General features: G+C 32.9%; 1 protein-coding gene across 1 annotated transcript; it reads left to right on the top strand.

The window, feature by feature from the left end:
• The first annotated feature begins 25,974 nt into the window (after positions 1–25,974).
• On the top strand, positions 25,975–42,876 carry LOC124457130. The gene is made up of 4 exons (XM_047007417.1): positions 25,975–26,030; positions 27,610–27,717; positions 29,589–30,082; positions 42,658–42,876. The coding sequence occupies exons 2-4, from the start codon at positions 27,630–27,632 to the stop codon at positions 42,874–42,876; spliced, it is 801 nt and encodes a 266-aa protein (XP_046863373.1). The 5' UTR covers positions 25,975–26,030; positions 27,610–27,629.
• The last annotated feature ends 29,213 nt before the right edge of the window (positions 42,877–72,089 follow it).

Raw genomic sequence — 72,089 nt, 5'->3', positions numbered from 1 at the left:
TCTGAGACTGCTGTACATATATCAGTACATTGGAAACTCTCTGGTTTTATCTCCTTCTGTACTTTCTGTGAATTGCATTGCTCATTTCGTTTGTTAAAAAGAATTCTTTCAGTCTCAACTCAACCATATGATTGCTTCTATTGGGAGCCGTTTCAATGCAAAGAACGCCTCACTCGTGCAGGGTCTAGAGTTTATGCATCATTTTCGATTTGGAAATCCAGAGGCATGGAACAAAATTCTGGCGGCAGTTAAATGGTTCCAGAAAGTTCTCGATATAGATTCAATTCAAAACGAAATACTTTCTTTGAAAGTTTCCTTACTGTTAGATGGTTTGCTAAAAAAGCTGAATATGACAAATACAGAGACACTTTTGTTTATCTGTTTACTGTGTCAAATAAAGAGCCTGAATGCTATGCTGCAACCATAAAATTGATAAAAATTGATAAAAGTTGTTCCTCTGTTATTTTGCAGTGCAGAAAAAGCATTTTCCAAGCTCAACCTTATAAAATATTGGTTGAGATCAACGATGAACTATGAAAGGCTACAAAGTTTGATGCTTATGTCAGTGTAATCTGATATAATGGACGGGTTAGACATTGAAAATGTAGTTCAATAATTTGTGGATGTTTCTACAAGAAGGTTCAATTTAGTATAAAAAAACCACATGTTATACACGTTGTTAAGAACTTAAGTCGCTCTCACAAAAAAACACATATGCTACTGATAAAAGTATTAGCCATTGTTTGCAATACTAAATTTATTATAGTAGCTGGTGCTTGTTTATGGAGATTTCTTAGTTTGAAATACGCCTTTGTTAAAATACGTAAAATTCATAACAAAGATTTTTACACTACCTATGTTTAAAGTATGTTTTTTGTGTAGCAAAAAAAATGAAAAATTATGCAAAGCACACATCTGAAGAAAAAATCGCCATTGAGGGATTCCTGATCCTCCCAGAATACCTCATGCCTTTGACGTTTGACAGTATTTGTTCCTTTTGGTTTCCGTCTTAGTTTCCAGCAAAATTTCCGAAAAACATAATTTTCTAACAAAAGAATAGCAACGTAATGCTAGGGGGTCCATGCCTCCCTGGCCTCCTTAGCCAAGAAGCCTCTGCCCATCGTCTATTAACCCCACTTTTTGGTGATTCGATAATTTGAAATAAACCTGATCTAATGAATATGTTACGTTCGATAATTTTAACGTTCGACTACATCAAAAATTTGCAAACTTTATCTTTAACCTTGCTCCTTCTCTAATGTATTCTAATTTAAATAGAACAATATTGCTTGGTGCACACTAGTCACAATAGTGTAACTAATATCAACACCATTTTAAAAACAAACGGTTATAAGTTAATCAACATTACCAGAATTGTAGGATAAGAAAGCTATTTTTTTCAAAATGGCGTCAGTTTTTATTAGTAAAGGAGTGGTGGAAGATTTAAATTCAAAATTACACACGATAATATAGCATATTATTACAATGCCTCACACGATAAATGTGGTAAAGCTGCCAAACATTATAAATTACCTATAAATGATGAAAGGAAACGAAGTTTACCTATTTTTTCGCGCATTTAAGATTTGTTTTAACCAAACACTATGCAAAAAACAAATTCAAACACTCCAGTCTTTTATGTCATGGAATGGTTTCCCTCTTACAGTCCGGAAATCTTGATTCATAAACTCAAAACCAAAATCATAGCTAAAAATACCCCAAACAAAATACTGAGAATGACCTTCGTAAAATTTTCATTAGAGTGCCATATCTAGGCAAACAGGGTGAATGTTTGGTTTTCAATCTTCTTCGTAAAATTCGCCGAAGCTTAAAAATTCCCATCAAACCTATAGTTATATATGAAACAAAAAAGACATCAATTTTCTGTCCCAAAAAAGACAAAATTCCGTAACTCTCTAAAGCCAATGTTATATATGAATTTAAATGTGCAGGCTGTGGTCATTAAATATGCCAAATAAACTTAAAGTACCTCCTACCTTAAACAACTAAAAGTATTCTAATTTAAAAATATAACTGTTTTTAGAAAATTTTCAATCCATGAACAAGCAACGAAAAAACATTTAATTAGTAAGCTATATTAATTTTTAACTGCATAATAGAAAAAAAAAGAACTCTAAATTTTTTTCTTAAGTTAGCATACATAACCATTACAACTTTAAAAAATTTACTTGAACAGTGGCAGAACTTCCGTCTTTGAGCCTCCTTTGTTTGTGACGTAGTTATATATTTTGATGCACTAAAATTTTTAGCAGTATCTTAAGTCTGATTGCAAATAGTAATTTAGAAATTCGTACATTTGAAAGGAATGAAGTCGAAAGTTACTTAAAATCAATATATGTTTTCTTCATTAAACTCTTCTTTATTGACAGGTTATCACTTTATCTAGTTTCTTTTGTTCTTTTGTTTTTGTTGAAACAAAAGATTTTTAAAAAATACGATGAATTCTTACAAGGTCTAAACTGTGCCCATTCATTTTTTACTTTTTTTTTTGAAAATAGTGACTAGAAAAATGTACAATTTTTTCATTGCTGCATCTTGGTATTTAGATTTTTCTCCGTTTGGTATATGTACATTGACGTTACATATGTCGGCATTATATATTGACATTATATTTGAATTGTCATCAGTGTAATTTTGAATCACTTTTCAACAGATATCAACTTTTTTATCTGTTGGCAAGTTGCTGACAGTTATGTTCCCGCTTTTAAAACATGATTCTTTACTTTAATCTCCTTGCCGCATTAAATTACTTAAGGACATAGTGCAAGTGTCTTTCAAAATAAAAGTTAATTTTGTTTAGAACATGCACTTAACAATTTCTACTTTAAAACACAGTAATGGAATGAATGTGATTAGTTTTCATGATGTGATGTATGACGACATCTGTCGGATCTCATGGGAACGAGGACTCATGTTGCATGTTGTTTTGTTCCGTTGGATTTGTTCTTGCGACATTGCTATCAATAAAACTCTATAAGCCCTATATTGAAGACGAGGAAAACGTTTTACTTCGACCAGAGGAATTTCAAACCCAGTTAGGCGACCACACGGCAGACAAAATTAAAACAGATGAAATTTAATATGACGACTTTTTGGGAAAATCGAAGAATTTAATGGCAATAATGAAGAATGGCGACATTTTGTCGAACTTAAGAATCACGTTTTCGGGCAAAGATACGGAGGACGAAACCAAACACCGATCGAGTTTTTTGGTTAGCGTAGGGCAAAAACGTATAAGTTGATTCAAAGTTTGGTAACCATCGATGTCCTCAAAGCTAAGAGCTACGAAGTGCTGGCGCTACCGTTACAGGATATAACTACCAACCGAAACCATCCAAACCATTCACAGACAATAGTGCAGCGTTTAAAATTCAACACTCGATGCCAAAACCAAAGTGAGACCTTTTCAATGTTAATGACAGAATTAAAGCGTTTAATCAGAGGATCGCGAATTTGGTTGAAATTTGGACAAAATGAGGCGAGATTGACTTGCTTGTGGGACATATTACCAAAAAATTCAATAGCGATTATTAACTGAAGCAAAACTGACCTTAAAGAAAGAACTTGACCTTGCTTTTGCTATTGAAACGTCGGAGAAGTTCGCTTCAAAGGATCATTGACGTAATGGAGGTGGTTGTAATTCTTCACGTTTCTTGTGTAACTTGGGTAAGCCATAAACGCAGAATGGTTGAGAGTCTTTTGGGAAAATATCATTGTATACTTGGTTGTCAATTGAACCCTTCCAACATAATTTTCTTAGCAGTCGTTGTAGTTTAACTTCTCGGGATAGCATAGGATTTTCATCCAGTGGTGTGAATTTTGTTGTGTTTAATAAGTATATTTTATGCTCATTATAGAAAAATCAAATGAAACCTTTGAAAAAATGATTTTCTAATAAGTTTTGAAAAAATCTGCTAAACATTACTCAAACAAACATGGTTGAATACTGTTCGCAAAGCTTACTTTAAAAAGAAAGTACATCTACAGCCAGTTCTACATAAATCAAATTACAAATATATATAGCCTGAAAAAAGAACAAGTGTGTTTCCTATTTCCACTATTGTAATTAAGAAACAAAAATGTATCCCATTGATTTAAGCTCTATTACCGGCTTTCTTGTGCAATAAGCTGAGTTCCTGCAGCTGTTTATTTGAGGTTTTCGCCAGCAGTAAATACCGTTGTATGGACCACCAAAACCAATGAAAGAATCGGATGAATCACAATTGTTTTCATTGTTTCCCAGTATACCAAGCCTTACACGAGCGTGTAACTTGGCTGGTGCAATGACGTTAAAACCTTCTTTATTGCAGTTTTGTTGAAGAACGCTGTCTTTGATTAATGACATCCATTGGCTTCGGCTCAAACTTGTTTTGCGGTATTTTCCATCAGCGATGACATCATACAATGATTTCGCTTTCATATTGAAGCTGATGAAGTTTGTACCGTTGAGTTTCATTCCAACACATATCTTGTTAATTTTGGTGCTCCAGTAGGTAGGAAGTTTTGTTTCCAAATCATCCATTCCTGTTATACCATTTTTAATATTGTAACTACTTTTATTTGTCCAAAACGATGAGTCAAAATCGAATGTTTTCTAAACAAAATTTGTAAAAAATTAAATAACGAATTAAAAATTCTGTTCAAAGTTAAACATTTCTAATATTTATTTTAAGTACAATAGTATTTCCTGTCTCCAAAAAAAAAAGGTATTTGTATTAGACATGAACTGATCTGAGTTATTATAAACTCTACCATACAATGACAAATCGACCTTCTGTAACTGTTTCAATGTTAACACAGGCGGAAATCACGTTGTGGCCATGGTGACACTTACTGTCTCTCTTCCACAATAAACTCTTCACTCATTGGAATTTCAAGTTTATGTCGAGAACGTAAAATGAAGTAAATATACAAAAATTAAAAAAAATAAACCTAAAGTGTTAACAGTTCTACTAGTCAATCACACATAACTACATACATCTTTACGTGCTTGCCGATGTGATAAATACCCTAGCCCAGTCTCTAACGGTCCTAGTTTTTAGTGATTCAATCTTCGAAAACAGACAAACTTTTCTGAATAATATGTTCAATTCATTTAAAGAGTACAAAAAATTTTCGAAATTATGAGAAACTTTTGCAACCACCTCTCTATACTTCTAGACATGAATTTCGGCTACTTTTATATAAGCATAAAAACAAGATATAATTAGCCCAAGATATTACTTAAGTTTGAACTCACTTTCCTTTTAATATGAATACATGCTGCTTTCATTCTCCAAAAAACGTTATAAAAAAAGGTTTTTGACTTGGTTGTTTCATGATGTGAAAGAAAATTGCGAGAAAATATCGAACACAAAATTTGTCAAATGACAAATTTTCCCAAGGCATCATCTGACTTGGGAAATGTTTTAAACGCTTAAAGTTAAAGTTATTTAAATCAGTTTTTCAAAAATAAAGAATCGAGAGTTTAAGATTCTCTAAAAAGTCAGCCTTTGGCATTTTGCATTGGAAAAAGTACAGTGAGCAGTAAGCAATGAGATGTTTTGGTTAGCGTATATATATAAAACACAATTACAATCCTATTGCAATTGATATTTTCAATCTTCCAATCAAGTTTCCATTAAGTCACGTGCAGAAGTCGTAAAGATATACACAAAACGTCAATATAGATTGTTGCAACTTAGTTGAAACCTAGTTTAAGTAATAACTCATGGTCTTATAAGATCATCAAATCTAAACATAAAATTTAAATGTCTTTAAAAAATGACGCTCATGAGTTTAATGTGGCTAGGTTTTTATCATACCTGATTCCCATCAATTTTCATCACTAGCGTCCAGCCTTCTCCAGAACAACCCGATATCTTTTCTGACAGAAAACTTTGCTGTAGCCTAATGAAGTGTCCGTTTTATTAGGTACGCACAATCTTTTGAGCTTTGCATATATTTAAAATTAAAGAACAAAAAAAAGAAATCAATATGAATCTGGAATTTGTCGTTGAAATTTAGTTTTAAATTTCTTTACAAGAAATGCAGGCAAGTATGTTGTAGTTTTTCAAATTTTGCAAAAGTACTTTTTCATAGTGAAAAAATAAATATAAAACGTAAAAAATTATTAAAACAATGTGAGTGCTACTACCAAATATGATGAAATACGATGATATACCTGTCATCTTTTACAGCTTCTTTGCATGATGTAAAAACTAAAAATTATGCGCCACAAAGAGTTAGAAATTCATGAACTGAATGCTAGTGCAGGTCATTATTTTCAATTTAACAAATTTGAATAATATGATCACACTTTTGATGAATAAAGAGACATCAATGGGCAATTTTGTTACCTTTTTTATTGGCGTTACGAAACTTGCTTCATTTTGAAGTTTAATGAATTGTGTTTGCAATTTCACAATTTGTGTAAGTAGATCAATGATTTGTTTTGTACAGTTCTATTTTTTGTACCTTTGGCAAGTTTCGTTGCAACCTTCTCAATTGTGACACGTTTATTTGTTGTGAATGTACTATTGCTAACAAATTTAACAAATTTAAATAATATTGTCACACTTTTGATGAATAAGAGAGACATCAATGGGCAATTTGGTTACCTTTTTCTTTGGCGTTACAGCTCTGGCTTCATTTTGAAGTTTAATGATTTGTGTTTGCAATTTCACAACTTGTGTAAGTAGATCAATGACTTGTTTTTGTACAGTTCTAGTTCTTTGTACCTTTGGCAAGTTTCGTCGCAGTCTTCTTAATTGTGACACGTTTATTTGCTGTGAATGTACTATTGCTAAAAGCAAACCCGAAAATTTCTAAGCACGTCATATTTTTCAAAAATGAAAAATGATTTTCTGCTATGTTATTTATCTGAAATATATTTTTTTAAATGCTTTAAGTATATTAAGAGTTTTCTCTTTCATGAGACGACGTGTCAGCTCATATGCATTTTCCTAAGTAATGGCTACATGGTTTTAATTTGCACGAAGGAATATTTCACTTTCAAATATAGAAACTAATATATCGTATTTTTAATAAATACAGCACTTGGGTATCTCTCCTTCGGGGGGCAGACCTTAAGCACTCCATTTATAAGCCAAAAAAACTCTTAAAGAAAGTGGTTTTTGCATGTTTGTAAAGATGTTTACAATTTTTTTGTATAATTTGTTCAAAGATTGCTGTGTAAATTTATCTTTTCAAACTTGGTCAAACCAACAATTCTTAAATTCAGTCATTGCTTAACAGGGCGGATTTAGGATTTTTCAAAAAATCATTCATTGAACTCTAGAGGTGCTGCTCCTAGGGCACTCCGGAGGTATGCTACTCTGAGAAATTTTGAATTCAATGCCTCTAAAGTACAATTTTTAGGGTTTTAGAGCAATGCAAAAGGTTTTTTTGTGAGCATCGTTTTTGCGTAAAAACAACATATTTTGCAAACGCTGTTTAGAAACGCTGTAAATGAACAATTGAACGTTTTGCAAATGTCAAGGCTCAATAGCATGCCTAGAAACACAAAATTTACTTTACAATGATATTATTCCAAAAAAGATATAGTATTCAAATTTTTTTACAAAGTTATTAGTACAGACCCCAAAGACCTCCATTAACAGGTGTAAAAAAGCTCAAATTTTAAACCGTGCTAGTTGATTCTAACCCATTGCCCATATATACCTAGAGTGCCTGGAAAATTCACCTATTGAGAAAAATTTCATGATCTTCTATTTCCAAAGATTAAAGTTAATGAGTTTTCCCAATTAAGTACAGCTTAATACAATTCGTTTTTATGAAGCATTAATTACATAATAGATAGATAACATTTAACCGTTGTCTAAACAGTTATAGATACACGAGTATGACGTCAATTGTGATAAAAACTAAAAGTGGCCACGAGCCGCCCAAACGAGTGATTGGCTAACGAAATAAACAAGCAATTGGTGATCAATTTTGTTGAGGCTTTGTTTTCGAAGGCGAAGTACAGATTAATGTTTGAGACCCGGTTTTCCATTTCTATTTCCTCAAATACCTTAACTGCCTAAGCTAAGTCTTTGTGAATATCTTTATTTTCCCATTCAGGGAAGTATTGCGATAAATTTTCAAATATATACGCCATTTGTTTTTTTTATAAACATGAAATTTTCTGTGACGTCAATTCCGTGCGTATGTCCTCTTATAGACCATAGCACTCCACCAATGAAATTGGTTATTATATAAACTGAGCTCTTGCCTTTTTGTAAATTTATGCAAGCTGTGCTATATAGCAAATACCAGTGAACTGGCCATAAAAGACAGAATACAACCAACATGTCTTTTATGATATAATTACATGAGATGATTATTGATAAGTACGTATTTCATAGAATTCATGGTTGATGATGCTCAAATTGGTTCATGTTTTATGTTTCATGGTTATCTTTAACTCTGAAATAATTTATTATAAAAGTTATATCGATCATCAGAAATAATATTTAGTGATTGGTCATAAAAAATATTTTGCTGTTTTGCCAAGTTTCAAAGCTTATCACCATACCTAGGAACACAATTCTTATTAACATGGAAACTGTTCTTCCTACATTGACAGGCCTAGAAGTTTTTGACAAAGCATCTGGTTTAAGCCCCAGGTCAAAACATCTTCACATCTCTACATGAGGTGTTCAGTTAGAAAAGGGGCGATATGTGACTTGGGACCCTCGATCGATTTGAAATAGCACAGGTTTAATACTATATACTATACTCCATTAGTCGATATCTGTCAAACCAGTCAGAACAAGACAAAAACTTATCCGTTAAATCAGTCAAGCCTTCCTGCTTGTCACTCAGTCAATAGAGTATAATTACAGATAAGTTAAAATCCACTTATCTGTGTACCAACACATATTTATATAACTTTTCAGCAATAAAACAGAATTGTGATAATCAAATTCGAACGATACTAAATCGGAAACTTATAATGATCTCAAAAAATTATAATCATTAAATTCGATAAAAAATTTTTGAGCTATAAACGTTAGTTGCGTGATTGATTTGGCATACCATAGATCCGCCCTATTACTTAACTCAATCGCCATTTGGCAAACTCCCTGTTCAACCCATCAATTGCGAAATCCATGAATTGCTAACTTCAGTTAACCTCCAGAGATCAACCTGTTCTATTGCATGAATGAAGATTGATGCCGTTCGAAAAGTCAATTTCGACGGTTAACAATATTCGGCATTTTTAATAGTTGTTGAAAATTTATAATTGTAAGTGTATTATGATAGCACTTACCAGTAACAAATAGTAGATATGATAATGCAGTCAAAATCAAAGCCAAATTATGATTTGCCATTCTTGCAACCAAATGGTTAGATAAAAAATAAAGATGAACGCCAAACACAAGCACTTTAAATGCACAGTGCATTTTTAAATTGTAAATCTAACCATTGTTTGCTACTAAACAGGAATTTTCTTGTGCTGTTACTGAAACCAGACAGTAATTTTTCTTTCTTATTATAATATTAAGTGGCTTTGCAATGCTAATTCTTATTTAGCGCAACAGGCGAAAATGGCCTGTAAGAAAGAGCTCGAATATGACATGTTAGTTAATTAAAATTGCCATCAGTATCATTTCATCTTACAATGAGAGTTTTCAACTATCATCGCAAGATGAAATGATACTGGTAAAAAGATAACATTGTATATCTAAAATACATGAAATACGATCCAGATAAAAAGTTCATAAAACAATTGTCCAAGTGATTATTTGTTTACCTAATAATAAAACTTTAAAAATAGACGTTGTATAATTGGTATAAATGTAATCGCCGAAAATAACACTTTCAATACGGCCACATATCAATAATTTTATTAACTAAGACGTTTCGTCTTTAGCTTTTAACTTCCTATATATAGATACATAAAGTTTAAAATCCTATATATTAATTATACAATATTTGCAGAGTGTTAAATTACAAGGTATTGTCATGACAGTATTGCGTTTGTCATCACTATATAGTCCAATCTGGTAATGTCTTAAACAAAAACGAAACGTTATTATTAGTAAAATTATGTACTAATGGCCATATTGAAAGTTTTATATTGAGCAATATTATTATTGTCACAATGTTGTATGATTATAATAATAACAGCAACTTTCTAAATATTAAAGTCAATTGTACTTTACATCTATAGTAAATAAAAAATCTTATATGTAATTAGCCTTATTTGGACAATTTTCACCTGAAATATGTGCTACACCCTTGAGTTTACAATTTATGGACATAATAATTATCTTCATTGCTCGTTATTACGAGTGCACTGCTACAAATAAACGTTATCTTCAAATAAGTTTCTTCTCATAGAAGCCCAAATGTCATGGACGAACAAGTATACGAACAGTGTAAGAGCATGATTAAGATACAACATGGCCTTTTAAATTTTGAAGTGCTTATTGATATCACACCTTTTTAGCTTTGCCTACGTAAGATATATATCACATGAGAAGTAATGTATAATTGACTTCAAAGGGTATTACATGGCTATATTTATATTAGAACCCAGCATTGGCAACCTACTAGTATATTTTATGTATTCTGGCTTCAAATTGTAATAGCGTATATCGTCAGTTTGATACACAAGTACTCTGCAGTAAAAAGTTTGAAGACCCCTTAATATGATTTTTTTTTGAAAATGTGGCAGATGAATGTACACACCAAACGGAATATAACATGGCTACCTAATGCACGGATTTCTAATAATTGGTTTTGGTCTTTGTATAGTATTTAGGAAAAAAGTATAAAGTTTTTTCTAAATCATGTACAGGGGCAAATTCATTTAATCTTGAAATACAAGTAATATAATTGAATACTCGATAAAGTGCTATGAACTAAGAATTGATTGGGTTTGCTGTTGCAGGCTAACTTTATTGAATTCATGTTTTCGCATACTCATAGCATTTACTCTATCAAACGGATCATCACTCTATGAGCCCTTTTTTAAAAAATTTAAATAACCAATTGCAGTATGCATGCAATAATTTCTTTATTCTAAGTCTAAATTTAAAGCGTATAGACCTAACAAATGAACAAAAACCTTTTTTCTACAGCTTTTGTAATCACAATATATCCGTTGGGCGTTCGACGTCAGCTGAAGCGGATGTGTAACTTTGCAATGACAATAGATGCAGTCTATATATATTTGTTAAATTATTTAAGTATATGTGGCACATAGTGACAAAATCGATGAATAAATTATGAAATCGATTTTGCAACAGATTCACATGAGAGTCTAAACACATACTTACAACATATTTTAGCATATTATAGGTGGGAAATTAGTTACTTAGAAATATGGTAACAGGGAATGTATTACAGGAAGCAACTCACAGACACTGCAAGCGCAAATAGGCAAATGAAAGTTTGTACATAGGAATGTTGAGTGATATAGGAATATCAAAAATTACATTCGTTGTTGAGGTTTCAGGTAAACGTCTTGAAGTTCAAATGTTCTTTTGGAGCTTTAGGATTGAAAAAGAGAAATGAAGCTCTTAATAGAAAAAAGATTTGCAAATTAGTATAAACATTAAACCATCGCTCTGTGTTTCATTGTATTTGTGTTTAATACTATCAATTTTTAACACTATGTAGTTGATGTTTAGTAATTTCTATTCGGACATTACTTTCATGAATCGATTTTCAAGTGATGAAGTGCATACGAAGATGTTGTTATTGAATATGCCTTTATACAACCGAATGTAAGGTGATTATACAAAGTTTGTGGTGCATTACTGTATGTCTTAGCTAGTATATTAGCTATAAATGTTATCATTTTGCTCATTAGCAAATGCTGTTAACAAAAGGGACGCTAACAATTTAACAATACAAAACCTTTATTTTTCAACTTTTGTAATCGCAAAGAATATCTTTCGAGTTCCTTATCAGCACGGTGGTGTAAATGACTATAGACGCCATACAATTACAATGATAATTGTTGCTATGTGGAGATGTATGCAATTATACTTTCAATGAAAGACTTATAAATATATACTTATAAAAACTTTGTTCCTAATATAATGCCGCTAAACGTAATCGCTCTTTTGTAAGATGCTAGGTCACGATTCAAGACACGATGTACTGTATTTCATTCGAATATAATTTGACAAAGATAAGATATTTACACGCAATATCGCGACTTTTGACGACAAATGTTTGTTCGTTACAACCAGTATTAATATCGAAAATACGTATCAATACGTCTCTTAAAACTTCAACTCAATGTGCTACAACGCGTTAATGGAATGCGTCGATAAGAATGCAACCATCAAAATGTGTATTGAAATAACGTTTGCAGCCTTTATATATACTAAACATGATGCAAGATAAAATTTCAACGTCTCCTCTTTCCACGGTTGGAAAAAGGTCTTCATAAGCAACTAAGAACTGAGTACTAATGATTGCGAATAAAATTTGAATAAGCATCGTTGTTACTCAACTTAAATTTATATTTGTCTTGATGATGGGCCCCAACACTTACGTAAACCAGACTAGTAAACATTTTGTGTAAACATCCCCCGCCCCATTAACGTTCTGATTACAGCCTTATCAAAATGCCTGAGATTTACTTTAAAATACGTTTTTTATTAACTAAATATCTAACAAAGAAGGCCAGGTCTTTGAAAGCCCATTATTAAAAATATTTTTATGATTGACCTTTATTTAAGAAATTGTAGACATACCAATTATGACTGAAAACACTCATTATACGTCCGAAGCCCAAAAAATTGCACTAATTCCTTGTCTAAAAATGAAGAGCACGTGATGAAGAGAACTTAGTTAAGTACCACATGAAAATTAATATACCTAATTAAAATTGCTGAAAAATACATGCAGATAAATTTTTGCAACCAGTTACGTTGAGACTGTCTACCATTAACCCATTAAAAGAATTTGTTATGTTTGTTAGGTAAAAAAAACGTATTACGTTTCTCAATGGTTTTTACGTTTCTTCCTGGTAATATATGGAAATAGATGCCAGAAGGAAACTGCTAGCAGATGCATGTGTCATTTATAAATAGCATGGCTTTTTGATGTCAGGAAATATAATTATATTGGTGCAAAAAACTCATTTAGTTTGTTTACATCTGAAGAACTTTCATGATTTAAGCTCATTAAAGTAGACTGTTAAAAATAGTAGTTTAATCCGAGAAAGCACAAAAACAGATTTTGTCTTCACCCTTTTTATACAGATAGCAATGAAATCAATATTGTTCCTAAAAAATTAAATGTAGATATCCTTCATTAAACGAAACCCTCCTACAATGAATTAAAAGTGTGAAGTTTTAATATGGAAGTATGAATATGTATGAAGAAGAACATGCTTGATATGCAAGAAATAATGCTTGTTAACCAAGCTGAAATAGTGACTGCTGAGGTTGTAGATTAATGCAAAATCTTTTGACTATATGACAACTTAAAATTTCCTGTTCGAAAAGATTGTAAACAAATTCAAACCATTCATTTCCCTGTTAAGATATCAGTCAGTTTTACCCTACGATTACTGAAGACATTATAAACTTAGCCATTCGATTTGTCAATAAATAATAAGCATCTTAGAAAAAGATATTTGTTTTATTAAACATGCACAAAAATCGCTACTAGCTTACAAAAATAAAGATTGGTTTAAGTTGAATATCTCTAACCTTTTTGATGTAATTATTTGTAGACCGAGTGACGAAGGAAACCATTACATTGTGCTGTTATATGCGCTCTCTAAATGGCTAGAGGTAATTAGACCTATTAAGATAACGACGCTGAAGCTACAATCAATGCATTCCCAGCATCTTTTCCTTATGGTCTGAGGTCTCTTTGAGAAAGTTGTCATTGACAATGACCTTCCATTTCAATCCGTTGAGTAAAACAAATCCGTTGAGTAAAACAAATTTCTAAAAGAAAATGGAATAAAATAAGTCCTAGTTTCCTCTTATAACCAGCATGCAATGGAGAAGCTGAGAGGTGTGTGCAGACGTTTAAAATCTTCTTAAGAGCAGCCCACTCTCAGTCTCTCAAGAAGACTTAATATTTAGCTTGTAACTTAGCAACTGCTTTTCCTCGCACATTTCAATGCGTACTCGCGCGATTTCTCCGGTATTCCGCCTATCTTCAGAGGGCGGAGCATGCAATGCAATTATATATAAGAATTTCAGGATTCTAGTTGCCTAAGGGACATAATGCATGCTCAAATCTGCTGTTTGTATAGTCGAACTCCCGCTATTTTAAATTGGCGGAGGTTGTAATTATTCGAACGTTTAATACGAGTACAGCGGTTAGTGATTATCAAATTACGATTAGTCATTATCAATAGTGATTATCAAAATTAGCATTCATTTTCTATTGTGTTTTCTCTTAAATTGCTATTTTGTATTTGTGTATGACACAATGGCTTCAAGTGCCACCGCGATTTGCTCAACTGATTTTGACATAGTAAATAGCTTATTAGCTAAACCTTCTCTACTCGATCGTCGGTCGAAAAGAATGTTATCTTCTATGAACGGCCTACTCCTAATTTAACTATCCCAAATAAAGGACGAGCATTTCAGAGAGATTAGTATGAGACGAAGGACTGGCTGTGTGGCAGTACAACCTTGTAGAAAGTGTTTTGTTGGCCGAGTCTAATGTTTTCCCTGCAAACATCGCTATCATGGAATAGAATGGATACAACGACATGGAATGGATCACGAATGTATCTATTCCATGAGAATGGATACAACGACATGCGGAGTATTATGTCTGATGCTGAGAAGCATGAAAAATCTAAATCGCATTTAATTGCTTTTAAGACATGGAAAACGTATGGAGCTAGTGAGCGAGTTGATTGTCTTATGTCCCTCGCTAGAAAAAATGAGTTCAGTGTCACAATGAGGAAGTAAGACAAAATCGAGAAATTTTAAAAACTGTTACTGGAATGGAAGAGTTGCCATTTAGAAGGTAACGATGAGTCAGATGGTAGCTTGAACAAAGGTAATTATAGAGAGTTGCTCCAATGTTTTGCTAAGTTCGATTCTGTATTTGAGCGTCGACTGCACAGTAGACTAGTAGAATCTAATATAGTTGGTGACAGAAGATTTACTGGGGTAATCCCAGAAATTCAAAACGATATTTTTAGCTGTCTTGATTCAATTATTGAAAATGAAATCAGAAAGGAAATAAATGATTACACATTTAAGAGTATTCAGGTTGATGAAGCATCTGATGTTTCCACCAAAGAGCAGCTCAGTGTTATTTGCTCAGTTTGACAAAGCAAATGAAATTATTGAGAGGCAATTCGGATTGTGGATGTAAGTATGAACAAAATGCCACAGCAATATCCCAAGTTGTCAAAGACAAGCTTGGTGAGTATTTTGATATAAAAGAAAAACTCATTTGCAAACATATGACGGTGCTTCTGTCATGTCTGGCTATATCAATGGTGTTTGAGCATTGGTTCGACAAGAGTATCTTTTTTCGTTTATATTATTAGGTTCGTATTAAAATTCTTGTATAAATTTTACCTCAGTTGACAACTTTATTTATACTTCTTTCAAAACGTTAGAGCTCATTTGGTCAATGCTTTCCTACATTAATTTAAGACTAGATATTTAACTAAAGAATTTATCTTTACTAACTTCAAAATGATAGCCAAACCTCGCTTATCGACTCTAAATGGTAGCCTCTCGTAGTATTATCGTAGTTTGTAATCATTCTGATGAAACATAATCGCAAACTTTGAATTTTGAGAAACCTGCGTGATTTGTTGCTAAAATTTCGATAACTTACACTTGCATGATAATATGGCAAACTGAATAGCTAATGCTGATATTTACAACACGGACAAAAAACTAAAAAAACACAGGTGAATTTAAAGCCCCGTATACCCTATGGGTACCCAGAGTACTTATTTACATCTGTTTGTACTACCAGTAATTACTACTAAATATAAATGCAGCTTCGTTCACGTCATTAGCAGTACTCACTCTTTCATCTCGTTTAAAGTTCTCCCACCTTATAAGCAAAGAGCTAACAAAACGTACTTAAAGGACATTGGCAACGAAAATTTTTATGGCATATTTTTGAACATTTGTGATGTCTAACAACTAAAATAGCAAAAATTTTTTTCAAAAATATTTTGTTGCTGAGATATTTGCAGCAAAAGTTTTATAAATTTCGCCATCTTGGATAAAATTTTGATAAAATTATCTCGAGCGGTAGTGACGTCATTGGCTGGTAAGGAGTCAAAACAACAATACAGTATACTTTGTGATTGACGGTGTTACAATACATTTAAAGCCTATTTTACGGGGTTTTTGCTGTAATAGATAACATACACGAAAATCAACCGAGTGAAGTTCTGCCCTATCAATATGAACCTGAAATGAAGGCCGAAACAAGTGAAGAAAGCGGTTCCGAACAGGAGAGTGAGCGGGGCGACTTGTCCTCGTCGGAGGATGAAATAGATACTAAAGTTGAGAGAGCAAATGCTTGGCGCCTTTAAACTCTAACTGTGGACATTGTACTTTGTCGAAAAAGGCAATCGAGTGTTCTTGTTGCCTCGAAAAAGCGCTTTAATACGATAAGTGTGAGGCGTTGCTAGGCCAAACAGAAACTCAAGGAGAGTATTGCTTGACAACACACCAAGAATTTAGGGACAATATGCTGTCAGAAAGTGTGTTAAAGATTGACGTGTTTCGGTATCTTGAAAAAAACTGGCCCCTGTCTGATGAGGAGCTGGCGAAAATACACAAGCGGTCTCGATTAGTCGCATATCAAAGATATTCTAGTTGGATTTTTCAAATTTTAGGGAATAAACATCGAAGACCATTTCCTGATTGTGTTTATGCTAGCACACGAAAACGCTTCGTGTCACCAGACAGACTTTATACACATTTTAAAAACGCATATTATCACGAAAGACCGTAAATTTAAAGTATTAGACAGACGCTCTTTGATGTTCTTTGTTATGATCTGCAATTGCCATGCCATATCATTGTCGAAGGATTGTCACGAGCTGCGCAAAAGCAAAATGCATGAGTGATCCATCCAAAACTTGTGTTCATTCATAAGTTATAAAGTTAATTGAAAAGTGTACTTGTACATTGTTCACGCAAACACGCACGTAAAACATTACGAATAAACGAAACTCTACAGTCATGAACAAAACATAGCGGCTTATAGCTTATCACCTATATAAAACTACATAATCTGCAAAGACTCTTATGTATATAAATAATAAATAAAACGTATAACTCTTTGTTGGTCACAGGTTTGTAATATGGGAAAATCAAATATTTCTATTGCACGAACTGTTCAGTGTACAAAACACTCTTATTGTTGTCTGGACTTACACTAGGTATGTCGCGAAAGCGTAGTTGTAAGATTTGCTAAAATAAACGTTTCTACATCTTATAACGACTAAATATTGGAAAAGTATATAAGCATGATATACTACACAACTTTTGTTAATCTTAACAACCGCCGACTGTTGTTTTTGTTTTAAAATTCCAGGGAACAATTGTGCTATATATTATTATAATACTGTTATTTTATATTGTGTCATTCAGTTGATACCAAGCAATGACGTAGGTAATGATTCATGGCATAATTTAGCATAAGGTTTTTAAATGGCGGATAAGGATTCAACTTTATGTCAAATTTTCTCAACAGCAAAATTCAAAAGAGACACGAAAACAGCTGAAGCTTTTTTAAGAATAGCAATAAAAATATCATAACATTTCTTTGTTTTAAAGGACAATGGCAATGAAATTTTTAAATACGTTTATCATAGATAGCTATGGAATACTTAATTTCGTGTTTTCGTGTCTCTTGAATTTTGCTGTTGAGAAAATTTGACATAAAGTTGAATCCTTATCCGCCATTTAAAAAAAAAGCCTTGTGCTAAATGCCTTGTGCTCTAAAAGCCTTGTGCTAAATTCAGTTAATTAAACAACAGATCATATATTAAATTTTGAATTCAGCTCACATAGTGCAACGCAGCACTAATCAAAAATTATACAAATGAAACTCTGGGACCTCTAGGGACCTAATATACTAATTTGTTATCATTAGCACAGTGTAGTGGTTAAGCTTGATTTGCGTTAATACTATTACGCTTTCATTTGGATCTCACCTGCGAGTTTATCAGTAATGTTGCACAAACTTCAAAGCAGAATATAAACTTTTTTTCGTGATTTTATTGTGGTTTCATAAACATGTCTAATCAGAAACTTTATGAAAACTATGGTGAATTATCACTAAATTTTCGATAACCGCTGCTTTGTAACTATTAACAAAAATACTTAATTTCGATAACTGTTACTTTATATTTGGCAATTTTCTAACGGTCAAGTGATAAAAACACAGGAGAGTTTAAAACTTCAGTTGCCATACGGTAATCGGAGTAATTAAAAAAAGAGAAAGTACTTTGTATTTCAAGTCTTTAGTTTGGAATATGACGTTTCCTGCAAATTACGAAGCAATTTTATTCCGTTTTGAACAGTATTTTGCTGCGTGTGTTTGTGTGAACGTATTTATTTAACTGGACTGAAGAGCTAACTTAAACACAGGTTGAGTTAATCGAGTTCAAGAATTCAAAAACGACACGGTATGTTATAAGTAATATCTAACGTCTATAAGGTCAGACAAAAAGCACAAATAAACCCCGCTTCTCACTGAAAAAATTAATAAAATTTCTCACGTGCAACTTGTTGTGTAAAAGTTAGGCGTATCAAAAATGTTATGTGTATATTATGCTGTCAATTCTCACATATTTAACAATTAAGATAAGATATCTGTGATCTAACTCAAATCAATTTGAAATATCTGTACATAATCAACATATAATCCAACCTCTTATGTATATATTACAAATAGAACAACTAACCATTAACAACTCGCCACTCTTTAAATCCATTATGCTGCGATTCATATTGAAATACGGCAAACCCTTTTAATGAGGAAAGCTTTCATAATAAGAAATTCCATTGTAACTTTTAATAATTAAGGGTTTTATGAACAATGGCTGGAGATATAAATGTTAAGCATTGTGTAAACAAGAAATGGCGTCATTATTTCGCAAACAACTTATGAATTATATAAGCGAGAGTCATTAAATTTTGTAAAGTCTTATTCATCATTCATCGTTTGTGATATTGAATGGTTTCAGAATAATTTTTCGTTGACATTGGTTTATATATTCGGGAAAATAAAATGTCAATTTTGACTTTTAGAAAATATTGAGTAGCTTCGTCACAACGTAAGAGAGCGTGGGGAAAGGCTGGGGAAGGAAAACTAGAAAGGTTTTTAAGAAACTACGAAGAGTTTACAAAATGCCGTAATTAGTTGAGATCAGTGAAGCCAGAAGGCCCTGAACATATGGCTTTTAGGATGGATAATTTTTCGTTCGTAAATAAATGACAATGAAAAGAGTATTTCCTCTAAAGTGTATTCCCCTTATTTTATCTTAAACTTATAAACCATTGGAGTAATTAAATCTGAAATCTTGTGAGGCCTATGCAAACATTGAGTGCGCTGTTAAATGTATTGTGTAAGTGTTGCGTGCGTGGTCCCTATGAATAACTATTAATTTTGGTTCTATTCCACACGCAACAAAGATAGTATGAACCAGTTATATTTCTCAAACAATTTATTAATCAACGCGTAAATATTAAAGTAGATAAGTGTCTTAATAATAATATCATTAAGTAAGAGTAAAACTTATCTCCTCTGTCTGAGTACAACTGCGAGACTTTCATGAGCGTTCGTGAGTCCAACAATGACTCACAATAGTTTTCCAAACAGATTAAAAGCACAGAAGCCAAAAGACAATTATGGCACAGAAGCCAAGATAGTTGTCTGGTAGATTGTAGCTTGTCAACCTACTTTGGTAGGCTAAGCGTCCTAAGTTTATCTTCCCGTAGCTTGTGCTCGTAGGTTGTTCTCGTAGGTTGTACTCAATGGTGTAAACTACTCATATATATATAATATCTAATGGGAAGTATTGTGGTTTTGTGACCTACATCCCATACGCAATACAGTAGGTTACAGCAAGATATAGTTAACCACTATAACAAATGGGGTTGCGGCTCTAAAATATGTTTACGCATGTAAGCAAGCTTCTAGCGCTTGCAAACAAGCTTCTTGATTATGTCCTAATTAGTAATATATGAAATTATAATATGATATGATAATGATATTACATGATAGCAGTTGCTATCATGTAACAGTAAGCATGTTAAGTTACACGTTTTAATTGCCCTAAACATGGCTAGAAAAGGAATTTAAAATAAGACTTATACAAAAGTACAAAATATGGTATCCAGCATTCCATCAGGTCACAATAAGTCACAACGTATTTTGAAATCTGAATGAAAAAGTTGAGTATAAGTAACTAGTTTACTAATCACCTATTTAAAAACATATAGTATCAGCTAAGGCATGCACCAGCACAAACAGCTAAGTCCTTTTGATCTGATAATATAAGATATTAATAAAAGATCAAAATACTTCAGATGTCACTCTTCAAGTTACTTTGAAACGTCGTAAAAATCTCAAAGCTGACTGTACTGTGTTAAGTTTGGAATTACTTTCCAGCCATTCTTTTCATTAATTTGATTACGACGCTCTATCCCTTAAAGTCTGCAATAAAACTGTTCAATTTAAGTACTGAGCTACAGTTATCAAATATTAGTTGGGTTTTTTTTATTAATAAAATTCATAGATTCTGATTTTATAACGTTTTAATTTTATTAAGATTTTGTTTTATTAATCATGCCATATGCACCTTTTTTTGGAGATACAACATGAAACTACAAAAGAAGCTGATCAAAGTGTTTGAACATATAATAAAACACAAAGAGAATACATTGAAACAATTGATTACTCGTTAAAATAAATTTTTTATCTGATCTAATTAATAAGACAATCATAGCGATGTTTTATATTTGACAAGTTTCCAATATTTAATGTTTGGCTTTTTTCTAAAACAAAGTGATCCAACAAGTTCTTGTTTGATAAATAAATTTCCAAATGACTTTGGGGTGGCTAAAATCGTTTTTCATGCCTTTGTAACATATCAAGAAAATAAAAAAAAAATCCCATGTAGTTCAGTTATGTCAGGGTCACCTTTAAATAAGCATTTTTGCACCTCAACTACTATGATATGCATGATTATTGCGATTCAAATACCTAAAAGCAAAGATTTTTTACGTTAGTCAGCTACACGCTAATTAGCAGTGGTTTTTTGTTTCAATCGCAGATATTTGGACAAAAAGATGAATGGGAAGGGTGTTATTCATACATTCATTTTGTAATCTGTAATAAAACAATAGATTTCAAAAAAACTAATACTGCATATTATGCACATATGTAAATGACACCCCCCTCCCCCCAATGATCGTGTTCTTGCAACGTGCATGGTGGATCGATGCCATGAAATTTTACAATTTTTCATTAGAATGGGCAAGGTATTAAATTGGATAACGAACAAATTCGGGAATTGATATTGTGTTACATTTTTTTATACTTTTCAAGATTTAAATGAGCCTGCTTACATCTGTGTTCGGTTGTAAAAATACTTTCCATTTCGGCAAAAGCTAGCAACTTGCTTTATCATTTGCTCTTTTCTTAGGTTTGTATTTCACTTTTATTGATGAATTATTCCTATTTGTTTAAGCATACTCAGTGCTGGACGTGAATGTTATACATAATAGTTGTGGGACGTGACGTCAAAGGAGAAATTCTCGGCATTCCCTCAATATTCAATCGCTCAAACGGTTTTCAAAAGCATAAATGTGTAAATTGAGGACATATAGTTTTTCCTTCATCATTGTTCTTAGTTTATGTATTTTTTTCACGAGTTTTTTAAGTGTTTATGTTAACGGTCAATGTTTAGTTTATTTTAGTTGCCTACCTTGGTTAATTAATAAACCGATAAGACTAAACGTCATACAAACGTCCAGCGAGTTTGACGGGCGAGATTGATCGATGAATGTGAGACAAATTCTTATTTCATTAATAATAAAACCGTAGTTGTAGGCGGCCTTTGGTTTAACTGACAAGAGTAAAGTAATAAACAATTTATAAACGTCTTGTAAGACTTGTATCACATTTTGAATCGTAATCTGTATTTATTATGAACATTTCATGTCTTTTCGGGAGTTTCTTTACATCATATCTTGTCGAAAATGAAGAAAGTCCACTAAAGCGCCGTAGGCCAGCGACTGGGACAGAATAAGCCTTCATAACGCTATCTTTTTGGCACCAGAATGGTTTTAGGAAGTAAACAAATTTGCTATTTGTAATAAATATACTAAAATTATAATTCTGGAGTTTTCCCGCCTAGTTGCATAGTGATTATATAGAAAAACTGGTTTTTCTTGTTTACCCCATTTAATTTCCAGCTTATTCGGCCGATATTGAACGCTACACTAAACGGTGTTCGTGCAACGCCAGTTTATCCATCATTTAACTATCCGCTAGATATAGAATTATACGGTTTATAGCGGTTAAAAATCGTTTGGCTCAAATGCCTTTCGTTCGACTGGCCCCATGTCTCTATATCCATTAAGAATATAAAAGATACAATATATAGGTTCAAAACTGCATTCAAGGTTGCAGAAATTTAAAAAAAGGGGGGGAGGAGTGGTTATCTTTTCGGATAAAGCACGTTTTAGTTTTGTGAAGGTGCTAAGCAACATAATCAGGAGCAAAACAATGTCACTACGTAAGCTTGTAATTTGCTGATTCTTCTTCGTTTAACAATTGCTTGAACTGTTTATGTTCTTTTGTCTAAAGATCAAGAAATTTTATCAAACAAAGCCTTAGAAAACATTTTGAGCAAGCTGTCAGCTTTATTTTGGAAGGGTGAGGCATTTTATTTCTTTGTTTTTTTTTCTAGTATAAACAACCGATTTTTAAAAAAATGTACTGGCCATGGAGTTTGTAACAAGTATCGAATTTGCGCCCATACTGCATACAATGTTTAGAGATTTGTGAGGTGCCAACAAGAGCACATGGCTGCCACAAACAATATCAGTAACACTACAACAATAATTTTGCGTTTTATTTCTGCTTGACTTTCATGTGATGTTAAAAATTAATAATGGAGTATGATCATATTTAATTATTAATTTAATATCTAACCATTATTATATGATTAATAAAATAATTATTAATACAAGTAAAAAAAAGCAAGCACGAGTTTAGTGTTGTAGAGTTATAAGTAGTCTTAATGCATTGTATATGTTTTAGTTCACCTCTAAAGTATAAAATTCTTTCTTGCTCTTGCTTGTTTATCTGTTTTGTACAGCGCACATATTCGCTTGCTCTTAGATCTTTCAACTGTTTGCTAGTATACATAAAAATATGCTTTTTTGTCATCCGTCGGTTTTTCGAAAAGCAAAATCATTAGGGAAGCAACGTCTTATAAATCCCGCTTAATCTATTCTTAAAGTCATATTTTACGAATGTAATTACTAATGTTGGACAGAAGCGCTGAAAAAGCAATTTTTATTAACATTTAATGTAAAGTAGGCAAAAATAACAAAATCATAATTTTATACGTAACACTCATTATTTAATATTTAATGAGAAACTAAGACAACAACACCAACTTGCATCTCAGTTCTAATCTATTATACATATTCTAATTATACATATTCATCGTTCTAATAATGTACATCGCTCTAATATATAACCTCGTTGGATGAGCGTTGTAAGCGTGAAACTTAATGTAGCTGATGGTTTCATGATATTATTTATTTTTCTTTCATAAATTCGTATTTTTCTATTTGCAAAAAAGTTATTGAGCACTCTTTTAAAATGCATACTTTTAATTTGATTTTTTATATTTATAAATTATTGTATACAGCCTTCGACAGAAACAATAAATGCGATTTCTTAAGCGGAAATTATTGCTGACTTATGTCAATTTGAAAAGGGAGGATAAGGCTGCATTTGTAAAATTCCATTTACTATAAGCTCATAATAGTATGCAACCAGTATTGTTTTGTATAGAATCTGTATAGTTTGCTTAGGGATTTTATATTGTTAAATAAATCGATGATTTTAGCTTTATATTTAAATTGATAGTTGCGTAAAAAAAATTTCTTTTTAATTTTCAGTTTTTCTTTAAAGAATAAACCCATTTTGTATACTTGCTACATTGGAAAATCTTATAACATCACGTCACCATGCTAAAAAGTGTAAAACGTTGTTGGTGCGGAGCTTTAGCTACGTTTGTTTTCGTGTTTATTTGCATTTCCTGCATTTCTAAAAAAGTGGACCTTGTTTACGATTTAAAAGATGCTATGGTTCATCATTTTTATCATATATTCTGTAATAACAGTGTCAAATTTGACAACAAATTTGATTTTGCTACACAGTGGTTGAGGATTCATAGAGCTCGCACAGATTGGCCAACTTTATTAAAACCATGCAAAAATAAAATAAAATGGGACCCAAAGAATTACAGTTGGTGGGAACAATACCGAAGCTCAGGTAAAACCAGCTCAATCAGCTTGAACAATATTCAGCCTTCCGAAAATTTTTCCAGAATATTAATTCATACTAAGACTGTAAGTGGTGAGCCAAAGACGTTTGGAGGAGATTTCTGGACTGTGTACTTTAAAGGTCCTTCGACTGTTGCAGCAACGGTTTTTGATCATGAAAATGGAACATATGAAGCTGTTGCTCTGCTTATGGAATTTGGAAACTATACAATACATGCGTTTCTTGAATATACTCTATGTGATGGGTTGAAAGATCCACCAAGTGACTGGTTCAAATTTGGTAAGTTGAAAATAACATAGAGTATAGCTAATTTTTATAATAATTTTAAATAACGATAAAAATACTGTAATCATATAAAAAACTGTCAACATTTTGTTGCAGATAGACCACTCATAAAAAAGAATTTGCTCTTAACTTGTAGGCAGTATAATTTACATAGTGAATGATAGCATAATGCTATAACCAACAAGCAGTAACGACCTTATCTAACAACATTTGAGAAATTTACCTTCCACTCCTCTTCTTTGTAAACGATACAAGTCTAGTCAAAAGCAGAGAGCCTTATATGCTACAAGTCCCGGGGTTGTGACCGGTATAGCAGAGATAAAAAGTGAAAGGCTTATCAAAGATTAATCAACGGAATATTCCTGCTCATTTTTGTTTGGAAGCACTCTGCACAGCTCATTTGTACAAAGCTCGAATTCCATATTAAATAAACAGTAACATAATCCGGTGTTAATGTTAGACATTACATCATTGCCCTTTAGCGAATACATCCGCATGCTTCTAAAGAAAAATGAGCAGGAATATTCCGTTGATTAATCTATGATAAACCTTTTACCTTTTAACTCTGCTATACCGGTCACAAGCCCGGGACAAGTAGCATGTAAGACTCTATGCTTTTGAGTAGACTTGTATCGTTTACAAGGAAGAGGAGTGGAAGGTTAATTTCTCAAATGTTGTTAGATAAGTTTATTATTGTTTGTTGTTGGTGTTAGCATTAAGCTATCATTCTTTTTGTTTAATAACATTTTATTTGACACGTTTATCTAACCTTGTTATTTACATAGTATTTGGAATTGTTTCATGTTTCAGGTTTAGTTTCTATCTAGAATAATTTAGTTAATGTCAGTCTTTACCATATCTATTACATAGATGTTTAGGCATTTCGATGGAAAGAAAAAGAAAACCTCCGTTATTGACATTGGTTACTAAATAACCGCATTTTCTGAAAGTTATCTCTCTTCGCTCTAAAATATATATTTTAAAAGTTAGCAAAACACCGAAAAAATATTTCATTCATTACAAAATAAACAAATTTTGAACAATAATAACAATTAAATAAATAAAGACCTATGATCATCATACAGTATAATGATTTAATTTGTAATGACCAGGTAGTGCTCAAGGCAATGGTCAAGGGAACACACTGGGAGTTATAGAGGAATATCGACAAGAGAGCTTACTGGCCGCAGAAAACATAACCTTTGAAGTCATCAAAAAAGGTCTGATTTAAGTGTTTGTATTTATCGTTTCTATAACTTACACAAACATATTATTTTTGTACAGATTGTATTGTTTCAACTGAGATGCGTTGTTTCTACGTAAATAAAGCAGTAGTAAAAATAACGTCCAAAATGTTGGATATTAGTAGTTAACATTGGCTTTTGAAATACGGTAATTGTGGGCGTTAACATTCATATATGGTTGATATGCCTTATTAAATTTCTCTGAAATCAACTGTTTTCTACCAATTATAACATGTACATAAAAATAAGAGCCCTCCTTACCATCATCAAGCGTTCGGGAAGAGTGTTCGCCAGCATTTTCTTTGTAGTCTACAATATAAAATTGAAAAATGAAAAGAAGTATGAAGTATATGATACTTAGTACTTTTTTGCATAGCTTATAGCATAATGACAAAAGATGATTTTGACTAAAACAAAAAGCGTTTGAGCACATTATTTTATTGCACTTAGTTTATCACGTTTTTACAAACATGAGCAGGGGCAAAATTAGAACGCTAATTGGGCGGGATGATTACGAAAAGATTATTTATAAAGTTGCATTATATTCTCCAATTACATGAACAAAATTAAGAAATATTTGTTCTTAAAGATGCCCTATCAGAACTCACAGTGCAAATAGTGCTTGTGTAGAAACTTTAAAAATAAAATACTAATAGATCAAAATTAATGGCTTAGAACATTTGGTAAAAAATAAGCACTGCTATTTGGATGATTATTGTAACTGTAAAATTAAAAAGTACTTTGACTGTACTTCCGTGTCTAACACAAGTCAATATCAACTTATAGAAATCTCAAGTACAAAATTTGGAGTTTTTATGCTATTTTAGACTTTACATTTAATGATGACGCAACTTCAGGAAGTGTGCATCAACAAGACATAATAGAGTATGGCGAAGTTCCGCCATTTAAATTGCATATTGCATTCATGATTTATCCACAGGCGTTAAATCGATGTCATGACGTGTTTAACAAAAACATCAATAAAGAAAACGTTGATAAGAAATTTTTAAGAAAAGCAAAAGAAGTCTTTGTGCAACTGCCTTGACTTTTTAAACTTACATACACTAACTGTTAATTTTAAATCTGCATCTGAAATTGTCTTCTTAACTCAGATCTAAAAAAATGCAGGTTGATTATAAGGAAATCCTAAACACGATGAATGTGATTGTTAAGGTATGCTAAAGACATAAGTATTAATTTCTTAACTTTTTTGTATAATTGTGCTATTCTATTACTAAAGTTGTATAAGCTGTCGGTTTACTTCTAAAAGCAACTAATTAACAAAAAAGCATTATTTTTGTTTTTTTTTTAATAAAATTTGTGTCAAATTATTTTTTATTATTTTTGCAAAATAGAATATTTTTCCATGTTGAAATTTTTAATAATTCGAGTTTTAGTCACAACTGCCAAATTTTTTGTGTCAAAAATTTCAAAAAAATATTTAAAGTGAATTTCTACCCAAAAAAATAATTATGCACGTAATCGGTAATATTGCTGATGATTATTCTAATTTTCCATCTTGGCCCCAGTCATTCTGCATGGTATTTTTTTGCAGAGAAACAAGCTAACATTACGATGTCAGTCAATTGTGAGACTACATGTCAGTGCCTTGCAAATGGGCATGGAAGATGGACCAACAACTCATGGCAACCATTTTACCATGGTACGTATATGGTTAAAGACAATTTTCATAATAAGACTTCCACAAAAGTTTAAGGTTTCTATTTCATGTCTAAAAAATTAAACTTCTCTCAAAAATAACAGTAAATCAGTAATAACAAATAACGAAAGTAGCTTCTGTTTGACATAACTCAAAACAATTCCTAGAAATTTATTTATTATTTACGAAGCAGCATGTTATATTTAACTGGATAATTTAACTGGAATCTTTACTACACTGTGTGTATGAAAATAGATGTTGATTAATTTAACTGGAATAAATATTTAACTGGTATTAAAACACGACAGCAATATGAAACTTAAGCTTTCAAGTGAACATTGGCAGAATTCCACGTAAAGAGTATTACTTCCTTCTTCTTAACCTTTTTAAAAGTTTGTGAGTTTCGAATATTTCAAGTAAAGTCTAAAACATGAACGCAATTGAATGTAGCTGCTGAAAAACTGAAAATTAGAGAAATGTTGCAGGACCATAAGCAATGTCACACGATTATTCATTTATAAACCCGATTGCCTTAGATCTACTTTCTTTTTTTTTGTGCTTACATGTATACCGTACTGAAAATTTTGTCGTTTTTGTTTTTCTTCTCAATTTTGTTACTGTTACGTTTTGCTAATGGAGTTTAAATTATTAAAAAGTACAAAGTTTGGAAAAGTAGCAGTAATTTCATTGCATATCAATTGTAAAGTTATTAAGGACTTTAACTTAATACAAAATCTTTGAACCAGCTTTGACCTACGTCCATATATCATGCACGCATGCTGTCTCATAAGCCAGAAAGTCATCTCTCACCTGGTGTTCACCATCGACACTAATTTATATGCTTTTTGTTTCAATATCCTAGTACAAAAAGGTGGTTTTACATGATATACACTCGGAGTCTTTACTATGCAGTGTGTATAAAAATAGATATTTAGAAATTGGGCAGCTACAACATGGTGATAAAAAAATACACACTTGAGACTTTAAGGTAAATAATAACATGGTTTCTTGTTTTCTTTTGTCGTTACAGAGATATTAATTGACGTAGTTTCCTCATTTATAGGGTTGAGGGATAATTGATTGTAGACATCCTACTTCAAGATTTTTATTAGAGAAGTTTATAAACTAAATATCACTTTTTAATATTATAAAGTACACTTCGTTTTTTCACATTTTATCCTCGTTGCCTGTAGAAATTGCTTCATCTCTTTCTGGACTTTTCCAAGACTGAATCATTTTTAATCCCAGTGAATGGGAAAAAGGTTAAATAGCAAGATGTCTTCGAGAGGTCGATGGAAAATTAGCAAGTTAAAACTCCTCTTGTTTTAATGTTAAATCGTCAAGACTTGAGACACAAATAAGTAAATGTTTAACCCTTATGTTCAAAATTGCCCAACTTTTAAAAAAAGGCTTAGCTCATTTCTGCTTAACAATTCATGGCGTTGAGTGGTTACAGAAGTAGTCTTTCCCTCTCGTCGGCAACTTGCTTGGCACAAACTTACAAAAACTGGTGATCACGCACCAACTACTTTGACAATATGTATTTAAAAGCAAATTCATATACACAAAGTTTTAATCTAACTTAATAACAGAATTAACATTTAAATAGCTGAAGAAAGTTCATTAATCCATTTTCTGACCATAAAGAATAAAGTCATTAAACAGCATCTATGGTTTGAATTTGTGAACTCAAAATTTCATGAAAATATATAGTTAACAGGAATTCCTAAAGCATTCATTATTTACTTCGCAACCATGTCCATTACAAATTAAATACATGCTTTCACGGACGTTGAATTTTCCCTCAAGCCTCTAAAGTTTTAATAAAGTTAACTCCAACAAAATTAAATTAACAAAAAAATCTTTTTATTTAGGAAATTTAAACATTAATTCAGTCAATGCAAAATCACGACCAAGAAAAAAAAGAATGGGACATTTATGGATATATGGAGACTCATCAGCCTTCCACTTTTGGAACAGCATTTCAAAAAGCAGATTGTGTAAAGAAGTGTTTCAATTTTGCAATCTTAGTTATAACTGGATATATCCCTACACACAAGCCTCAATCAGGAAAAAAGATGATTTAGACTTTCGTCCACAAATCGTTATTGATCTTATAAAACAAGTTCTTTGCAAGGATGAAATGATGGGTAGTGAGAATGTGCTTGTTTTAAACTTTGGACTTCATTACGCACGTTCTGTTAGTTTTGAAATGTTTAAAAAATTAGTCCAAGACGTGATTGTTATGTTACATGACCACAAACAGCAGCACAACAATAGTGCACGAGTAATATGGAAAACAACGACAGCAGCCAGAAAGGAAAAACAGAAACGTTATTTAAATCATAGAAGATTTCTTACAGAGCAGGTAATGATTTCTTTAAAGAAATAACTTGATACATAAATTTCAGTTCTTAGCCAGATTTAAAACCTTTTGCCTGACAGTATTCCAGTTATTAATTCATGCATATTTTATTATAACGAAATATGACTTTAAAAGAACTTAGGGGGCATTTTTATGATCACGAGTACTAGGGATACCCTACTGGCCGAGACAAAGTTATGTTGCGTTTATATGAGAAATTATAGTAAACTGCACGAGCTTTTTTAAACTCGATTCCAGTTCACTTTACATTGAACAAAATCCAAGGTGTATGACGCAGACACAGTATTTTTCATGTTCCATAATTTTAATATTCCATAGTTGGCATTGAAGTCAACCGAGTTGCAATCATAAATATTTTTATATTCTTGTGATCCACTTAATAAGGCATCGATCATTTGTGTCGACCAAGACCATTTTTTTAAGTTTGACTTGAACATGCTTTGTTTTTGATCGCCATATTGCTGCAATGTACACATTGTACGCAATGTGCGCATGCTTTATGCAAATCATCTCCTTGTTGCCAGGGCCAGGACGTTTATACGACTACAAACTTAGCACTCCGAATAAGGAAACCCTCTTTCCTAATTAGCGCAACCTTTGCAGTAGGGTTACCCTGTTTAAAGAATGGCTCATTTAAACACTATTTAATAATGTAATGTGTAATTTAAAGTAACTTAGCCCTCCCAATGTGTCTCGAGTGGTGGGGTAACCCTTGTACTCAAAGCCATACAAACGTACGGTGGCCCATAAGGGACACAATACTTCCATGCAAAATATTATGTTTTTAATTGAACATTTAATATTTCCACGCAAAATACTATGTTTTCCATGGAACATTTAATATTTCCGTGCAAAATACTATGTTTTCCATGGAACATTTAATATTTCCGTGCAAAATACTATGTTTTCCATGGAATATTTGTTGCTTCGCCGTACAATATTGCTTGTTCTCCGTGCAACGTTCAAACTTGTGCGCGCGCATATTAAGATCTAGAAATGGATAAAAAACATTGTGATCGAAACCATCGAATCGAAGAATCGAACCAATATGGCAGCTTGTAAACATTGCTTAGTGGAGTTTCCTTGTCAAGTTCACATTACGTTTTGTCCTTCATGTGGAACTACACAAACGGGTAAGATATTTCTTAAATACTAAATTCTGTTTGTTATTCACATGTGGCCTTAAATGAGATATAATTTTGTTAACAACAGAGAATGAACGAGAAATTATTGAAAACTATTTTCATGCTGGATATAAATACGACCTCATTGTTTGTTTGCTGATGAAGAAACATGGTATTGAAATGACTGTTCGTACTCTCAAAAGAGGTTTGAAATCATATCATTTGTCTCGTCGAAATGAAAACATATCTGAGGACAATGTGAAAACCCTTCTCAGGCAAGAAATGCAAGCTGCTGGAGTTCATTAGCCGGTTATCGGATGATGTGGCACATTCTTCGAATTAAACATCATGTGCACGTTCCCCGGAAACTTGTTGCGACAATTCTAAGACAACTTGACCCAGAGGCAAGTATTAGAAGAAGAAGGAAAAGGCTTCAAAGGCGTCAGTATATTTCTCAAGGTCCAAATCAGTGCTGGCATATTGATGGTATGTTTTTTCATGTAAAATTTGTTTATATATCTACTTCAGTGACAAAATTTAGCATATGAATTATAATTGACTACCAACAGGATATGATAAATTGAAGCCATTTGGTTTTCCTATCCATGGTGCTGTTGATGGCTTCAGGCGGAAGGTTTTATGGTTGGAATTGGTAAAGTCAAACAATGCTCCTGAATCAGTTGCACAGCTCTACTTGGATGCTGCCAGAAGATACAGAGGTTGTCCACTTCAAATAAGATCTGATTGTGGTACTGAAAATGGTGTGATTGCTGCTGCTCAATGCTACTTTCGAGCCAATGATAGTCGGCCAATGGAAGGAGAACAAGCTCATACATTCGGGACATCTACCCATAATCAGAGAATTGAAAACTGGTGGTCACATCTTAAAAAGTCATGTACAAGTTGGTGGATCCAGTTTTTTAAGACTTTGTTCAGCAAAGGCAGCTGAACTTGTGTGATGACAATGTTAAACAATGTTTATGGTTTGCCTTTAATGGAGTTGTTCAAAGTTCTCTTGATGAAGTGCAATTATATTGGAATACACATCATATAAGACCGTCAAGACATGAAACTGTCTCTGGAGAACCTGATATATTGTCTTCCATCCCAGAGCAATATGGAGGCATTGATTGTCTAGTCCAAGTCTCTGATGAGAAGCTGCAGGAAGTTGAAATGAGAATTGCACAGCAAGAAACTGAAAATGGGAAAATATTCCAAGACTATTTTAATTACTTAGTGGACATTCAGCAACTAGAGTTTCCAGAAGACTATAATGATGCTGCAAATATTTTTGATAATTTGATGAGTTATGTGTAGTTAATATGCAGTACTTAAGAAATTTGCCAAAAGTATTCTTTTGACAACAGAACAATATCATATGTACATTGAAGGACTTTGTTTTCAAGTTCATATAAAACCAAATCCCGAATACTCCAGTAAGGCATTGTCCATCGATAAGTCAAAATCATTCGTATTATCAAAGTGAATTGCAAAGCAGATAGTTGGGTCGCATGTAGCAGCAGTTGGACGGCATTTACAATTTGCAGGGCAGCCATGCTTAAATTTGACAGTGATGTGCTTTTCTGCTCCCAGTGGTGTTACAGAGTGGCTTCCAGTGATGAATCTGTACAGCGTTTTTAATGATGTGCTGGTGTCTATAAAGGAAAAGTGTTTAAGATAGTCAAAAGCCATTAAAGTAGGTACAATTGCATTTATCTCTCATTCACCTTTTTTGTCCAATTCTTGAATATAGTCACAAAAAAATTTGTGGACGTTTATTTCCAATTACTTTTTGTTGCTTCCTTCCGAGCTAAACTCTACAGTTATATTTTCAACAACAATGTCTGCAGTCAAGCAAAAATTAGCAACACCATCCAGTGTAAGCATTGATGCCATTATCTCCCGGTGATGTTGAATTTGCTGCAGAACCCCAAAAAGTGTAAGACCAGTTTTTAATTGGTCCATCATTGCCAGCATATGGCCAATTCCTGCAATTACAATTAACTTACAACAAAAGATATTGATGTGTCAAAAAAGATGAACAATGTAGATTGAACTGTATGTATGAAAACATGACCATGGTTTTATACCGAATAATGTTGTCTCGTGAGGCCAATTTCTCCTTGGAGGGAACACCCCTGTAGCCGATTGATTGCAGAATGTTCATCATGTCATCTGAGCAAAGCAATGTCCTCAGCTCCTCATCACTCTCACATTTAATTAACTGAATGCAATTAAGAATGCTATGGTAATAAGTAGAACAAATGAGAGTTAATTTTTTCTATTCTTTAAGCACAGCTTTGAGATATTTTAAAGTGAAATTTGCTTGCTTTTCTCAACGAGTGCATATTTTTTACCTTATCAATTTCATCTTTGAAATTAGCATCATGAAACAACTCCAACCAGTTGTTGGCCTGTATGCTATTTACCCCTTGAGCCACATAATTAAATACATTCTTTGCCAAGAAGCATGGGGCTGGTCCTCCCTGTGCCAGAGAGGATGATATTAACTCACCAGCAACCATGAAGTCTTCATTTGCTAGCGCTCGTGCACTAAACAGTGGATAACCATTTGCATCAAACAAAGTTGACTTAATGTGTTGTAGGACATCTGTCAATACAATGAAACAGACTGAGCATTAAACAAGGTATAAAAACAAATATTCAAATTACTACATATTGGTTTCTTTGCACAGTTGTACAGTATGAATTGAAAAATATCTTCACTGATTTTCTCACCTGTGAAAAACTCCCTCCTTGGGCCACCACCATCAATAGAAGGTTCACCAGCAAAACAAATTTTAAGATTTCCTCCTTCAGCAAACCATTTTCGTTTCCGTGCATCCACATAATCTGCAAAAGCTAATCGCCTACGAATAGTAACTCTGTTGGTAGACAATCTGTTAACATTGTCCTGAATTAGATGAACCACTTCTTGCATAGTGGCAACAGTTGGCTATCCAAATTCCTCTTCAGCAATGAGTGTGTTTTCCAGGTTATTTTGATCATCATCTGATAACTTGCCAATTGGGTCTATCCACCTTTCTGCACACATGTCTGCAAGAGCCTCTGTGTCTGCACGTGAATAGTATCCAAGACATGTAGGGCATTGATGTTGCAATAGATATTTTTCTATTCCATGCTGAGACAATTGTCCTTGTGACATACTACCAACTTGAGACGTTGAGGTAAATGAACTTTGAGAAGACAAAGAAGAGGATTGGAGTATTTTATTACTTGCATCTTCATTGAAATCCCCACAACCTGTTGTGGCCAATGACTTTGATGTTGAAGGTTGAGACTCATGATACTTCATCGAAATCTCTTCAAGTTCCTTGTCAGAACTTTCATCAGAAATTGAATTTTCAAAATCATCTTCTGTACATAGTCAGAATTACATTTTGGAGTATGGCAGCAACAAATCTTCTTTATATTTTGAAAGCACAAATGGTATGTTGGTCTGGGGTAAATACCTCACAATTGACATGTCATTATACAAAAGAACATATTTGTTATACTTGTTAAATTGTTTATGATGTCTTGAATGTTTATCAATTGCTTTTTCAAGAAGAGCATTTCCATCAACATCTTCATCAACTGCAATTGTTAATGTCCTTGACTTCACCCTTGCCAATACAGCATCTCCATTTTTGTCTTTCACAATGCCAACCTGCACCTTCACCTCTTTGGACAACTTTGCTTTTTTTCCTTTGCTTAAATTTTGATGATCTGTTTTCTACTTTCTTCTTACGAAACTCTTTATATGAAAGGGGCTTTACTCCAATGGTCTTGTTTGGAGGTTTTGAGCCTATTTCTGTGTTTAAAAACATTTTAAAATATATTTTTTAAGAAAATAATACAACAGCCAAAAATATGAGAAAACGTATGAGAAGAATAGGGATAGATAAGAAGATTTTAAATAAATAAAAAGTCGAATGAACAGCTTCCATTTTATAATTGAACAAACGTTCGTGCACTTGTATTTTATAAACTATAGGGTTGTGTACTTACCGACATCTGATAATGCACAAAATCCACAGTTGTGGCAAAATTTGGCTTTATCCAAAAGCTTTGTTCCACAACTTTGGCAGAACATTTTGCCATAAAAATTCCACTTTCAGACTCGTGTTTTATGAGATTCAATGATAAGATTTACCAAATAGATTTCCTCGAATTTTCAAGTAACTGCATTATATTCAACTCATGCGCGCGCACAAGTTTGAACGTTGCACGGAAAACAAGCAATATTGTTCGGCGAAGCAACAAATGTTCCATGGAAAACATAGTATTTTGCACGGAAATATTAAATGTTCCATGGAAAACATAGTATTTTGAACGGAAATATTAAATGTTCCATGGAAAACATAGTATTTTGCGTGGAAATATTAAATGTTCAATGAAAAACGTAATATTTTGCATGGAAGTATTGTGTCCCTTATGGGCCACCGTACCAAACGGCCTCTTACTATGCCCCATGAAGATATCCCTTTTAATCAGCGAGGTAAAATATCTCCACTTGACACGAGTATCCAAAGCCGTGTTCATACGATATAAACTAGCCCGGATTCACCCAACTAAGAAATTAGCAAGGCTTTTATCCAGGTTAATTTTTTTGTTTCCTTACTACCAGCTTAAGTTAAACCTAGGTTTGTGGCATTTACACGAAAAAAATTAACCTGGGTTAGACCCAAGTTTATTGTATGTCGTGTGATTAGGAGGGATAAAGCACACTAATACCTATTTATACCTTTTTTATAACGATTAATTTTTTGGAATTGACATTAATCCAAACAATTGCTAGAGCTGCGTAGATAACTTACTATCATTTTTTGATTATTTTTTGTTCCCAATAGTTAAGGCGCAGGTATAGAACCGCTACCATCAGCATTTTTATTTTTGGGAGCTCTTATCCGTGTCAATAAAATTCCAAACATAGGAATTAAACCAGCGTGTGAGCTGGAACCCGAATAAAATGAACGTAGGTTATTACTACATGATCAATCTTAAACATGACTAAGTTGAGAATTGCTTTCTACTACTAAAGTAAGATTAGAACCATTTTCATTTTTTCTTTGCTAATATTAAAAAGGGCACATTTTAGTGTATTTGGAATATTATACTATCAAGATGAAACATTTTTCATTTTAAAAGCAAAACGAACATAACTATAAGTTTATTTTTTATGGCCGAGACTAAACCTGTCACTTGTATAAATATGTGCGCATCTAAATTTTGGAATATTCACTAAAATTGACTTTATTCAAAACATCTGGCATATACCTTATATAACGAGTTAATATTCTGAAGATCATGATATACTGGGAACTTTCTTCACAAGATGAGATACTATCCATGACATACTGAAGAGAGACAGAATATCTAAACTTTTTGAAACGTTTTAATTCTACCTTATGAAAATCAATGAAAATGACAATCATCTAGTATTTAAAATGAACAAGTCCTTTTACTTAGAAAAACACGAAATAAATCATTGTGAAAGTATGCTGCAGAATAATTTGGCCGACTATAATAAGTGCAAAAATAAAAAAATAAGAATTGCAATGGCTGTTTGATCAATCGTCACTCTCAATGCGAACATGATTGCTTAAAGATTGGATTCGATGAACGTTCGATGCTACATTTTTATGATGCCTCGGTAAACGTGTGTCAAGACATTGTCATCAAAAATTATATAAAAAGTATTAAATATCTCATACCAAACATTCACGGTTTTAAGATAATAAATATAAATGTTATGACTGGCATAAAATATTTTTTATCAGTTAAAACGATGACGCATGAAATACGAGTCGATGAAATTTTTGTGATTTGTACATACACATTTAATTAAAAATTAAACGAGCTTACCAGTAATGGAGTGCGATTGGAATTCTACGGATCCATTGTGAAGAAACGATAGGATTACATTCACTAGATTGCGTCAGCGCTCATGTGATAAATTTTTAAAGCGTTTGTCGAGGTACTTAAATATGAAGCGGATGAAGTAATTGAAAACATGAGCAATAAAAACTAGATTATAGGGGAATCTAATCCTTCTTCACAATAGATCAGTAGAATCCCCGTCCAACTTCACTTACAGGTAAGCTCCTTTAATTTTTAAATCTACCTCACCATTGTCACGTCACTTTGGAATTACATTCATTCAACTTTAAAGCAAAAGTAGCGAGACGGACTACATCAACAGCATATCAAATAACATTGTTTAAAAAAATAAGGCTAAATGCTGACGGTAACTTTACAGGTTTTTTTATAGAAAGTAGCAAATGTATGGGCATAACGCCATCCAACTGATCTCATAATTGTCACTAAAGGAAGCCAAACTTTGCTTGCAGCTGAGATGGAAACACCTCGAACACTTTGCGGTTTGGTGACGTTCGTATCACTCCCCGCTAGTCTTATTATTGACGTATCCCTGTTATACTGTTATCTAAATATATTCGGATGTAAACCCCAGTAAGTTCTACAAAAAGAGATTGTAATATAATTCATACGCTTCATTTGCATGCCACTGACCACCAACTGATAGTTCCTAAAAATAAGCCCCCAATCACTGATTGGGGCATCTGTTTTTAACTCAAGGAAGGTTTTCCTTTGTTTTTCCCATCTGAAGGTAATTCAATCGAGTCTATAAATCATTGCAAGCCTCAGTGGTCAAAGTCATGATAGCATCAAAGTACAATCTGTTCGTCCAAGAGTATATAGCAAGAAAGATTAGGGTATTTGTGGAAGAAATTGAAGGTCATTCAAAGATTGCAGAACGTTATCCTCAATCAGCATTTGCGGCGTGTTGTCATTGTATAATGGAAAAGTGGCTCTTTATAATGCGAACAGTTGAGAACATCAGTGTGTTATTTCAACCTCTGGAAGATGCAATTTTGCAGGCATTTATACCATCACTCATTGGAAGAAACTAATGCAATCCTTTTGAACGAACACTGTTTTCACTTCCTATACGATTTGATGGTCTAAATATTATCAAACCAGTTAAAAGTGAAAATGAAGAATATCATGCTTCCACAAAGATCAGTCATTGCCTGAAAGAGATCATTGTTCAACAGAAAGAGATGCTTCATAAACCTCAGTTACAATCAATCAAAATGATTTTACGAGAGCAAAAGAAGAAGAAAGTTGATGATATGATCCAGGAAATTTGAGATAGTTTTATGCCAACAATGCAAAGGAAGCTAGATATACTGAGCGAAAAGGATCGTCATCATGGTTAATTGTACTTCCATTACAAGATCAAGGCTTTAATTTGAACAAAGGGGAATTTCGAGATGCATTAAATTTACGTTATGGTTGGCAAATAAAAAATACCCCTCTGAACTGCATTTGTGGAAAGGCGTTTGTAAACTATCACGTGATGATATGTCCTCATGGTGGTTTACCAATAGTGAGACATAATAAAGTTCGAGCTATAACAACACTGTAGATGGCAGAAGTTTGCTCGAGAGTTGAAAAAGAGCCACAACTACAACCTCTTTCTGGGGAAGTGATATTACCTCGTACAGCCAATAGACAAGAAGAAGCGAGGCTAGATATTCGTGCTAAAGGTATCTGGCCTAGACAGCAAGATGCATTTTTTGATGTAAGGCTATTTTACCCAAACGCGTCGAGCTACCAAAACACCAATCTACCTGCATTCTATCGTCAGCATGAGATAGCTAAGAAAAGGGAATATGGTGATCGAGTAAGAGAGGTTGAATATGGTGCTTTTACAACACTGGTCTTTTTAACATCAGGTGGTATGGGGAAAGAGACGGCAATTGCTTATAAACGGCTAGCTGATCTTCTGGCACAAAAGAGAAAACTGCAATATGGCATCACGCTAGCGTGGATGCCTTGTAAACTGTCTTTCGCAATGATTAGGTCAGCAATTACTGCGATACGAGGAAGTCGATCTGCCTCAAATCACGAACACACTTTAAAGATTGACCTAGGTTATTGGGAAAGTTGTCTTTACACCTGACTTTCCCTTTTCTTTTTTTTCTTTCTTTTTCTTTTTCAAGCTGGTAATTTGAAAACTGTCATGGATATTTTAAACATTGATTTTAGTTAACATTTTTATATTTGTATGCTGTAGTTATAAAAGTTGTACCATTTTTATCATTAAATTTCATCAAAGTTACCCTTCTCTTTTATAAAGGCATTATTTTTTTCATCTTCTAACTGCTTATAAAACAATCATCTCATTTCAACTACAGGAAAGCTGCGAACTAAGAGCCCTATGACTTCAGTTAGCCCACTGAATGACATAGTCGAATTTCTTTAAGCTTTAGACATGTTGCTATGATTTTTGCACTTCTCTTTGGGTTTAATGTAACAGTCATGTCGATAGAAATGAGAACAAAACCAATAAATTCAAGAGTTTGAGTTGGTTGGGTTACAGACATTTCATCATCTACTAAAAATCCAGTTTTATTTAGGAGTGTAGCTGTAGCACCTAAATTTAATTTACATCCTGGACTGTATCTCCTTTCAGATAAGAATCATCTATGCACTCAACTGAAAACAATTGCTGTTCTCTGGCTTAAGTAATTTGGTGAATACTCTGAGACCACAAATAAAGCCATTCGTCATGCATGTAAAATTAAACATCTGAACTCTCCACTAAAAAATTATGCCTTTTTGATTTGGTTTATAGATAGGCACTGAGTGATAGGCCTCCCCCCGGAATTTCTAAGGAGGCCATAAAACAGCCAATTTTCGTCATAGATATATGATGAAGGGATTCCATCTTAAAATGTTCATAGCGCACAAATTGATTAATTTTCTTTAAAATAAATTCATACGGAAAGACCTATACTTTTTAGGATTACGAAGATGGGAGAAATAAACTCTCCTTCTTCATGCTGCCTTAGTGTGATAACTCCTTTGCACAAGAGATTATTAATTTCTGCTGCAACAAAATCACGCCATTTGAGTGAGAAATGAGTTCTCACAGGGGTTATCGGTTGATATGGTCGGTTTACTACACAAACCAACATTATCGCCAGATACAGTGGTTAAAAATCATTCAGTCAGTAGTTGCTTTCACTTCTTATTGTAGTGTATATTACCAGCCTTGAATATAAGTAAAGCACTATTGCTAACCTATAATTGATGTTGGGATTGATGTGATTGATTTTAAGTCACTCAGACTCCTTCTAACCCTCCTTTACTTGAACGGAGGTTTGGTCCACATCAGGCTCAGCCAAAAATCTCGATGCTCCCAGATCGCGTAAAAAACTTTGCGAGTGACCTCTTTTACCTTCAAAAATCGTATTATTTTTTGTGGGGTAAGAAAGATTTTGACCCACTCTATTTGTGGAAGATATATCTTAGATTTGTTTGAGTAAATCATTTCCAAATAAAAGATCATTAAATTTAACAAGCTCACTGCATGTTTGTTTCAACTGTTAATTTAAATTGGGTTTAATCAATTCACGGCGTCTTTGAACCAATTAACAGTTTGCATGTGGCGGAGTAAGGCCACTGTATCAATCAAATCTTTAGTAACAACTTTATTGTCATTGTAATTTTTGGGTTCATTAATAAATTTTACCAACTTAACAAGTGTTACAATAGCTTGAAGCATAATATTTTGAAGCCTATGCAGCTTAAAATCTCGGCTCTGAGTAGTTTCCCTGATTCTTGCAAGATTTCTGAGCTCACGTTTGTCACCATAAGATGCTCACAGTTAGTGGGCCTGGCACAGTTACTCATTTTCTCTTTAAGTTTCACGTCATTTTAACGACTCCTTACCATTTTGTTTACAAAATCAGCAAGTTTAGGAGTAACGTCATCTGAGAATTTGTCATCTAAACTATACTCTTGAGCAATTGTGCCTGGTATGCTTTCTCTAACTCAGTGGAGTATGAGTAATTTTTTCACTCTCAGTAGTACTATTTATCATATCAGCAACTTAATCATCGGTGTCCTTGCTGGTAATTGTGGCGATATTGGATTTCTTGTGTTTATTTTGCTGTGAGCCATGCATATACTGTGAGAGGCTTCCCCTTTTAACATTTGTGAAGAATAGCTCAGATAAACTGGAAACCATGATCTGCAATAGCTCTTTAAAGCTTTCTTTAAGGCTACAATAAGTAATTTCATCAATTTATGCCGTATGACGTTAACACTCGCTCAAAACAAGCAAATTATTTGGACGGGTATCTTTCCCGTCTAAACTCGAGTTGTTGTTGCTCGTTCTGGTCTCTGCAGCCTCGCCAGTCGCCATATCGGTAAATTCGCGATCTTCGACATCATCAAAATCATCAGATGACTCCACGAGCCTCTGTATTTCAGTATCATTGCCCCTCCTAGGCATTAATACTGAAAATAAGAACTTATTTCAAAGATTATATGCGATTGCACAAACTGCGAGTGCCATTTAGTGTTCACCCTATATATATTTTGTGGAGAGTAAAGACTGCGGTACGATTACGTCCTGGAGATCACTTTAAGTTGAGTTTGTATGAGAATTCTCCTCACAAAAATGCATAAATGAATATCACCCTCAACCAATTATCGATCTTCCGCGGTCCCTAATAAAATCGACGTTTTGCCTGTTTTTTAAATTAAAATAACAGTTATACTAATTTCCTCCCGGCATTAGATACCTAATGTTGTTCTTTCTTAGATATAATTTATGCAAGCAACAGTGGCGTACCACACTCGTTCAATGTGGGAGGGGTGGCACAAATTCACATATGCATGTCTTAATCCGTTGAAAACAATGGATTTCAAAGGAACTTTATCCAGTAGAACATGATTGTATGAATATGCGCCTCCAGCCAATGAACGAGTCTGCTACGTCTCTGGCAAGCAAATTATGGAATTTTATTATATGGCAAGCGTCACTTCCGGCAAAATGACACGTTTTGATTGGCTCAGAAACATTTTTGTTGGTCTATTATTTTCCCATAATCGAGCACGGTCCAAAACGCGTAATTTTACAATCAAATGTAAACAAACATCATAAAGCAAACAGCAAAACGCAAAAAAAAAGAATTATGAAACCATTTACGAATGAAAGTCGAAGGGAAAACTTTTGGAAAACAGTTAAAGTATCCAGACGATATAATTTGAAACGATTTATTTTTTATGGACGGAAAGTATAAAAGTGAAAGCCAACCCGTACAAAACAATAAGAACGAGAAAGAAAGCAAGCTTCGTTTCAGGACAAATAATTCCATATAATAATACTTTTAATAACCTCGCTTTCTCGGTCTTTAATGAGGATAATCAGATCTTGCACCCTTGTGGCAAACCTCACCCAACGAGCTCTTTCTGTACAAAAAGACCTCAGTATGTTGTTTCTCCGTAAAGACCTCACGCTAATTATTAACGACTTACTTTCATGTAAACTGAACTGCGTTTGGTAGAAGAAATGAAAAGAAAATCACTGACTTTCTTTCATTTAAATTGTAGAGAGTAAGGTTGTTTGACGCATACGCTATGTCCGAAATGTGTAAAGCTGGTATTCTTGTTCTTGACGTTCATCCATTGACAGCATCTTATTATCCGGGGCCTTATGACGGTCTTCATTACCAACACGAAGTATTCAAGTCAGCGGAAAAAGAGCTTGGGATTCTTGCGAAAGCTGGGCAGAATTATAAAACAACCGAAGTTTGTGTAGCGGACTATTAATAAATGGCATTGGAAAGCAAACATTACGTAACACACTACAAACTGGAAATGAGCGTAAATGAAAATTCACTTAAATAAGTGAATAGTAAAACAATTATTGAACTCGGCTTTCGCATGATATTAAGAATTACTTTGACCTTGGTAAACGCTACACGCCTCGACTTTGCTTCGGCAGCTTATAAGATATAACAATGGTAGTACAATTAAAGGTTGTTCATTATTTGTTGCACATACATTTGTTTATTAAAAATTTTGAAGCACAAGCTTACTTGAGTTTATTCAAAAATACTAGAAGTGCTTGATTTTGCTGTTGTTGTTTTTGCATTATCATATTTGCATGGCTTACATTTGCTAAGTTTACTGTTGTTTCCACTTCATCAAAAACTTCATCATGTTCCTCTGAGGCTATATTAAAGGCAGTGTAAGGTTTAAGTCGTTGCTCCTGCTTGTTTCTTTTAATTCCTACTTCTGCTTTTTCGACTTTATTTCTTCTTGTCTTTTTTACATCTCTATCTCTGTCTTTTCTAGCAAAAAGTTAATTGTATAGCTCTCATTTCTTCTTAGATGTTTTGTTTTATCAAATTCTTCAGCTTTTCCCTTTCTTTCCCTGACTGTGTCTTTATAGCTTTTCCTCTGATATCATCAACTGCATTTTTTGTACTTCGAAACTCTTGTTGTTTTCTTCAATGTTTTCTATTTGTGGTTTTTGCACCACTTCTTTTTCCACTACTTCTTCTAGCAATTTATATATTTCCGTTTGCTAAGGATTAATTCTATGTAATTTAGCTCGTCCTTCATATTGTTTTCTCTCTGTAACACTTATACTCTAATGCAATGACGTGATGGCAGGGGGATCAGGGAGCAAGCCTCCCCAGCCACCAGTTGTTGATTTTGGGGGGCGCTGAAGTGAATACCAGTCATCATGTTTTAAATTTGGGCTATAAAAAATCAAAAACGCATTTGAAACAGAACAGTTATTTTCGCAGTTATATATTCAGTGAATAAAGTAAACTTTAGGGATTTAGGGAAGAAAGGAAGTAGACAGACCAAAATGAAACCTTGTCAGGGGGTCGATTAAAGAATAGGATAGTGACGAGCATTCTAGAATTAGATGTTTCGTTTGTGGCCTCAACGCCTGCATGATTTGTCACGATGACTGTAGACAACATACATGCAGGTGAAAAACTAGAATGCTAATTGGGGAGTGTGAATATTCATATATTCAGCTTTGCCCTGCTGATTTCTATTGAATTTAAAATTGCCAACGAAAGAAATCAACAGCAAGATAGAGTCAGCATATATGAAAAAAACAATTCACCATTCATTGCGTGGAACTATACCATCATTTCGTTGTTTTAATAATGAAGGCAGAATTCCATTAGAATCGTCTGAAGTGCGTACTTCATCACCACCTTCTGAAAGCGGTTCATCATCGTACGTAAAGTTATTTGATTGCTCAACATAATCCACGGATTCCGAGCTCGAATCAGAAACCGATTCAGACATCGATTGCAAATTGTCTGAGCCATGATTTGATGCCATAAATTTTCAGAATACTTTTTCTTGTTAGTTTTGTTGTATTTTATCGAAATTTGTGTATTTATTTGTTTTTTAAAATAAGAAAATCGAGAATAAAATCACCGACGATAATATAATATAATGACGGAAACAGCGTATTCAAGTATATACGTCACATGTGTCAATATAGCGTCGCAAATGGTACCCAAATTCAGAGGCAAAATTGATGAACTTATATTTATTGGTTTAAGTCCATCGACTTTTCATAGTCCTTCTAATAGTCCAAACTTCCAACTTAGCCAATAAAAAGTGAGGGGTAAAATTCGTCACATAAACACTTTAATTATTAGGATAAGGGATATTTGATTCCAAACATCCCAATTTAGAATATTTATAAATATCCCTTTTTATAATTAAAACCATAAAGCGTAAAGGCATGCCTTTGTATTTAAACGTTATAGTTTATTGTGGTTGTGACAACTTTTAAAATTCATCTTTATACAAACTAATCATCCTCTTGCGTTGTAATCAATTAAACAGCAGTATTCTCAATTGATATCACTTCACATTAACAAAACCAAGCCTAATCTCAGCGCTCAAAATTTATGTTTCTACACTCTATTCAGTCTTTAAGTACACTCATCACTAATTGTAACCAATATTTTATGGTAATATTTATACACAATTTCCTTATAACTGTATAAATACAACTGTATTACTTTACTGATATATAAATCCAACATATGTATATTATTCTCTATTATAGTGAAGATGGTTACATGAGATGTTAAAACACATTTATTTAAAAAAAAACAACTTGTCGTATTTATTAAATGCAAAAATTCATTCATTAGCTAGTCGTTAAAGTGAAGTTTGTACAAAGCTAGAGCCACCGCTGCAAGTATTTGTACACTACACTTGTTTTGTGAAGATGAAAACAATAAAATATGTATATAGAAGTGATTATAATAAACGAAAGAGATTTCGATCTTACAGCAAGTGAGTATTCTCCTTGAAAAGACTGTCCAGAATTTCCTGCACTTGAGGACATTTTGAACGGGCAAGGTGCAAGACAAAAACATCATTAGTTGGAAAAGATAAATTGTCACTGTTTTTATCATAATACTTGCACAAGTTCTGTAAACCACGCTGTTGCTCTTTCATCGTTGCACTTTGTAATTGCTTTGTATTCCTCGCTTCTTTTGAAGATTTTTCACACCAGTTATCGTTCCAGGCTCGACGAGATGTAACATTGATAAGAAATTCCTTCACAGTAGCAGAATTTCTCATCAAAAGAACGCCGGCGTTTATCATTCTTTCTCCAGGTGGCCTAGCAACAAGAAGCTCCAACTGATCAGAATGCATAACTGCCTCAAGAGATATTTGCATATTAACGAACACAGCATTTGGGTCGATCCAAAGCAGCAGTTTGCAATCTGATAAATATCTGAAGATGGTGTGCAGTTTATGATATACTCTGTTACATGGTGTATCCCAATAAAAACCATGTGTTTCTTCCAAATAAACGTAGCCGTGCTGCTCAGCATATTTTATTTTGTTCTTTCGAAGCTGTACAAGGTTTGAGTTCAGACAACCGGAGAAATATTTGTGGCTTCCTGAAAATCACAGAGAAAAAAACTACGTTAGATGTGGTAAAATTTTATATACATACGATATGAGCTCATGCAAGTATGTTTTAAAATCATATAAAAATTTTTAAATGAAATTTTAGGAAAATCTACAAAATATTTTTTTCTATATATGTATATGATTACGTAACTAGCCTTTCACTATATGTAGGAATATTATTAAGGCAATGAATGACATCCTAAATGTCTTTTATATGTATTAAACTATATTACTAACACTTACATTCGCACTCACTGAGAACAACAAAAAAATTGCAACTTTTTTGTTGAGGCCTGGAAAAATTTCTTTATCAGTGATACGCTTTTTGCTAAAAGACTTCAAATAAGGCAATCAATTGAGCGAAAATAATTTTTATGAATAGCAATGACGTGATTTTAAGGTCTCGCTTACTGAGTGGGAGTGAATTTCCAAAGTGAACATTATTTAACATAATGTATTTTTGGAACAAAAGCGTCTTAGATTTTGACATTTTGTCATGTTTACAGACATAGGAAAAAAACAACAATAGCAAAATACCTTCTAGGTATGGTTGGCTATGGCCTCTTTTACAAAAATTTGATTGTGAAAAAAATGTGTGTGCTTGATGTTAAGTTCCATTTAAAAAGTTCTTAGTGTTGTCTAATGTTTTATGTCTTTAATCTATTTGCTTCATCCAGGTTCTTCACTTCTACAATGCATTTAACTTTTATGATCTGCGTGGAAACTGCGAGATCATTATTTTTACTAACAATTTTTTTATTTAAAGATCTCTTATCCATTCGACGTGTCTATTGCGCTTTTCCTAAATGCTCAATCACACTCACACTCATGAAGTGCAAAATAAAAATTACCTTCTTTCTAATCATTGACGAAGTCATTTCTACAACTAGGGCAAAATTTTATTTTATAGATATTTAAATCAAGCAAAAAGTGGAGTAAAATTGTGGTCTCCGAATAATTACGAAGTGACTTTGAAGCCTCACTTATTGTGTGTGACGTAAATGTAACAATTCTAGTGGATGTTTGTCTCTTCGTTACGCTGATGTCAGTGCTTGATTTTTATTTCTTGTGTCGACTTCAGCATACAGACGTTATTTTCAGCATATCTGCTCTTTATTAATATGATGCATGTTTTTCGGTATTATCATCAAAGTGAGATAAAAGAGGTTTTGTTGGTTATTTCTGTATGATCTGGCTGTCATGACAACTGATTGTAGTATTATGTGTCATGTAGCTATATGCATTTAAAAAGTTCCAAAAATACAATTGTAAGCAATAAAACGATAAAATATGTGTCACGAAAATGACATTCTGTCCGTCTTTATAAAATATAATTAGCGAAGCAACGTTTTCTTTAATCTACGCTTTATAACCCTTATTTTATGGCACGCATGCAATGTAAGTGCTTGACATTAGGCACTTTCCGTATATTCTTCAATTTCCGTGTTTAGTTTAAAGACTTTAGTTTGTTTCATAATTGCGTGGTATTGAATTTTCTTTTAAGATTCTTTGTCCCTCTGTCCCACGGATACTCTCATGTAACTTTCCAAAGTTCACTTAATACGTTATAAGACATAAAATATATGTTGTATAGACGAGTCATTATGTTTACGTTTTGCTACTAGTCGAGTTTATTTAAACAGCACGAGAAAAAGTTGATCAAACTCTCTTAGGTCTAATCAGGCGTAAAATGGCAAATAATGTAAAGTTTTATTGCCGAACTGCTATTCACGTATAAAACTGTATTGCAATAACTTGAAATAACATACACTGCAACACCAAGTTTATTATTTTGATATCGATATTTAGGTTTTCAAAATTATTTCTTTACACTTGTTCGAAATCTTTGATGACAAAACGAATAATTAGTAATGTCTTCCTTGGTGACCATTAACATATGGTAAACAAATAGAATTTATTCCTCTTTATAATCTGTCATAGCTATTGTTAAAACACGCGACTAATTTTGCATATATATAGAAACAATATTCTAAAAATGCACTTGTAAACGTCAAATAATAATAGTCTGTTGAAAATTCAAATACATGATGACGCTGCTTACACAAGTATATCATCACATTTCGTAATCACACATTTTGGTATTTCATTTTTAAAATGCTCTTCAAAAACTATTGCCTTTTATTTAAGAATCTTAATTTACCCGTTGTAATGCTTTACGTTGGTTTCCAAAGAAATTTCGCCACAACATATTTCTTAGGAATTTTTTCCTCCTTTCGTAAAGGCAATATACCCTGTCGTGAGGTCACTTTTGTTTGAATATTCGAAACTTACCACGCAAGTTCTAAAACTCATTATATGCTCTGTTGTCAACACAAACTTAACTAAGTTCGCTCTAATGCTGTTTATCATTTGATATTTTGTTAAAAAAGACAAAGTACTTGTCCCCACCAAAGCAGTACTTCAGGCTATACAGTTAATTTTTCATGACGCGGGGTTGTAATGCAACGTCTGTTGTTGTACAAAATTATTTACAAAAGGGTAAGTAATGTTGTATAATTATATAGCTTCGGCATGGTTGTTGCCAAATTTACATTGAACTACATACATTACTGAGTAAATATTGTCAATTTATCATTGAAATATAATGTGAACAGAGCCTTTGACACAGCTCCTTGCTCATAGAAAAACAGTCAACATTTCGGTTTGTCATCATAATGTTTAAGGATTGTTAAATCAGTGAATTTGCAAAGACAAAAATGTCTTTAAAGCCATTTAATTTGCTACAGGATTATACATCAACTGTCCCGTACGTTCCTTATAAACACTTTAAGATTTTGGTATGTTTTCCCTGGTTGGCATCCAAAAATGGTATGAAAATGTATTTAATTACGCCTACTTGTATTATGTTTTTGGTATGTCAAAGAAATAATAAACAAACTACAAATTTACCCTAAACATTCATTTTTTATAAACTTACTACGTTATAATACGTCAACAAGCGCTATAAGGCATTGACAAATAGCTGTTTGTGTATAGAACATTTCTTGAAGGAACTAAAATGTTTTTTCAAACTGCATCGTTCTTTTAATTAACGTTTTTTTATCACACGTAAGCGATGAGAATGGCTTAATTCTGCTTATTTTTGTAATCTTAATTTTCCGTGTAGGATTAGAAAGACCTTTACTTTGTAAGCCTATACTTGGAAGACCTATACTTGGAAATTCATTTGAAAATTTTTGATATGCATAATTAGTGCTACTGAGCTCACCAAATGGATTTTCTCACTCTCACGTTATAAAATCCGTATGAAACACTATAGACCGTCATAAAATACATACTTCTTAGTTATATACAGATGTTTTCTAGATCTTTTAAATTTTAAATTTCATGGAATCTTTGAGATAACACTTTATATAAACTGTAATTTAATTTAATATGCAAAATCTTTCAACTTTGATAATTTTGCTTCAAAAATTAGTACTTTACACGCGTTAAAGAGAAATTGTCGTTTGCAAGACAGATATTTCTTACATTGTTCAGAAGTCTAGTAATAGAAAATAGATATGAATGTAAGACATCTTAGAATACAAAAATTTACTATCTGTAAATATCAGTGTACCAAAAATAATACAATATTTTAGCTATTCTAAAGGAATTGATATGGATGAAAGCAAAATTACATGCAACTTTATTATTGTGAAACCGTTGCAGATTTCAAATTGTTAACGTTGCCACATAATTATCGTCATAATTCGAATTTAAATAATTCATTTTATTCGTAACAACATTTAGCAATATTTTAACTTCTTTAACAAAGGAATAAGCACTATTCAAACTATGAAAAAAGGTAGCTTAAAGACAAAAATATCTTTACATGAATCTCCATACAATGTTAAAAAAAATACAGCGCTCAATACATATTCCACATAATTATGCAATTTGACTAATCTAAAACCGCCACCGCTAACTCACGAACAATTGCTATGATTTATTAGCTAATATTATAAGCTCTTCAAAACAATCAACAGTCTATTCGATTCGAATTTTTTAGATACAGCTATCGGTAAGTTACCAACCGTTATCATGGAGAGTAATTTCAATGCTAAGTTGCTTGAATAGACGTTAAGAAACTGTCAAAATTCGTTGTTATGTAGTGGTACCCAATTTATTGTTGAAAAAGAAGTACTGTCTTTAAAATCAACAACTTTGTAATGATCTAGCTAAACTTGTATCATGGGTGATTTGATATTCGTCTTTTTCCTTGTATAGTGTATCAACAAAACAAAAACAAATCCATCAATTTTAAGTTGATAACTATACTCCTTACCTGTTAAAATACAACCTTTATGGTGTTGACAAAAATGACGATGCTTGTTCTTCCAATTTTTATAAACGGTTGACACTACTGCATATTTGAAATCACTTCTAGCTTCTAAAATTGTGCATTGCAGACGTTTCTTTTTTCTTTGGAACTCGAATAACTTATCAACACCAGAAGGAGGAGAATAAAGATTTTCCGATTTTTCCACTGCTTTTGCAATGCACAATTCATTCCTAGCACACGATTCCCAATCAGCCAGAAAAGAGGAAAAACTGAACAAACTAAAACCAATTACATTGGCCAGACATTGCTCTTCAGATATTTCTTTCGAAGTACTAAGGGATATAAAACCTTCGAGTTTAAATATTTGAGCAATAGAAGCTAAAGAAAAAGACAGTTTAGTATTGGGTTCGATCCAAACTGCTTCACCGTACGTGGCCACCATTTTTGCCAAGAAAATTGGCTTGATTGCCATTATATGATACTGTCTGATGTGAAGAGGGTAATACTGGTATGGAAATTGGTAGACTTCAACGTTTACTTCTTTTTGATGCATTAAATATTCTAACTCGCATGTACGTAAATTTAATGTACATACAGTCAATAACATTGCATTGTCATCATCATTTTCAGCAACCATTGCATCCATAAATTTTAACAACCATTCGAATTCATTGGAAGTTATTGCTGTTATAAAATGAAAGTTATCTTTTTTTATCCATTTATTAACATGAAACGATCTCTGGAAATCCCCAGTAATGCGAATGAACTTAAAAGAATAGCATAGGATGGTAATAGCGAGTATGACGATTAAATATTTTCTTTGACTTCTCCGTAATCTGGACATGGTGCTGGTGTGCGCACAAACAGGAACAGCTTACTATGATGGAGTTCCTAAACGAGCCTAGAAGGTATATCATATTTAAATAATATGCGATGACGTCAACGGTTAACTGAAAAGGTTTCATCTTTTCTAAAATCCATTACTACAACAGATAGGTACAGACTTGTATTCTTTTCAATACTTTAAAATATATATAGCCCATTGAATTGTTAGTGTAGGTATAAGAAAAACTTCAACTTTATCTATATCAACTGTTAACCAGATGCTTTGTAATTTGACAGAAGTGTGTAATGGCAACTAATGTTTTAGAGACGCGTCATAGAAACATAATTTTTAATAATCCAACACTTTGTCATCAAAGAGATTTAGTCTTTCAAGTCTTTTATTTTGAATGCAACGCATTCTGTAAATTATGCAACAATATTTTCCGCATTCAACATTGTCATTGTGTTTGCGTTGATATCTGCTTTCTAGAGCGATCATTAAATATTCATGTACAAATTGTGTTTTTAGCTATTATTGCAGCGAGAGACTTGCCGAGCGGAAATCGAATTCGTGTGATAAAAATTAATGCCAGAACTTTATGTTAGCTATTATTGCATCCTATTCACAAAGAACGTATTTGTGTAGCTCGAGTGAAAAGCAGACTGGCAACAAAAATCGACTTAATCAAGTTATTGCATGAACACAAGGAAGCAAATACAACATGGTAAGTGATATCTAAAAGACAAACTCTATAGTGATAAAAAACCAGAAATAACAAAGACTAAAATTATTGTTCTCTTTCATTTACTTCACTACCAAAAAATGTAAAGTTTCGGCTATGGTAATTATTTATGCTTTTTCAACTTAATTCAATATACAAATAGATAGAGAAAAGTATAAAAAAAGTTCTCCGAATTGTATAAAATGATTTTTATTTAGCTTTCGACTGGTTGTTCCGAGTCTTCATCAGAATGAAGAAGTCGTCTATTTACAGTTGCTCTTAACTTGTAGACGCTTAGAGCGTATAATTGGATTAGCGGGTAGATTAATGTGATTGGATGCGTTGCCATGGGTTTTGGTGTATTGTGAATATGATCGATGTATTATCATTAGAGTGCAATGTTCTGGTTTTAGTGTTGTTTATAGTTTTTTTAGTGCCTTTTCTTTAGTTGTGAGTATATGATTGGTATGTCGATATGTCTGTTTATTGTGTCGTTGTCTTTACTGTACCAAGCTTCTTTAAATTCGCGTGCGTGTTTAGTCTGTGCGCGTCCGAGTACTTTAGTTTCTGTCCAGTCGAATGTGGGGTTGTTTCCGTGGGTATGTTTTGCGGGTAGTGAGTTCGGATCTGGTCCTTTTATGGCGTTTTTGTGTTCTGTGAGTCTTGTTTCAATTTTTTCAGATGTTTGTCCAATGCATTGCTTTGAACAGTCTTTACAGGGTATCGTGTAAATCGCATCAGTTGTATAATATTAAATGGTCGAAGAAGTCTGGCAGTCATTTCTAATGTTCCGTTTATGTATGTTAATGTGACTATTTTTACGGTTTTGTCCGGTTTCTTGTTGCTTTTGTCTATTTGTATTTTGTTTTGTGTTTTGTTTATGGTTTGTTTATGAAGTTTCCAAGGTAATTGTTTTTAATAAATGTGGAGTATAAGTAGTTGCGTTCTGTTTTCTTTGCTTCTTCGGTGTTACAATGAGTGTTTATCTTGTTAAAATTGTTCAAGTGCAGCTTATTTTGTGTTGTGCTGGATGATTGCTGTTGAAATCAAGTATTTGGTCTGTGTGGGTGATTTTGCGGTAATCTTGTGTGTTTAGTGTACCGTCTACTGTTCTGGTTAGTAGGATGTCGAGGAAAGTAAGTTGTTTGTCGTGCTCTTCGTCTTTAGTAACGGTGATGTTCTTTGTGGTATTGTTTATGGTGAGTTGGCTTTGTTCAGTCTTGACTATGGCAAAGATGTCGTCGACATATTGTTTCATAGTCTGATGTTTGTGTTGTTTGTGAATGATTGTTTTTCGAGGTTGTGAATGATTGTTTTTCGAGGTTGTGAATGATTGTTTTTCGAGGTTTTGAATGATTGTGTTTCAAGGTTTTGAGGAAGGTGCATAGTTGTGACCGCATTGGTGGACTTGAAATTTGTCTGTAGTATGTGTTTTTGAAGGAGAATTCAGTGGAGAGGCAAAGGTTGAGTAAGTCAAGGATTTCATTTATGTCTAGTTGTGTTGTAGCTTGCTAGTTTTTGTCGTTTGTTAGTAGTTCGTTCCGTAGGTCAAAATTACAGACAAATTTCAGGCACACCAATGGGGTCACCACTATTTACCTTCATCGCAGAAGCTGTCATGCAACACCTCGAAACACAATCAGTCACAAACAACCCAAACATCAGACTATGGAAAAGATATGTCGACGACATCTTTGCAATAGTCAAGAAAGACAAACCTGAACAAATCCTACACACCATAAACAATACCACAAAGAACATAACCTTTACTAAAGACGAAAAGCACGGCAAACAACTAACTTTCCTCGACATTCTACTAACCACAACAATTGACGGTTCACTAAACACACAAGTATACCGCAAAACCACCAACACAGACCAAATACTCGATTTCAACAGCAATCATCCAACACAACACAAAATAAGCTACATTCGAAAACATTTAACAGGATATACACTCATTGTAACGCCGAAGAAGCAAAGAAAAAAGAACGCCACTACTTATACTCCACATTTATTAAAAACAATTATCTTAGAAACTTTATAAACAAAACTATAAACAAAATACAAAACAAAACACAAATAGACAAAAGCAACAAGAAAACAGACAAAACAGTAAAAATTGTCACATTACCATATATAAATGGACATCGGAAATGACTACCAGACTTCTTCGACCATTTAATATCATCGTCGCACACAAGCCTACACAAAATTCAAATCATGTTTCACCAAACATAAAGACAAAACTACAATTCATGATACAACTGACGCGATCTACATGATACCATGTAAAGACTGTTCAAAGCAATATATAGGACAAACATCTAAGAAATTTGAAACAAGACTCACAGAACACAAAAACGCCATAAAACGATGAGATCCGAACTCACTACCGGCAGAACATACCCACTTAAACAACCACACATTCGACTGGGCAGAAACTAAAGTACTCGGACGCGCACAGACTAAGCACGCACGTGAATTTAACAAATTATTAATGTTCTTTGTAAGCATTGAAAATGCATGTATCCCGTTGAGTTTTGATTGTTTGTATAAGAAAAACATCCACTTTATTGATACAAAAGCTGTTTCATTTAATCGAAAGAAGTATATTTAAAGACAACTAATGTTTTAGTTACGTGCGTTACGGACACTTTATAAATAAGAATTAATAGTCCATCACTTTGTTGTATAAGACTTTGTATTTCGACTTCTTTTATTGCGTGTGGACGAAGTGTTGACTCGGACTGACGGACTAGTATTGTTTGGTTTTGTTTGGTACTTAGTAGAGCACTATATCCATGCCAGAAATTCAATCTCTTCGTAGAATTTCAGAAGCCTAATGGACAGAGTATTTTAAAACATCTAGATAGATATAGTTCTGACTGGTGAACTAACACATAAAGCTCTCTAGTCCTCTTAATGTTGTTTTTTTTGTGTTGATTGCATTAATGTTTTAATAGTATATCATACTTAACGCTACTTTGAACTCTCACCTTGTAACTTCTAAAACTCAACTATTTTAAATCTCGACTTAGTAATTTTGACTGTCGAACATCACTTTCTAGATACACATGTTTAAGTCCATTTAAAGTAGAAACTAGTTATTGAAGTCAGCCCGTTTATTAGTTTTTTAAATTAACATCATTGTGGTGCGTATCGTGATTTGCTTTTTAAAATAGAACACGCGTAAGAGATGTCGTTGAAAGATATATTGTGATTTTGTACTCTTGAAGTGTAATATAAGTTTATATTAACCCATTATAAGGCAAATTTTTTGTCAACTGATTTTTATACGGTTTTGTGTTACGGTCTCTAATTTGCAATGGCAACTGATATCTTTGATGCATATGTATAATGACTTAGGCAAGACACGATGAAAGTCACATCTGTGGTGTATTCCAATACACGGTTTGGAAGTGAGTAGAAATCCCGATGCTCTTCCAAATCTAAAAATTATAATAAAATGGTGACACCTGCACTTGGGACACAGGATGTACGGTTACACATTGTATGGATTGTATTGTAGAATCACTACAGTGCTCAAACCTATATAGGTGAGCTTTGCTTAAAGCGAAAGCAGTGAACGTCTCTTTATGAGACTCTCTACACAATCCGAGAGCGCTCAATCTGCGCAAGCGCAGTGAGCGTAATATACAAAGTGTATAACAATGTGCCCTCCCTGCTATCACCATAATAAAATAGTGACTCCTGCACTTGGGACATAGGATGTACGATTACACAATGTATGGGATTCTTTGTAGAGTCACCAGAGTGCTCAGACGTATAAAGGTGAGCTTAATATATATACATATATATATATAAAATGAACTAAAATAAAATGGACAATTGTTTGCTGTCGCTACTCAGAGTTTCACACCGTAGGGCGATCTTCAGGCAACTGACAGATAATATTTTATTTGCTGACTATATACATCGACTAAAAGGTGTTAAGTTACATGACGGCATGCACTAATGATATGTTTAGTGCATATTTTTCATTTCAAAACTTTTGTATAAAAAGTAATAAATGAATCAATTATTGCTATATTCTAATTTTCGTATATCGTGACTAAATCAAGGTGTGAGCCATGAAGTTAAAGAGGTTATGAAACGAAATTTCATGGTTTCAAATTTTCATCTAATTGTAAAGTGTAATCCTTGAAAAATGTCCAGTAAAATTTTTAACGGATAAAAAAGATTCTTTGGGATACAAAATCACATTTAGAAATGACACTTTCGCACTAAAATTATCAGCCATTTTGTGCGCGGCCAAAGGGTTTTGTGACGTCAGTGGTTGTGCATATGTATATTATGTGTAGTGAATTCTACTATTAAATGTGGTGTAGCACGACAACACAAGCGCTTTAGTGTGCCAAATACAAATGTATTTGTAATAATACTTGCCAGATTTCATCAGGTATAGATTGAAATGTTATTAATTGCAGCAAACGTTGATTTATGGTAGAAATACTTAAGCAGTCAAAGAGAAATCTAGTTATGGTCCTTACTCAAAAACATTTTAAAACTTTGGTATTTCTCGCACCTGCCTAAGTTTTTGGTTACAATGTGTTTTTTTTTGTTAATACATACATTATAACACATATTTGGAAACAGATCTTATGAAATCTTACCAGAAACTAGGTTAACATGTGAATTTAAAATACTTGACCTTTGATGATACAAATAAAAAAAGAATACAGCACATAACGAATTTTTAAAAGATTAACAACTTTTGCTGAGCTGGTTTATCTTTGAATGCCTTTTATTGCACATGAGACTTTACTGTCATCGACTTTGCCTATGTCTGGTTTTGGACTGTTTGCCCTAAGGAAATGACTTGACTTGGTTCTTCTCAATTTGAATAGATGTTTGTTCATTTTCAACAAATATTTTGTCTGAAATTGCTTTAAAACTATCACTTTGTGCTTATCTCAAAAGTATAGTAAGAAAGCAGTTTATCATGCAGGTCAATACCCTTTATACTTTATTGTATTGTACAAATTGCACAAGGTTTTTTAGAAAAACAACATATATAAAAAAACTGTCCCTTTTAAAACTCCTTTTTTTGTCTTTCATCCTCCATAAATTTTGTTGAATAAAAATTTGTTTCTTGTACGAGTTGTATGATTCATATCAATATTTATTAAGCTTTTAAATAGGATGGAATTGAGTTCAATGTTTTCCCCAAGCTTGCTTTATGTAATCAAAGCGTGCAGTACAGCCTCCTTTCGCAAATCAGGTGCCAGTGAGCTCCATTTAGAAAACGCTGTTCACTGTAAAGTTTCTCACCTTGAAAGTTGCTAAAAACAGAATGAATATCTACTCTATGTATAGCAGTAAATGTAGTTCTTTTTTGACGTATTAAGTTCACACATTACGATGCCATGTCGCTTTTACGCTGTGCTTTTATAATTTGTCAACGAGCGTGGCACGATGTATAAGCAGGCCAAAGTTTTCATGAATTAGGATGTCTTTATTCTTAACGATGAATGTCAATTTTCCTGGCTTGGCTAACACTTCTAAACATCCGAGAAATTCGAGACCGTTCAACAGATGGTAATGAAAGTAAAACATGGCCTTTTATAAAAGAATACCTGCGTTGGCGTATAAAATGCTATTGATGAATGATAACACAAATCAAAAATTTCAATGTAAATTTACAAAAAATTCCTACCTAATGTCAACATATACGTTTTCTTTGAAACGCAGCTATAAACAAAGGACAATAAGCCATGTTCTTTGAGCGCATTTTATTTGCGCTTAGCTAAATGCTCGCCTGTATAAGTAGAGTATATTCCTCGACGAATAAACAGTCGACGATTTTTCTAGAAGCATTTTGCTGACGAAAATTGCAATGAATTTTCTCTATCAAAAAAATTTTGATTTGTATAACTTTGCATTGCGTTCTTATTGTTTACAAGTCGAAACACAACCACTGACGTCACGAGGTACTTCAAACTCGTGTTCAAAGCCCGTATATGTCAGGATACGATTTTCCTTAAAAAAGCAGATTTGACCAACGATATTATTTTATCTATAGGAGTTATGAAAAATTTAAGCGCTCATCATACTCAGCGCATTGTAAACTTTCAATTTATACCAAAATATCATTTGGTGAAATTTCGTTTCATAACCACTTTAAACATTCTATGCTCTGCAAAACGAGATTGTAATGATTGATCACCATCGCCAACCATGCATTATTACGAATAAAACTATAAAAATGAGATTAGATTTAACGTATGGAAAAAATCAATTTAGCAAATTTATAGAGCACGTAAATTTTTTTTACTAACAAAGGTCTGAGAATACTTTTAGTTCATTAGTTAAATATTCATAAAGGTTGTAAGTAGATTGATAATTTTTTTGGTGGGGAGGCAATATTCATATATGCATCTCGTACTTCTTTGAAAACAATAATGCCCCTCCCCCCGCTGACTATCATACTTCTTATGCCCAGAAGGGTTTTTAATCTTTATATTTTGCTGTGAGTGTTTGGACATCAACAGTTATTTGCACATTTATTTTTTTTCTAGAAAAGACGGTTTGCTATCTATGTTGTTATCCTTTCCCTTTTTGCTATTATTTTTCTTTTTGTGAACAAAAATTATTTCTTTCAAAAAAAAGGTAAGCATATCTAAAATAGATTTTAAGCGAAAACCAGCATTGCCATCTTCACTTTGAGCTTCAATTATTTTAAAAAAATTAAGATAAAACATTTTTTCTTTAATATCAAAAAAACATTGTACTATTGCAAGTGAAAAATCGGGCGACAAAATTATAATACCATGTTCAGTTACATACACGCTGGGGTTTTGCAAGACCAAACGCAGAATGTGTACACAGTAATTTTGTAGACCTAATAACGTTAACAACTATAATATTTCTTTCTTAATAGTAATATTTCTTTGTATATATATGAGCATAATTTTTATATTTTGCTGGATTCAAGAGCAACATAAGAAAGAGTTCATGTTGACTACAAGTACGACTGCCACTGAGTGATTTCACGAAGAAGGAGATTCTATATGAAAGTTGCCTTTTTCGTAGTTTAGCCATTACTTGTTAGGATGACTACGAGTACGAGTACATTTATCATAAAAATTTTCCTGTATCCTTACAGTTGTAGTCATATACTTTTTATTGCAGCAAACTTTGCTAAAATTTACTGCAATTAATCAATTTTGAGGTAGTAGTTTCGCTATATACCAAGGAATTTTTAAGTAAAGAATTCTTGCTTTTTACGCAGTAAATAATAAGGCATATTTTATAGCTTCCCCATTGGCAGTATGATATATTTATGCATTTGCGACAAATGAACGATGATGAATGCCGTTTCATAATTTAGGTAAAATTGTCGGAAAAAAGCACTTGCACAAGTATATACTCCAGTTTTTTTGACTGTATGAACACGACAATAGTAACAGGCATTGAAACGATTTATGCATACATTTCAAGTGGTTTTCTTTGCCCTTACATGTGCATATTTATAAGTGTGCTCTGTTTTCGCTAGTTAAAAATGATACGCAATTAATAAATACGACAAGTTTTTTTTTAAATAAACATGTTTCAACATCTCATAATGCCATCTTCAGCAAAATAAGGAGTATTGTGTTAGTAATAAATATATCATTAAGACTGCACATACTACATCCGCACTTAAAATCAAAGAAGCACTTCACATTAACAAATATAACCCCAATCTTAACGTTCAAATTTTTCGTTTTAACACTATATTCAGGCTGTGAATTCACTCGTCATTATTTCTAACCACTATTTCATTGTAATATTTGTCGACTCTTAATAGTATAAATTTTAATACTGTATCATATTACTCCTATAGATATATATATATAACATACATAATAATTACATGTTTGTAAATGTAGATCGTCCAGATTGGTATAGTCCTGAGAAGGACTGCTTTTGTTGTTGTTGACTGACGTTTAGACAACCTTAGCGGTAGTCATCTTCAGATTGAAAAGGCCATTTTCACTTTGAAGATATTTTCCACTAAGATTGTATTTATTAAATGCGCATTATAATAGTACTTTTACGCAGTTACGGAATTATTAAATATGATAACAACATATTTACATAAAATGCATTAAAAATGCCTACGTTCCTTTTTTAACTGGATTTGTAGTCTACCTAATTTTACCTTTTCGCAGTACTTTTTTGAGCATTCTGGCTTTACGGTAGACAAACAATAAAATAGTATAAATATATCGTTCATAAAATTTGAAATAGTGAAACTTTCTTAGTTTAAAGAGTCCTATGTTCTCGTAAAATCAGTACTACCGATTAGTTCATATCATTATTGAAAAATGGAGCCGTAGCTGTATCGCAAACGTCGGTGTTTTTTACTGTAAAAAGGCTCGTTCTGTTGTTTACAGCAAAAACTAAATTTTGACGAAGCGACAATGACAACAAACTTCCTCGTGCCATTCCCTTACAAGGTCAAACCTTGTACTCGTCGTAGTCGTACTCTTGCTAAAGCTCTTTAGTTTGCGTACATGGCGCGCAAATCAAAAATCCCGTAACTGTAGTCGTATATGTATTCAAAATTGGAGCTCTCTAATACAAACCTGCTTCGCACATTTCCTTAATTTTACCATTTACACAAAATGTCATATTTTTGAATGGAGCACAAGTTCAAAACTTGACAAGTTAAGTTGCATAGCAATTTACATCACTTCATTTCATAATATAGCAAGAGTCGTTTCCGATGAGCTATGGTGCAATTTGTTTCTCTCGAAAAACCGTTTCCTTCATGGAATCGTTTTTACAATACGTTTTACATAATAGAAGTAAAATATTTTCAAAAGCAAACAATAAAGATAGCAAAATCTCATACAATACAATAAACTTTCTATTTCCCTTGCTTTCTCGGATATGTCAAAGGTATAGAAACTCCGTTCCTTTGTGCAAAGTCGCTAACAATTTTCACCTGTTATGCAAATATACCTTGCTCTCAGTATGCTTAGAGAATTTTTATGAAAAGAGATTTTTATATCGTTTTGTAGTTCTCACACTTTACCTAAAGGCAATTAAACAATCAGTGAGTAACGACAGAATTGTTGACAGTCACAGTCAAGAAAATGGTATGTTCATCTTAGTTTACTTTGTAATAGTTTGAACGTCAGTCAATTCTCACTCGGACTACTCCAAAAACATATTTAATAATAGTTGCGTATTTAATAGTTGTTAAATAGAACAACAAAACCATAAGCTATTAAAATATATATGTAACAATACATTTTTATCCATCATGTTTCATTTTGCGTTCTGTTAAAGAGACACCCATATAAGTCACGAGAGATTTTTCTAATCTTGCGATGTATGTTGAAAAAATATATTCCATACATAGGTTTACTGTTGCAAGTTTCATTAACAAAGAAACGTTGAAATCTAAGCAATAGATAGTGCATTTATAAATCATAATTAAATGTCTAATGTCTCAGGAGTATTATAAAATGCAATATGCCTTATGTTCTACGCACAAATTTCATTCAAACGTACAATTTTTTCTTAATTAACATTTTCATAAGACTTTGCTACAAAAATTTAATGCAATTCACAATAGCTTCATTTTGATCTTTGAACGCGGATGGAACTCTGCATTTCTTTATTCTTTAACAAACAAACTTAAATTAGCTTGCCTGACTGAATCCTTGCAGCTTAAAAATCTATATATGCAACAAATGAAAGAAATAGCATCATTACAAAAGGAACAAAGTTTTTGACTGGTCTTTTAAACGCACCTGATTTTTTAAAAATGGCACTTTCTCAAGGAATATAAAAGGGAGGATTTGTTGTATAATCGATAAAAAGATTCGCTTAATATTTAAAGAAAAAAAGAGCATTTGCAAATTTAACACGATGTTTGGTGTTAGCTACTGCTAATACCTCAAAAACGTAAACATAAACTTTGTGATTTCAGGTGTTAGAGATCAGTTGATATTTCAAGTATTAAAGAGTTTGGAGCAGCCAATAACAACTTCCGGTAAAACACTCACTTTCTTTTGCAAGCAGCAAAAGCCTATATAACCGTGTTACAACATTTAATGTATGCTTTTAGCATCAGTTTTTGAGATTGCACGTTAGGTTGTTGATGGAGACTGTATTTAGAAATAACAGCTGCTGTAGCAATTTCTTACTTCGGGCGTTAGCACAAAGCAGTTATGCGTCTGCTGATTCCTTTTTGGGAAGTATACTATCCTACTGTACGCGCAGTTGACACACAATTCTCAATTTTTCGCAATATAACTATTCCAATATAACTATTCCACATCACGAATATTCTTGAACATTTCAAGCTTTTACACTCACAGCCAGCGACAGAAGCACCGGATATTCAACGTGTCACAACTAATAAAGTATTAACATAAGTTCTTTTTTTCGTTCTTTCATAAGTTCCTAGTATATAATAACAATTATATATTACTTATTTACATAAGTTCCGACAGCTTCTTTTGCTTTTAGTTTTTCTTACTTTTTTATCTTTTTATGTCTTAAAGTGTTTGTAGTTTTAGAGTATTAATTTTAGCGATTTTGATTTAAACATATCTATAGGTTTATATAATAAACAAAAAATAAGTTTATAACATCACCTATCTTCATCCCTAAAAATTATTTACTCCGTACTCTTAATACATATTTGCAAAAATAAGATCAATTATTTTTTTTAGATGTTAGTTATTTATTCAAAGGTGATCCATCAAACAACAGTACTTGGGAGCTTAATTTTTATGGACTTTCTGCTCGAAAGTTAGGACAAAGCTACATTGAACAGACTAGCTTTGATGCAAACGGTCGCAACGGAGATTTTTATAATCCAGTTGGATTCGACAAAGGCGGTCTTGTGCTATTTGAAGATTATGGTCCGGGAATTTTTCATCGATTATTATGGTTTCATCGTATTAAGTATCAAAGAAACATGGATTATGTATCTTTTGAGGTTAGATCATTTGCTTATTATCATAAATACACCTCTTTACTTAAATGTAATGCAAACTTAGTCATTTTAGACATTGACCTCTAAAATCTAAAAATAGAAATGTGACCAGTGATCAAAATTTACAATGACTTCCATGGCAACGAACGACATTTTAGGAAGTGCTACTCTCAAAACAATGAAAATCATATGTAGGAATAGATGGACACGTTATTTAAAAATCAAATTTAGTTCGATTTTTAGTTTAGTGCGTAAGTTGCAGAGTCGTTTAAAGATTTTGGAAATGTGAAAATTTGAATACTGCGCAAAATAGTTTGCACCAAATCAGTCCAAAGAAACATGCAAAACCTTTGTTTTATAATAAAATTAAAAATAAGCCGGACTGTGATTGACATATTTCGCATGGAATGACATAGAATTTTTTTCATTTCTGTTGATAAAATACAGATGTTATTTAACTTGGAAAACAAAGACCACAGAATATTGTTAACATATTGGGTGGATGGGACTTCTCATATTATCTTCACGAATTGAAGTCGTTATAATCACAATCGATTTGAAGAAAAGCTAATAAAGTAAAGCTTACATCATTATTTATTACTTCCCCTTACGATGATGCGTGTTCTGTGTGTCAAACGAAACGTCACCAAACATGCGTTTGTTGTTTTATATATAGGTTGATGGTGCCGAGTTAAAAAAACTTTCTGTAGTTGCTGAAAACAATGTAACATTACCATTTCTGAAACCGTTCATTCGACCAAACCATTTAAGCAATCTTGGTGGATTTTACCTCACATTTCCTATTGCGTACTCAAAGTCATTCAGAATTATCGTACGATGGAAAGGTAGTGAAAACATTGACGAAGAGCAAGCTATGAATCAATCAATTACATGCCATCTTGAAAACACACACTGTAACATCATGGCATATTATGCAGTTATAGCAAGTAAATTAACTCATGGACGGAAACTTAAGAGTACTTTTAATGATTATTTTTTCAAAGATAACACTTTGCCGAATAAAAATTACTTAAAAGACGCTACGACATGTTTGTCAAAAATGGCAAAAGCACCGGAAATCTTTGCACCTGGACTTCAATCAAAATGCTCCTTAAGCTGCCATAATGTTCATCCTAATGAAGAAATAGTTATATTTGAAGTGAAGAGAGATGCCAAAGTAATTGAATCATTGCGCCTTCGAGTTTATGACTTGATAAATATGACATCAGTTATTTCAAACAATTGGAGGCGGGTTCTCATTACTATGCAATGGGATGACAAAGAACCGCAAGTCAACGAGATTCCTTTGGCTGGAATTTTTATTACTGGACTCGACTTTATACGTGAAGTAAAGAGTCTTACGACTGGATTAAGACACATGACATGTGACGTAAAAGGAGATTATGCGTCGCAAATAGAATCATACGATTGGACAGCGTATTTATATTACGAAATGCCATTTTGGAAGTCTGCGCGAATTAGTGTGCGTATACCTGAAGGGTTTGATTCTGCTGTTGTCTGTGCACAATTCTCAACAAGAGCTTTAACCATAGAGAAATACAATCCCTTCTTAACTGGCTACTTCAGTGCACAGTTAAATCAGCAAGAATTTGATCAAATGCACCATAAAAATATTTTTCATGTTGAAAAACAATGGGGTCATGTCGTGGCCATCAACTTCTTTTTAAGAAATAATAAAATAGCAAGTACACACGAACTGGATGTTATAATTGAAACGAACGATGCAATTGCACCTACCTTTCCGGGAACTGGACTGGAGGATTTTTTCCACTACGTTCATAATTTTCAAGCAAACAAAAATAAAACATCACTCTTTAACGGTGCACCTTATTACGTTAAAAAAGGTCGATTTCGCATTTTAAGATGCTATCGTCATAACACACTAGATCCAATTCCATTTACCACAGGAATTCGAGTGTATCTTGAGTCAAAAATGGATAGATTAAGAAATCCACAATATCGAAAATTTATGATTTCATCGTCCCAATTCAGCCAAAATATTTTACCTGATTCTTTGTTTACGGTGACTCTATACTACGGCAATAAAGGTTCTGGAGGTGTGTTTAGTGATATTGTAAACTACCATGACGAAAATCAAACTTTATCTACTAGACTCTACTTCTCACCACATCAAGTACAAACGTTTTCAATTAAAAGTATGTATGAAGATCAACCCGGGAAATTTATTGATAAAATGGTTGTTGCTATGAAACCAGGACAGAAAGTCGTGCACAAGTTAAATATTTCTCCTAAAAATATCGGTGTAGTTCTTCGTCGAGAATACCATTCGATGGTACCCAACCAAAAAGCCAGAGTAGACATTAATGGATACGAAGCAGGTGTATGGTTTTGCCCTCAAAGAGCCATAACAAAAATGCTTTCTTTGCGTTTTAATGAATATCTTCTTCCTATGAATCTAACTTTTGGGAAAGACTCTATTGAAGTCACTTTGACTGCTATTACACGATGGGAGACAATTTCAATACAAGTGCTTTCAGTTCTTCTTAATGAATAATATTAATTAACTCTTGATAGCCTAAAGTCGGGTTAATCGTATTTCGTGAAAGTTTCTACTTACTCTACTGGACATTTTGTATTTCAATTTATAAAGGATATTATTGCACTTGACTTTGGTATATTTTTAGAACAGTCTACAAGACCGATGGCGTTAGTTTATACAGATAGAGTTACATGCAGCTCTCATTTAATTAAAGTTACATTAATCATTAACAGCTTATTTATGAGGAAAAATTTTTGCCATGATGAAAGGTATAGAATGAGAAGATCCCTAGTAAGTAATGAGATTTGCTTGTTTATGAAATATGGCAGATAAATGCAAAAGTAAAAAAATATATGTACATAATATGCAAACCTGTACCATGAGCAAACGCGAGGTCATTTTCATACAGTTCACTAACACTAAATACTGCATGAATTAAAAAGTTAAACAAGCATATGGATGACAATCGATAGCTACTCTTAAATTTTGTACCTCCAGAAAATGAAACATGCGCATTTGACTTTTCTCGTGAACTTATCTTAATCATGTTTACAAAAATTTCCTATATTTAGATAAATCGTTTTAAATATGCCTATGAATATGATGACGTGCATAAAAAGAAATTGACATCATACTCAAAAATCAAGGACATCAAAAGGTTGATAATTGGTGGTGAGAGGTAATATTCATATGTGTTGGAAAGGCTTTATAAAGCCTGGGCAAAAATGTGAGACAGTATGGTTGCTACTATGTGGACAATCAGCAAAATTGCTAGTTTACATTGGGGGAAATTTAATAAATTTATAGAAATATTACACCTGAAACACTGCGCATACATAAACGAAAATTTTCTAACTGCTAATTTTTTCTAATTTTTTAAACTGCTAATTTTCTTCGCGAGTAACTCGGACTTACAGTAATAACTTGCAATGCAGGCTTTTAATAAATTACGCATTTTAGCCTGCAACTGACGTGTACTCCAATGTCATATATTACGTCACTTTATCATTAAAATCAAACTGCTTGACGATATCTATGTCAATTAGTACAGAATGAGGTTTAGTAATTATGTTTGATACATCTCACTTTGTTCAATTATACGTAGTTGGACGCCATTGCTTTATCCGGTAGTAAAATTTTTACAAATAATAAGCATTTTTCAAGTGTGAATTGTGTTAAATAGATGAACTTTTAAAATTCCTTGCGCAGAAAAGAACGAAGCTAAAAAAAGCAATTAGATTACATAGGCACAGAATAAAAATATGCAATAGAGTCACTTGTGCTCGAAACGTTGATATTTTTGTCCTTGCGCATGTCGTGACGCTCATAGTGGCCGTCATTATTCGGATTAGGCTTTTGACTTTTTCTCAACTTTTAATATGATCCGAAGCTATTTCTTAGTTCAGCAACAAAATATTTGTTTGCAACCAGTGGCAATTATAATTTTTTTTAACGTTAACCTTTTTCGTATTTAACATAGCAATATAAAATAGCTAATCAAATAAAGAGAAAGACATTATACTGGCTTTAAAAAGGTGACTATTATTGAACTTTATATCAAGCAAGAAACAAGCGCTCAATACTAGTATAGACTTACCATTTTCTAACTTGAAATTGAAAACCCTTTCGTTTTAGATATGAGATGTTTTTCCGTTCAAATAATGAAACCAAATAAAAGTTTGTTGTTTTATTGCAACCAATTGTTTAGGTCGTTTCGTGATGTTTGATTGGTTATCGATAAGAATTTCAATTTCGTTTGTAATTAAAATTAATTTTTTTTTAATAATTTGTATTCATAAATTATAATACCTCGCATGTACGCTAAATAACACTTGTAAAACGTTCATATCTTTATAATCACTAAATTTAAGTGGTCAATATACAATAAGTGTGTTGTACAATGACCACCAAGTGTGATTAACTTAAGTTCGTGATCATGTATACGAATTACAATAAATTCTGACTTTGCAAAGACACGACAGGAATGTTGGATCTACTTTAAAATACAAGATGTGCTGTGTTGGTTTCACTTTTTCTTTTAATGTCTTTTTTGCAATTTCGTGGAACTTGACTTATGTAACAAAAAGAATACTATTCATGCATATCATATGGACAATATTAAGAAACGTTTATCTATAATAGAAGATACCTGCATGAAATTGCAAAAAACTTGATCAATCTCAGCCAAAAATTTTTTAAAAGTTGCTCAATATAGTTATCCTTTTAAAGTCTTATTAATACAGACAATCAACAGAACAACATTGACACAATGACGTTGTAAAATTTAGCGGCTAATACTAATGTACCAATAAATTCGACATGACAACTTATGTTCATATTATCTAAACACTCATACTTTTCTTTTCTGATGTCATTCAACATGTTTGTATTATAAGCACCTGCAGTTGCATTTAGTTTTTTTGACATTTTTACAAATGCTTGCACTGTCATGTCACTCACATGTGCTTTAGAATTTACATACTGTACAATTAAGTATTTTATTCTACATTCAAGTGTTTTGTGACAAGTGTGAATAAAAGTAAATCCGTCATCATGTTTATTGAATTCTGGGAATGAAAAGAAAAGACTGAAATCTTTATGTAATTAAAAAATCAAAACAGGCTTTGTTGGTTTTAGTTTTTTTTTCGATAGTTTTTACTGTTTCCTGGAACTTGCCTTATGTTACAAGAAAAAAACTATTGATGCATATCATCTGGATAATATTAAGAAACATTTATGTCTAAATTTGAAGTTACTTTCATGAATTGCTAAAAACCTGATCAAACTCTGCCAAAAGTTTTAAAAGGAAGTTGCTCACTATAATTTCCTATTAAAACCATTTTACTACAGACAACATGACACAATGACGTCGTATACTCAAGCGGCTAATACTAACGTGCCAGTAAATTAATCGGCATGACAACTTAAGTACGTAATGTCCAAACAGTCATACTGTTATTTTCTGAGGTCACTCAACATCTTCTTAATCACAAGCACCTAAAGTTTCATTTAGTGTTTTTAGCATTTAGTTGCTTCCACTGTCATGTCACTCACATGTGCTTTAGCGTTTTTATACAGTACAGTTAAGTATTTTATTCTACATTCAAGTGTTTTGTCACAAGTGTGAATAAAAGTAAATCCGTCATCATGTTTATTGAATTTTGACAAAGGAAACGACTGATTAAACTGATCTTCGTTCGCAAAGTTAACTAACTTTGATGTGTTTCAGCGTTCGTATAGCTGCTTTAGTACCGGATTTGTACCATCCACGTTTTTCTTGCTACCAAAAATTAATTCCTATTAAAATCTTCCTTTCAGTAATAGCAATTCACTTTGCCGAATAAAATATTATAAAAAATAACTTGTCACTACAATTCTTTTAGTTGATTCAATCATGTTTTCGAAAAAATTATTTTGCTGCTTTCGGCATTCAGTGAAGCAAACAGATAAAAAGATCCGAACTCTTTTGAGACGAAGAAAGAAAAGCAATTAAAAAAATGGGGACTTTTTATAAAAATGAAGTAAACCTAAAAAATTACCATGTAACTACTATCGAGAATAATTTGGTGAAATATTGGCTTGCTTTAGCGCTCTTTTAACTACTTCAAATCACTACAACAATCTTCAAGACTGTAGCTATAAAGTTAACTGGGAGTGAGCAATGATATGCATATTACATGGTTCGTTTATTCCTAATAATGGAAGTGTATAAATTTAAAACCAGAAGTAGACAGCTAATTAGATGCGGCGTTATGCATTCTCACTTATAAGAATAGTATTTTGTAAAGAACCACGTGAGCAATGAATTTAAGCACACTGTACCAACAATCCTTAAAAAATCTTTCAAGTGTAGGCAAGAAGCATTGTCCTGAGATCGTATACAGCACTGAATCATACCACACAAATTTTGGAATTAATCCTTTCTTAATAATACAGCATTAATATAAAGATATGGGGATAGATGATAGCCACTTACACCATTTTTTTGGATCTTTTGATGGACACGATGAAACATATGGACCAGAAGCAAAAATATGTGTCTTATTGTCTATAGATTGCATAATATACCTAATTTTGCTTAGCGTTTGAACTCAAATCTACTTTGTCTTTTGCGGTGAATTTTTATGTGATATTTATTGCGTAAAAATCGAGCTAACACTTTATTCTCAATAATGAGTAACTGTACTGGATCCAATCAATTACTGCAGCTCTTGTTTCTTTGCTTCCATGTAAATATTTTAAAGTTAAAACTTTGTAGGTTTGAGAGAAAAAGTTAAATCAATGGCGTATCTAGAATTCACTTTGGTCAAAATTTTCCAAAATTAGTGCAAATTGAAAATTCAACACGCATTCTTTAAGATTTCAAAACAGTTTACAGATTTAATTCTATTTATTGCGTAGATTGAGCTGATAACTCATATCTTGTTATAATACTTTTGATTTAACCCTCTATTTAACTCAAAATTTGTAAATAGTTAGCAGTTGCGTAATAACTATGTGCCGTTTCCATGCTTTCATAAATTAGTTAGGCTCCAAAAATTCAGCCAGGCAATACAATATATTTTATAAAGAAAATATTTGTAATCTAATTGGCTAATGACACTGTAGATGTTTCTTGATGATATTTAGCAAACATCTGTGTCATAGCTCATTGTGGATGATAACGATACACAATGTCCCAGACAACTTAAAAACCTTATCAAGTTGGAACATCCAGACATCTGTCTGACTGTCATTTCCAGAGCTAAGGAGTTTGGCTTCTGTATTTTCTCCTTAGAACAATTGTATACCATATCTTCGCATAAAGAAAGCAACTTTATTTTGGAGCTTTATTCAAGATTTAAGTTGTTTGTAGTTTCTTCTAGCTCTTCTGAAAAGCCAAGCACCCATGCCATGAAATTTTAGAGCAACGGAGAAACAACTTTTTTAACATTGTCCACGGATAGGTTGGAAGACAATGGTTGCCAATGGTCGTACCATGTAGAGGCGTAATCCCGGATCTTACCTCTTAACTCTAAGGCAACCATATAGAGATTTGCATTGACACTGATTTGGAATGAATTGCCTGCGATGTGACATCTTCCTCAATTATCTCTGATTCATCTTCGGTAGGGCCAGTCTCGTCATTTTTGCTAAAAAACCTTCCTGCAACATCACCTTTACACAGGTCTTTAGCATACACAATTTTCTTCTTATTGCGGTCTTTCGGAGTAAAGAACACAATCTGGAAAACATGTCAAGCAAACGTTCCTTCAATCGTGAATTTCTACAGCTTCAACTATTTGCATTCTCAAAGCATCTAACTGTTTTGGCAAACTTATCTTTAAGAACATTCATGTAATAGATTCTATGATTTTCTGTGATTGCTTTCTTGATAAATTTGCAAAAATTTGCGATTGACTCTTCATATAAGCATTTGCGACCAGAACTACTTTCATTTGACTTTTTTGCACAGGTAGTATTATAAAGAGATGAGGTGTAGAGTTTGTAGCATTTACTATGATATTTACATTATATTACTTGTCTAATATGTGGACCAGAATTCTTTGGTTCTCTTTCCTGGTTGCAGCTTCATGCAGTTTTCTGCCCTCCTTCGTTTCTGCGGTAACTAGTTTGTCTAGAACTCGTTTTCTAGTTTCCTGAAGGAAAAATTGTAATTGAACATTCCTCACCATGAGTAAGGCAACAATAGTAAAATCATATTGTTGGTAGATTAAGTACAAAACATTAAGCTATTACAAAACAGGTATTGGAATACCTGTAAAATTGGTTTATTTGTTACATTATTTACCGATTGAGCGTCTATGGAATTTTCTTGCTTGCATATCATGCATATTGATGGCGAAACTGCTTTATTTCTGACCAGAGGCTTAGAACTATTATGACAAAACGAGGATGGTCGTAGCAGTTTCGTGTGTCGCTCATTGACATCTGTCGACCTATTTTCTTGTATATAGTTTTCATTGACAGTGGCTACTGAAGCTTCAAAATTTTTGCTCATTCTTTTTCAGCTCGTCTAATCAGGCCGACATTGGTGTATTTTGCATAGCAAAAGGATGTGTATAGTTATGTGCGTGCAATTGCAATTGTGTATGCTTGTCAAGTACTTTCTACTTTCTGACTTTTTTTAATTTAATCATTAACTATCTGAAGTGAGCCTTCATGCAATTTTGGTTGAACCACTTAATTAAAATAATATGTAAGTTATATAAATAAAACAACTATTTACAAGTTTAGTCTTTCACTTTAGTTTACCTAGACTAATTATTAACATTTTTCCTGACAGTACGGATGAGAAAAGATTTGGCAGAAATGGAAATAAATACAACAGAAATCTGCTTTAAAATTCAACCACGGATAAAGAGCTAAGCTTGCGCTTTGCACAACTGCAAGTCGTTATTGCTCATTGGTGGATCTATAGTGTAAGTCAAAATTAATTACTGCTGCAGAATTTTGCGTGCAATTGCAATTCTTAAGATCTAAGAAGAAAACCATTAGAAAAAGTATATCCTTTAAAAATTCAAACCAGATTCTTGAAATTTGCGCTATCGATGAAACAAAAACATTTTTTGACAAGATTGCAAACTTTTTCTCTCTTTGTTGGTCGTCTTGAGTGAACTCTCATAGTCAATTGAACTTTATCTTTTACACGTTCTTCAAAGTAAGATTAATTGTCGAAACTCGGAACTACTTAAAGCAGCATTTAAACCTGCTTTAAACAACACAAATTAGTTAACCTTAGATTAACGA

This window comes from Xenia sp. Carnegie-2017, unplaced genomic scaffold, assembly GCF_021976095.1.
Source record: "Xenia sp. Carnegie-2017 unplaced genomic scaffold, XeniaSp_v1 HiC_scaffold_6, whole genome shotgun sequence".
Classification (NCBI taxonomy): Eukaryota; Metazoa; Cnidaria; class Anthozoa; order Malacalcyonacea; family Xeniidae; genus Xenia; species Xenia sp. Carnegie-2017.
This window is presented reverse-complemented; position numbering and strand designations above follow the sequence as displayed.

Excerpts from the sequence above, each read along its gene's own strand:
- LOC124457130 (XM_047007417.1), top strand. The coding sequence starts at position 27,630 with ATGTCAGTCAATTGTGAGACTACATGTCAGTGCCTTGCAAATGGGCAT. Across the intron at positions 27,718-29,588 it reads ATGGCAACCATTTTACCATG|GAAATTTAAACATTAATTCA; the intron begins GTACGTATATGG and ends CTTTTTATTTAG. Across the intron at positions 30,083-42,657 it reads GAAGATTTCTTACAGAGCAG|AGAGTAAGGTTGTTTGACGC; the intron begins GTAATGATTTCT and ends TTTAAATTGTAG.